The 72,089-nt window shown below is 38.5% G+C and overlaps 3 protein-coding genes across 5 annotated transcripts in view; all 3 read right to left on the bottom strand.

The window, feature by feature from the left end:
* Nucleotides 1-31,081: 31,081 nt before the first annotated feature.
* Nucleotides 31,082-61,342, bottom strand: LOC127456395 (switch-associated protein 70-like). The gene is made up of 12 exons (XM_051724863.1): nucleotides 61,177-61,342; nucleotides 58,104-58,244; nucleotides 51,878-52,051; nucleotides 49,817-50,044; nucleotides 45,811-45,957; nucleotides 45,493-45,601; nucleotides 44,431-44,612; nucleotides 39,795-39,902; nucleotides 38,222-38,388; nucleotides 34,040-34,238; nucleotides 33,075-33,171; nucleotides 31,082-32,028 (listed from the first exon to the last, which is right to left on the bottom strand). Exons 1-12 carry the CDS (start codon nucleotides 61,270-61,272, stop codon nucleotides 31,910-31,912), a joined length of 1,767 nt encoding a protein of 588 aa, XP_051580823.1. The 5' UTR covers nucleotides 61,273-61,342; the 3' UTR covers nucleotides 31,082-31,909.
* A 168-nt stretch (nucleotides 61,343-61,510) lies between these two features.
* Nucleotides 61,511-69,877, bottom strand: LOC127456394 (wee1-like protein kinase 1-A). Its single transcript, XM_051724862.1, has 10 exons — nucleotides 68,803-69,877; nucleotides 68,124-68,329; nucleotides 67,736-67,799; nucleotides 67,446-67,618; nucleotides 67,086-67,354; nucleotides 66,841-66,930; nucleotides 66,657-66,742; nucleotides 66,388-66,558; nucleotides 66,105-66,250; nucleotides 61,511-62,747 (listed from the first exon to the last, which is right to left on the bottom strand). The coding sequence occupies exons 1-10, from the start codon at nucleotides 69,271-69,273 to the stop codon at nucleotides 62,594-62,596; spliced, it is 1,830 nt and encodes a 609-aa protein (XP_051580822.1). The 5' UTR covers nucleotides 69,274-69,877; the 3' UTR covers nucleotides 61,511-62,593.
* Nucleotides 69,878-70,588: 711 nt separating this feature from the next.
* Nucleotides 70,589-72,089, bottom strand: part of LOC127456393 (zinc finger protein 143) — an 8,744-nt gene continuing 7,243 nt past the window's right edge. For all 3 annotated transcript variants that reach the window (XM_051724860.1, XM_051724859.1, XM_051724861.1), the window contains 2 exons: nucleotides 72,036-72,089; nucleotides 70,589-70,946 (listed from right to left, as the gene is read on the bottom strand). The exon at nucleotides 72,036-72,089 is cut by the window's right edge and continues 90 nt beyond it. In XM_051724860.1, the coding sequence (XP_051580820.1) occupies nucleotides 70,863-70,946; nucleotides 72,036-72,089 (138 nt within the window). In that variant the 3' untranslated portion in view covers nucleotides 70,589-70,862. The remainder of the gene's footprint in view (nucleotides 70,947-72,035) is intronic.

The raw sequence follows: 72,089 nt of genomic DNA, 5'->3' as shown, positions 1-72,089 counted from the left end.
AATCAGAGGATGGGGACATAGCCCATGTTTTTTGGTATTGTACTAAGATTCAAGAGTTTTGGTCAAGGGTTCAGAGTTACACTACCTGTCAAAAGTTTTGAAACACTTGACTGAAATATTTCTCATGACCTTAAAAATCTTTTGATCTGAAGGTGTATACTTAAATGTTTGAAATTAGTTTTGTAGACAAAAATATAATTGTGCCACCATATTAATTTTAATAAAAAAAGAAAAAAAGAAACATTTTTGAAATTGATGACTCAGACCAAATAATAAAGAAAAGCAGCCAATAAGTGCCCAACATAGATGGGAACTCCTTCAATACTGTTTAAAAAGCATCCCAGGGTGCTACCTCAAGATGTTAGTTGAGAAAATGTCAAGAGTACATGTCTGCAAATTCTAGGCAAAGGGTGACTTCTATGAAGATGCTAAAATATAACACAGTTTTGATTTATTTTGGATTTTGTTTAGTCAAAACATAAATCCCATACTTCCTTTTATGTTATTCCATAGTTTTGATGACTTTACTATTATTCTAAAATGTAAAAAAAATTATAATAAAAAATGAGTAAGTGTTTCAAAACTTTTGACTGGTAGTGTATGTCTGTGAGATCCTGAGCACTCAGATTTCACTCTGCACCAGACTTTGTATTTTGGGTGATGGGGCGGGTGTTAATGTAGGGAATAAACACATTAAAAACTGGGTCCTTACCAGTGTGATGATCGGCAGGAAAGTGATCCTTGGGGGATAGAATTCGGCTGGTGTGCCCTCATTTCATGAGTGGTGCACCGAATTGGGAAGAGTTACAGCCTTTGAAAAAATGACGCATAGACGGCTGGGCAGCTTAGGTGCCTTTGGCAAGATGAGGCACTTATTTGGCCTTCTTAGAGGGTTGTCAGGGAGGAACAGTGGAGAGGGACAGTTTAAATGGTGTGTATGTAGTGGACTGATATGTGGAACCCTTTTTCTTTTTCTTTTTTTTTAGGCAATTTTTTGTGTTTTTTTGTGTTTTTTTTTGGTTTGGTTTTTTTTATGTCAGTGAGTATTTTCTTGGACTGTCTGCTTGTATGTGTGTCTGTTATTATTCAGTGTCTGACCACTGGGATGTGTACTGGGTCAGACACTGGGTCACTGGGAGTTGTGTTGGGTCATTCAACAAAAGTTGAATGAACTTTGTCTGTTGTCTGTTGACCACTTGTCTTCTTCTGTATTCGTCCCTGTTTTTCTCTGTTAAGGCCCTGGGATACTTCATGCGAAATCGGAGAATGGACGTGGCCAAAACAAAGGTGTTTTTGAGTTTCTTTTGGTGGTTCATAACAGCTCACCAGCGTGAAGTTTTAGTAAAACTTCGTATTGGCTGCTAAAGACCTTCTTACAGCCATTAATCCAAGTCATCGGCTGGTGTGACCTGGAGCTCCACCTACTTTGAGGCTGACAGCCCATTCCGGTTATGTTGTTCAGTCTGTTAAGATCAGTCATCACACCGGTTTGCAGAGTTATTAGTGAACTGTTCCAAATTTACCTACATCTGTACAGTCTTTCACGTAGATACATTTTCCAAGAACATGTCATGTGATTTTTTTGCTTAATTAGTCTACAAAAGAAATCAAATCTACTCAAATACTCTTAAATGCCCATTAAATGTTGTATGCTACTCATGTGCTGTCTGCAGCTGAAAGCCATTCCGATTAATTGGCTGATATTTGGCCATTTTGTGATTATTGGCATCGGCCGATAACCATGTTCACTTGGCTGATTAACAAAAGTGATTACTTTCCCTTATGTCAGTTCCAAAATCTACCATACATTTGTCAACGGATGGTCAATACTTAAGGTTTTCAAGGTTACTTTTTAAGTTTATGCAAATGTGCGTAAATGTTGCATAAAGTGTTTGGTTTACTTTAGAAATGTTGTATACATCTGGTTTGCTGTTGTTAAACTATATTATGTTTAGTTTATTATGTAAGTGAGATATTCAGCTTATCATCATGCTTTTGTCTGTATTCTGTCCACTGACACTCCTATATATATATATATACAACCATCCTTGCAGTAGTATCAGTGTCATCAATCATAAACTACAATAACAGAGTGTAACTGGTGCATATTATGGCCGTGTATAGCGTGTTAGCGCATTAGTTTCATGAATGCAGAATGTAAACATGACAAATTACACATTATCTACTGCATTTATATTACTTTAGAACTTTCTGTTACAGATCTCATGCGAATTTTATTCATAAAATGAGGCAAGAAGTCATTGATGACATTTTAATGTCACATTAGTTTATGTTTTATATGTAGTCTTGTGTCACAGATTTTTAAGGAAGGACCCAAGATACAGGATGGCAATTAAAGGGTTTTATTGAATAAAAACCTAATACAAACAAAAACACTTGAGGGAGAAAAACAAAAGACAAAATAGAACAGAAAACAAACCGGCTGGGAAAAACTGGAACAAACAGAAACAACTTGACTGGAAACAAACACAACAATATGGCAGGGAAGATGAGACAAAGGATAGAAAACAGTATTTAGAGGAAAGTAAGATTGGAAACAGGTGCTACCAATAATCACGAACAGCACGAATTAGGGCTGTCATGGCACATGCCCATGGGGCGCTGGCAGGGGAACAGCCTCTGTGCCTGTGGGGCGCTGGCAGCGGCAGGGGAATGACCTCCGTGGCCATGGGGCGCTGGCAGCGGCAGGGGAACGGCCTCCGTGGCCGTGGGGCACTGGCAGCGGCAGGGGAAAGGAAACGGCAGTGTGCTTCCTCTGTTGACAGTGTCGAGAAGCCCGAGAGGTGCCCGAAGAAGCTGCAGTGCACTTGGCTGCATCCTGGTGGACAATAGCAGGCTCGGCGGGATGGGCTTGTCCAGACCTGCCACAAAAATGAGCTTGAGGACAGTCTCATCAACCGTCCACTCCGGCCAACTCCTCAGCAAAAATATCAATGGGGCGACCATGCTGAAGCAGGCCAGGAGGTCGGGCAACTGGGTGAGGCTCTGAGAGACCAATTCCTCAAGGGCTGGAGCTGGGTTCAACAAAATACCCATTATGCCTCCACTGGGTCCACAGTTGGCCATACCCTTCTGTCACGGATTTTTGAGGAAGAACCTAAGATGCAGGATGGCAATGAAAGGGTTTTAATGAATAAAAACAAATACAAACAAAAACGACAAGACAAAATATAACTGCTGGGAAAGACTGGAACAAACAGAGACAACTCAACTGGAAACAAACACAACGATATGGCAGGGAAGACGAGACAAAGGAGAGAATATATAGAAGAAAGGAAGATTGGATACAGGAGCTGCCAATAATCACGAGCAGCGAGAATCTGCTGCCATGGCAACACTAACTGCACTGCTGAGCAGCACCTGTGAGAAACATGAGGGAGAGAGAGAAACAACAGCACATGGGACAGCCTGAGAGATGGGTGGTGGAAACTGTCACAATCCTGCCAAAACAAGACCAAAGAGGCAGGAACATGACAGTCTTGTGCATCCTCATATTTAAATGCTCCTCCAAACACCTCCCCCAGCGGTGTGTCCGTTGTCTGAATGTTCACAAACAATACCTTTGCTCAGCTGTTTCGAACTTCTTTTTGGCTCATAGCATGTTGCAAAGAACTTTGCCATGTGTATGCTTTAGTCTCTTCATTCTCACCTACTGAGAGTCAAAATTTACTTGCAGCATAAATGCCACACAAAGTGACAGAATTGCCACAGATATTTAAAATGTGGGGACAAAAATGCTTGTAAATTCCTTTATCTGTAATCCAACATTTAATATATATAAATATATTAAATTAAAAATATTATTTACAAGTACTTTTGTATTTCATAAGGGTTTCATTTTTTAATTAACAGTCATACTGCAGTTGTAAGGACTGAAAATGTATTTCAATAATTTGATCCAACTTAAGTATTCAACATAAATGGACAAGACACAGCATGTTTTTTATGACTCAATAAAGGTAAAAAATAAAATAAAATAAATACTCCTGAAAATCAGTTCTGCAAATCAGCAAATATTGCCCATTAAAAAGAAAACTTAGTTTCTGACGTCTCATACGCCACCAATACCTCTCTGTCTTTTTCTCGCACCTCTGATGGATTGACTCCTGTCATCTTGTGAGGTCATGTGTTTAACCAGCCCTGTTTGTCGCTGCAGGGCTGGATCTTTTCGCCATTTACTATGGGTTACTAAAAGTGTGCTCTTAAGCCAAGTTTCATGGAAAACGCCAGCGCTTAGAGGCAAAGCTTGAACAAAGAACGGGAGAGAACAGGTTAAGTCGGATATCAGTAATAAGAGATGAACAGAGTGTTAGTGGCTCAGGGAAAGGAGAGAGGAAGCACCTGCATGTTGACCATGGCTTCTGTGAAGGGGGGTGGAAAAGAAGTGAACAGCTGACCAGGTCAAAGTGAAGTTCAGAAAAAGAGGAGTCCCTTCACCTGATTAAGAAGTAATATGCCTATCTCAGGAATTTTCCCTCTTGTCTATTTTTATTGGGACATATCAAAAACAATTTCTCACACAAGTGTTTGAACCTTATAGGACCTTATAAATATCTTTGTTTTTATGTGGTACTTTTTTTAAATATCCTTTCTAAAAATGCTTTGTTTGAATGCTGCTTTCTAATGAGACATACTTTCTTCCAAATATTGGTCGGCAAGTTTTTTTTTTTTTTTTTTTTTTTTCATGTTGGGAAGCTTTGGTATGATTTGAAAACTGAATTCACAATATCTAAGCGATACATCACAATATCTTTATTGGATCGTGACTGAATCTGTGCCAAACACGTAAGACATGAATCTGCTGGATTATTTTCACTCTCTTTTGTGTGGTTTGCCTCACTTCTTTCTAGTAACGCACATAGAAATTGCTCTGACAGCACTGTTAAAAGTTAAGAGTTAGTTAATTTAGATGACCTCCTTATTTGTTAATTAAATTGTAGGAAATTAAATGAATGCACAAATACATAAAATATCAATACAATGTAATTCGTCAAAGCCCTAAAAATATATTATTAATTAATTATATTAAGACGTTTATTTTAATTTTATTCATCAGTTTGCTTAAGTGGTAATGTTTGCATACATACCTCCCGCACCTCCTCTCTCTTGTTTAGAATTGTTGTTCTATTTGATGAGAACAAACTGTGGTCCATCCCCATGTAGAACCCAACCGTGCTGTAACATGCAAGTTTCTGAGAGACAATGTGTACAAGTGAAATACATTTAATGATCACTTACATATAAAATACTAACTATCCCCTCTTCACATGTCAAAATTCTTTTGTCAGAATAATTCATGCTCCTAATTCCAAGCATCCAAATTACCAGGAATAAAAGTAATTACACTGGCAGCCAAAGGTTTGGAATAATGTACAGATTTTGCTTTTATGGAAAGAAATTGGTACTTCACCAAAGTGGCATTCAACTGATCACAATGTGTAGTCAGGACATTAATAACATGAAAAATTACTATTACAATTTGAAAAAAATTAAAGACAAATATTTCTCATCAAAAAATCCTCCACGTGCAGCAATGACAGCTTTGCAGATCCTTGGCATTTCACCCCACGCTTCCTGTAGCACTTGCCATAGATGTGGCTGTCTTGTCGGGCACTTCTCACGCACCTTACAGTCTAGCTGATCCCATAAAAGCTCAATGGGGTTAAGATCCATAACACTCTTTTCCAATTATCTGTTGTCCAATGTCTGTGTTTCTTTGCCCACTCTAACCTTTTCTTTTTGTTTTTCTGTTTCAAAGTGGCTTTTTCTTTGCAATTCTTCCCATAAGGCCTGCAGGGGTGAGTCTTTTCTTTACTGTTGTACATGAAACTGGTGTTGAGCGGGTAGAATTCAATGAAGCTGTCAGTTGAGGACATGTGAGGCATCTATTTCTCAAACTATAGACTCTGATGTACTTATCATCTTGTTTTGTTGTACATCTGGCCTTTCACATCTTTTTGAAGACTGTAGTGTACACCTTTGTATGAAATCTTCAGTTTTTTGGCAATTTCAAGCATTGTATAGCCTTCATTCCTCAGAACAATTATTCCAAACTTTTGGCCACCAGTGTAAGTAAATGTTAGTCAGGAACATAGAGCTTTCGTTCAGTTTATACTGTTGTTTTCAGCATCACAAAATGAAATGTTTATCCACTTCACAGGGAAACAGGGACATGGCCATGTGTTTCCAATATATTTTTGTACAAGTGTATGTTTGGGTAACAATGGCTCTTACTCCACTTTCTGAATAAAGATGCTGTATTTAGATGGAACACTAACACAGGACTTTGAAAGACTAAACCAATTATCTCCTCATCCCTCATCACCACATTCTGTTGTAAGGATGTTTCACATTCCTCTCGTATTAATCATGCGATGAACTTCAAGCCGCTCTCAAATAATTACGCTTCTAGTAATTGCCCCCAGCTATCACCCTCTGCCCTCTTGTGTACCATTTCGAGACCGCCACCTCCCCGTCAGTTTCTAAAAATACACTTGCTTAAGGCAAAACACATGTGTACCGTAGTAGAAGAGCGCAAACAGTATAGTTGAAAGCCAGATGGATTTGGGGGATAGGTTTTAAAATATGCTTGTCATCAGTCATCACACATAGCATTCTGGTGCCTCTGACTGGTCCATATCATCAGCTTTAGGTCATTAATGGTTAAGGTGATGTGATAAACACCCTCAAAGCGAAACCCCTCTGTGTCTCACAAGCATGCCGTTTCTGACAAATGGAGTTTTAGTGTTCAGTGTTGAAAAGGTCTTGAAATATTCATAGACAAATCAACGCAGACACTCTGGCCTCTGTTCTGATCTATTCAGGGTTTTTTTTTTTGTTTTTTTTATTGATTTATGTAACTAGTACATTGGAATGCTCATATGTTTGCCTCACTCAGATCATACAATATCAACATAGATAACAAATGTGCAATAGTATTGCAGTATACTGTAGAGAATAGAATAGATTCTTTATTGACCTGTGATTAGGATGTTGGAAATTCTTGTAGGTATAGCTTTAGAAAATGAGACAGTGTGAATGTGCAAATGTGTAGATATCTATTACAGTATGCATACACTATACACATTAACAATGATACAATGTACAAAATACACAATACAATAAACATTGTTTAAACAGAATTACAAGGAGTCACAGAAATGTATGTATGTATGTATGCCACAAGTTTAGTTTTTCCGTAAAAGAAGCATTCCTTTATGTGTCATGAGGTCTGTTACTTTATGATGCACTTTTGAATCCATTATATACAGATGTTGCACTGAGTGCTCTTGCTGTATTTATTGATGAATGTGTTTTTTTAAAACTGTTAAGAATCTTTTATTTATCAATGTGGAGTCTGTTTTAAACAACATGGGGGGTGAACTATTTCACAAGTAGAACCACAATTTTCTTTTCATAAAAGAGACATGGAGCAGTTTTTCTAGAGTTTTAAGAAACATTACATCTGTCAAATGATTAAAATCGATTCCATTTTTTAGGTTTTTAAAACTTTACTTCAAATAACTTAATCTTGACTTCAATCTTGAATCTTGAACTGTCTTCACCTTTTAAATAGTTTTATAACCCATGGCATGGTTTCCCATGATTCGTCACCATGTCCACAATCTCATGAGCATCTTAATTAGTTACAGAAGAGTTTAATTAGAGCTTGGGTTTTGCAAATAGGGTTAGTAGTTCTTCTAGACCCAATTTTTGACATTTTTGGATGCATGCATAGATATTTTTGTTGTTGATTTGTAGAGCATGTACAGTAGGTTTTGTGAGAAAGTTTTGGAACAAGAGATACGTAGCACGCATCAGGAAGCGATCAATATTACATGCAGATGAAACCAAACATGAAATTCCAAACATGGAATGTTGTCAAAGTAATATATCTTTATCATGACACCTCATAGCACTGTATGTCATGTACCCACAATCTACAAATTACTGTGATATCTTTTTGCTGAAAGCCAACAGACAGAGAAGTGTCAACCTATCACAAATCAACAATTTCCAAACCAAAGTGGGTAGGAAATGCATCCTGCAGAGTTATTCACATTGGGATTAGGCATGTAATCATTTTTGAAAAAAAACATCACAATCACGTATGGAAGTTTAACAAATAGCCTCACATATTATGTATTTTGGCATTGTTAATTGCAGATTTAATTTGTTCATTATCTGTAATTGTTATCCAAACACATCTATCATTTCTAGTAATTTAGAAAAAAATATAATTAAAAGGAAAATAATAGTGGTTACACGATGAGTACCACGTGTAGTAGTTCCTAAATCTTTCTTGAAACTTAAAAATACAACAATCCGTCTTCCATTGCACATTTCAGATTTACACACTGTTTGTGCATTGCATCACATGCTCTTTGGTAACACTTTATAATATCTTTTATTAATTTTATTAACAAACATTATTACACTTCATAATGCATAACAAATCAATAGTTAATAAACATTCAAAGGTTTATAAAAAACATTATAAACTAATTTTGGCTTCATATTTAGAAAAGTACAGACAAATATATAGAATAGATAAAATATAGAGAAAAAGTTTTGTATAGAAAAGTCTTTAAACTAACTTTTTCATTTAAACGTTGATACATCTTTAACACCACTTTTATATAACAAGTCATTCCATATGATTGTGTGAAAGTATCTACACTCCCTGAGCACTTTATTAGGAACACCTGTACACCTAATTATTCATGCATTTATCTAATCAGCCAATCGTGTGGCAGCAGTGCAATGCATAAAATCAGGCAGATACAGGTCAGGAGCTTCAGTTAATGTTCACATCAACCATCAGAATGGAGAAAAAATTTGGACCATGGCATGATATCTGGTGACAGACGGGCTGGTTTGAGTATTTCTTTAATTGCTGATCTCATGGTATTTTCACGCAACAGTCTCTAGAGTTTACTCAGAATGGTGCCAAAAACAAAAAACATCCAATGAGCGGCAGTTTTGCAGACAGAAACATCTTGTTAATGAAAGAGGTCAGTGGAGAATGGCCAGACTGGTTTGAGCTGACAGAAAGGTTACAGTAACTCAGATAACCACTCTGTACAATTGAAGTGAGCAGAATAGCATCTCAGAATGCACAACATGTTGAACCTTGAGGCGGATGGGCTACAACAACAAAAGACCATGTTGGGCACTTTTTTTATGACCATAGTGTTCCTTATAAAGTGCTTAGTGAGTGTATATTTCTGCTGAAATTATCAATTTGTCCCACTGTTTCTCCTCTTTTGGCTTCAAAAATGTCCATATATGTGCACAACATTTCAACGATTTTGGGATCTATAAATAAGGTGACTTATGTTTTGGATTATTTTCAGTCTGCATGTAATTTCCCAATAGAAATTCTTCTGACACATTCAAATTGTTTGCTTTCACCACAAAGCATATTTTAGAGCATCAGGCTATTGAGGACACCGCATTTTCTCCAAACAGTCTCTGATATAACCATCACAGAATATATGAGGTCAGATAAAGCAATTGGCAATTAGCTTAATTAATCAGTCCTCATTCAATGAAACTTAGACCCCAGACATTCATTCACAATTGTGTTGAATTTAATGTTTTCCAAACAGGTTAAAATAATCTTAGACATATTTTGACCTCTTGTTTTGAAAGAAAACAGTTAAAGGTGAAAATCATCATTGGGAACAATCAACAGTGAAAAATATCCAAAATATCTCTTCTGTGCATGACTTCCTATACTGACTGAGTTCATTAGTGGTGTTTAGAGTTACACTTGTTTTGCTTGAAAGATTATACTAATCTGTAATAAAATATGGCGCCTGGAGTGTGCTGATCGATGGAAAAGATCATAATGTTTTCTTTCCAAACAGAGATGGCTGTTATGGCATACACAAAATGACCCGTTGTAAGTGCAGTTTATTACATTATCTATGGACATCAACGTTACACAACCAAAAAGTGTCCAAATAATTTTGTCATATTCTGTTTATCTTTTGTTTTCTAATGTAAAATCTAAAATATCTTTTTGTGATTTCTTTTTTTTTTTTTTTTGGCTTGAAATGTGTGCATGTGCTGCTACTTTTTTTTTTTTTTTTTTTTTTTTTTATAAATGCCATGACACTCCAGTAAATATACAAATACTATTTGGGGCCACTGTATTTTCAGGACCTCAGATTTAAAAAATATATATATATTTAAACAGTGCTGAAAGAAGCATCCCAGTTTGTATATCCTTTATAGCTTCGGAGGCCAATAAATGAAGTCATCATGTTCACACAGTTTTCCTGACCCAGTTGTGTTTTAATGCAATAAGAACTATCCGGAAATCCCAAAAATAACTCAAATTACCCATTTTGATTGGCACAGTTGGGATTTAACCTCCTGAGACCTGAGTGTGACTGATGTGTGCATTGTCCATTTCCCTTTTTGATTTGAAACTAGTAGCCCCTAATAAACAAGCAAAAAAAAAGTTTGCTTGTTTTTCTAGAGCAAATAGTTTTCCTAAAAATGAATGTCCACATATGTGAACAGTGGGAATAAGTTGTGAAATTTTAAATAATACTAAACTATAGAAAGTCAGATTTTTTATTAAATTGTTTATTATGTTTCCAAGAGTGTTGGTTATTCATGTTTTTGAGACATTACAGACATTACATCAGAAATGTACATAAATAATTCTGATTAAAAGTAATGGTCAGCATCATCCAATCACTGCCAACCATGTTAAAATAAAATTATACATTATAAAAATCTGAATCATTGTACTGATTACCATTGTCCCATGTCTGCCAAATATTTTGAGTGGCCCAAACATCATCTACATCCTGAAACTGAACTTTTGGTCTGATTTTAGGAGTGAATGCAGTTAGCTGCTTAGAGAGCAATAGGATGCTCCCTTGCTCCCTATTTAGTAAATGACTTAACCTCCAGTGTGCTGTCTGTCTGCACTGGTCTCAGAACAGTTTGAAATGCACCTTTTTTTCTTTCATCCTAACTCCATATAAAGCCTCTGAAAGCAAAATTTTTCAGCTTTTGGATGAACCTATTGATTCTTAATGTTAAAATGCACAGTGAATGTAGGAATGCATTTACTAATGTTAATGAATAGAATCATATTGTACAGTGATAATAAAATAAAATTTAACAAAATTTATATTAAAATTAAGCGAGATGACCCACAGATGTGTTAATGTTGAAAGTTATTCAAAATAGCTAACGTCCTGGTTACTTGCGTAACCTCCGTTCCCTGATGGAGGGAACGAGACGTTGTGTCGATGTATTGACACTAGAGGACCCTATACGAAACTCTTGGGAGCCCGAAACACCTCTGGTCTTTGAAAAAAGGCCAGTGAAAATTGGCGAGTGGTATTTGCATACCACTCCCCCGAACATACGGGTATAAAAGGAGCTGGTATGCAACCACTCATTCAGGTTTTGTGCTGAGGATCCAAGACAAGGTCCAGGCCATTTCAGCATGTAGTCAAGCGTTGTGGCAGGAGGGACACAACATCTCATTCCCTCCATCAGGGAACGGAGGTTACACAAGTAACCAGGACGTTCCCTATCTGTCACTCACTCGACGTTGTGTCGATGTAGTGACACTAGGGGACCCTATACGAAACTCCACAACTGGCTGAACTGTGTTACGTGAACTGGTGGTGTGTGACGGGCAGACCACTGTGTGCCTCGTAGCCAGCGCACCAGGCCGAAATGTAACCTCATCCAACGCTGTTATGAGTGTCAAACGGCCCTTCGGGGACAAGTCGACTGCCCAAAAGATAGAGACAGGCTAGCCCAGTCGTGACCTGTTATCCTCTCTTTTTTTTCTCTCCCCAAAAAAAGAGTGAAATTTGTTAACCAACTGGGGCCACCAGGTCTACGTCGGAGTGGTGTCACTCCCAAGGAGAAGACACCGTGGAGACCACACCCCACCCAGAGAGGGGGGTGTTTTGAGTGGAAATACGTCACATGGTCTTGCCGAGCTTTGTTGGAAGTATGTCATGTGGAGAAGTCCCATGGTAGGTCCTACCCTACGGGGGAGGAGTTTCTACAAACATGGTGACTGGGGCAGAGGGGCCTCTGCCCAAGGAAGATGCAGTTTACTCACAGGGCGAGCAGAATTGCCAACAACTCGAGGCAGTTGATATGCCAACGCAGCCACGGGCCCATCCAGGAGCCAGCGGCTGCGTTCCCATTGCATACAGTGCCCCAGCCCATTTTGGAGGCATCTGTCGTAACCATGACATGCCTGGAGACCTGCTCTAGGGGAACGCTTGCCCGTAGAAATGTGAGGTCGGTCCAAGGGCTGAAGAGGCAGTGACAGACCAGCGTGATAGCCACGCGATGTGTCCCGCTGCGCCATGCCCATCTCGGGACTCAAGTCTAGAGCCAGTGCTGAAGCGGTCTCATATGCATCAACCCGAGTGGAGTGGCCACCGCTGAGGATGCCATATGCCCCAGGAGCCTCTGAAACAGTTTCAGTGGAACTGCTGTCTTCTGTCTGAAGGCCTTCAAACAGGTCAGCACCGACTGTGTGCGCTCATTCGTGAGGCGCGCCGTCATCGAGACTGAGTCCAACTCCAAGCCAAGAAAAGAGATGCTCTGAAACGGGAGGAGCTTGCTCTTTCCCCAGTTGACCCAAAGCCCTAGTCGGCTGAGGTGCAAGAGCACCAGGTCCCTGTGTGCACACAACACATCCCGAGAGTGAGCTAGGATTAGCCAATCATCAAGATAGTTGAGGATGCGAATGCCCGCTTCCCTTAACGGGGCAAGGGCTGCCTCTGCGACCTTCGTGAAGACACGAGGGGACAAGGACAGGCTGAAAGGGAGGACCTTGTACTGATACGCACAACCCTTGAATGCAAACCGCAGGAAGGGTCTGTGTCGAGGTAGAATCGAGACGTGGAAGTACGCGTCCTTCAGGTCTACCGCCACGAACCAATCTTGATGCCGGACACTCGCTAGAATGTGTTTTTGCGTCAGCATCTTGAACGGGAGTCTGTGTAAAGCCCGGTTCAGTACTCGCAGGTCCAAGATTGGCCGCAACCCACTGCCTTTCTTCGGTACAATGAAGAAGGGGCTGTAAAACCCCTTCTTCATCTCGGCCAGAGGGACAGGCTCTATCGCACCCTTCCGTAGGAGGGTAGCGATTTCCACGCGCAAGGTAGCAGCGTTCTTCACCGAGGTGAAGTGGACGCTGCTGAACCTGGGCGGACGTCTGGCGAACTGAATCGCGTAGCCGAGTCGGACGGTCCGGACCAACCATCGCGACGGGTTGGAAAGCGCAAGCCATGCATCCAAGCTCCGGGTGAAGGAGACCAAGGGGACAATCTCGTCAGACGTACCGGCAGGTGGGGCATCGTGGCAGGGCGGAGCCTGAGGTGCCACGTCGTGTCGTGGCCGTGCTGAGTTCAGGGACATCAAAGCACTTACCTGGCTCCTTGTGACCACCCCAGAACAGCCTGGGACGGGGGAGGAAGAGGCCTGTCCTCGTGACCCGTGGAGACCGTCACATCGGGGGCAGAGTTGTGCCAAAGCTGGGCACGCAGGGGCAGGGAGACCGCCGCTGGAGCGCCAAACCTGCCAAAATGGAATGGTGGACAGTGGTCATGATGACGGCCGTGTGCACCAGGTATGTGACCCAGGGAACAAGGAAACCGCTCTTTTGCTGAACTTTTGGGTTCCGCAGCCACTTGGGCATGCGGCGAAATTAAATGAAAAGGTAACAAAAGATTTTCCTACCAGCCCTCAACCGGGGGATGGAGTGGTCTGCTTACCAGCTCCAGAGCAGTGGGTTTCCTCATCCCTGGGTCGCCCGTCTCAGGGGCGCTTCGTAGCCTTTCTCGGGTTCTTGGCGGCCGGCCGTGAGACAGGTGGCATCGGCTGCCTGCAGTGGGCTCCACGCTGAGGCCGGGCTGCAGGGGTGGGATGCGGCAGAGCCGGTGCAGTCACCACAGGAGGACACCCTTGGCGACAAGCCGTGCCGGGGCAGGATGTGCCAGATAGCTTCCATCTGCTGCTTCACTGCCGAGAACTGCTGTGCAAAGTCCTCGACGGTGTCGCCGAACAGGCCAACCTGGGAAATGGGGGCACCAAGGAACCGTGCCTTGTCGGCCTCTCCCATCTCGACCAGGTTGAGCCAAAGGTGGTGCTCCTGGACCACCAAGGTGGACATCGCCCACCCGAGAGACCGCGGAGAGCGAGGTCGGTCGCCGAGCACAGCTCCTGCATCAATCCCGGGGCGGAACTACCTTTGTGCAGTTTCTTTAGTGCCTTGGCTTGGTGGACTTGCAGGAGAGCCATGGTGTGCAGTTCGGAGGCGGCTTGTCCAGTGGCACCGTAGGCCTTGGCCATCAGGGATGACGTAAACCTACAGGCCTTGGACGGGAGCTTTGGGCGCCCGCGCCAGGTGGCAGTGCTCTGCGGGCATAGGTGCACCGCGAGCGCTTAATCCAGCGGGGGGATCGCCGAATAGCTCTTGGCCGCCCCACCATTGAGGGTAGTGAGGGCGGGGGAGCTGAAAGATCAGGACCGGGCAGTAAAAGTTGCCTCCCACGACCTTGTTGTGAGATGAGCTGGCAGACTCATCCGGAAGCCCGATCAGGGCAGACGAGCATGCTGGGGAATGGGAGGTCCGTGGGGGGATACCCGGCAGAGGTGGTCCCATTGGGGTCCCTAAATCGCCCCCAGTGCTAGCCACACTGGCCTCATACCCGTAGGTAGAAGGACCGAGGCGGGGAGCCGCTGGGGTGGCTTGCTTTCTTACGAAGGCAAGCCGCGACCGCAACGTTGCCATGGTCATGTTCTCGCAATGAGTACATGATCCATCCACGAATGCTGTCTCCGCGTGGGTAGCGCCCAGACACGAAAGACAGCGATCGTGACCGTCAGAAGGCGAGAGATAACCACCGCAACCAGGAATAACACACAAACGGAAGGGCATCTTTAAAAAGATGTTCCGTGTGTGCCGCTCTTTTACAGAAATATACTCTTTTAGAATATACTCTTTTATTTCTGCCGAAGCGTCCAGGGCCATTCTCTGCAGTGCACCAGTGCAGAGGGGGGAGAAGCCGCTGAAATGCGCCGTCAGATCCAGCAGAGGTGAATGAACAGCCGTGGGAATTCAGCTCAGTGAGCATCGACCGTTCTGCACCGAAGAGAAAATCTGAATGAGAGGTTGCATACCAGCTCCTTTTATACCCGTATGTTCGGGGGAGTGGTATGCAAATACCACTCGCCAATTTTCATTGGCCTTTTTTCAAAGACCAGAGTTGTTTCGGGCTCCCAAGTGTGACCCCTAGTGTCACTACATCGACACAACTTCGAGTGAGTGACAGATAGGGAACATGATTTTTCAACTTTTGTGGGAATAATGTCCCAACATTATTAATGTCTTGGTGCACCAGAAGTTTAACCCTTAAATGACAGTCTAGAATGTTGTAAACTGTATTCAGTCGGTTTAAATTAATTTAAATTATGCATTGCATATAGCGAAGCCAAAATACAATGTCCATGCATGTGGATGCGGGGTTGCATTAAGTTGATAAATGATAAATCATGAAATCATGATCATGCCTAGAGACTGCAATGGCAAGACTTATAGTGTAAAAGGAGTTATGTTTAGGTCAGTTTTCACTCAAAATCGATTGGATTACTTTAGAAGACATGGATTAAAACACTGGAGTCTTATTGATTACCTTTATGCTGCCTTCATGTCATTTTTGGAGCTTGAAAATTTGGTCACCATTCACTTGCATTGTATGGATAAACAGACATCATATCTCCTTCAAAATATCTTAATTTTTGTTCCACAGAAGAAAGAAAGTCATACAAGTTTGAGATGACGTAAGGGTGAGTAATGAGAGAATGATCATTTTTGGGTGAACTGTTCCTTTAACTAATGTAATATTCAAATGAAGATACAAACTGAAAAGGGCATATTGTGATATTTCACCCTAGAACAACCTTTTGCTGTGGTTTCAAAATGTTTTCTTTGTGCAGGGGTGTTAATCATAGGCATTGTGATGTTTGTGCTATAAACATGTCAGATAGAATTGCTCTTCTATGTTCTTTATGTGACCTTGTTGTTATTGAGAAAGATTTTTTGCATGACTCATTTGCAGTAGGCTATTGCTTCTGTGAAATTTTTGTTTTGATAGAATAAAACAGGGACATGTTCAGGGCCTTCCAAATGAATTTAAGTAAAAGACTGAATCACCTGTTAGCTGAGATGCAATGCTCTGTTCAACTGCTTTTGGTTTCCAAGAGAACCATGGTGATTTGAAAAGCAAAGCATAATAAAATAGTGCAAATGAAGGGCACTATAAAAGACCCTGATTATCAAATGATAACAGATTCAACAGATGTACTGTATATAGTATACTGTCTTAAATATATTTAAATATCTAATCAATTAATAATTAATGTTTAAAAAAAATATGTAGTCCACTTAATGTGAGTTGTCATGAATGACTCTACGTGGTAGAGACCACTTGCTAATTTGTCACACTGAACACCATCACTATTACACCATTAATAACAGACACCTCCAGTAGAGGTGGTCTATAGGGATCAGGATGCAGGCTTGCGGGACATGCGGACGATGAGTGTTCCATTGGGAGTGAGAGTGCAGGCCTGACAAATTTTGAGATCACATGACCACATCCACAACCACATGCTCCACTATAAATTAACAGCATATCTGGGTTTTGACAAACTTTGATTTTTGGGAATTTGGACTGTTTAAGGCCTTAAAATGGCATTTTAATTGTAGTTACCTTACAACCCTTCTGTATTTTGCACAGTTTGCATTGTGCAACTTATTGGACTATGGCATGCTTGGAAAGGACATCACAAACTATCATAACTCATTTATGAGTTAATTGGTAGAATGTAAGCTATTGTTTAAAGACAAAATAATTTCTGCAGTAAATCTGTCTGTCTCATTAAATATATACATGCACACACACACTTCAAGGTTGGAAGTTTCAAATAAACTCTCCAGACATAATTGTTGGTTCACTGCTTTTATCTTCTGACCTTTGAGTAATACTTGGTAGTATAATTATAAATATGCAAGTTCCAGCATTAACCATAACTGGTAGATGTGGTCTACACAATAACACTTTTCTTTATCTTTTCTGTTGTGAAACAACAGGTTAAAGCTGTTTACAATAAATGTAATTTCTCTGTCTAAACAAATACCATGCTTAATCACAGACAAAAGTGCTTCTAAAACTCCATATTGACTTTGTTTATAGATTTATTCCAGAGTAAATACGTGCATTTGTTGTGTGTCCTTCTTCACTGGCCCTCAAAGTTTTCTCTTAAAGGGGAGGGTAGCTGTCTGACATGTAATATTTTAAGCACATCCAGTTCTTAAATGCAGCAGTGTGTCTGGGTCAGCTGAATACAGATGCAGAGAGAGGTCAGAGGTGCCTGTTTTGAGTTACTCTATTAGTCCCTCTGTCTTTGTCCAATAACTGGAGGCAACTAGAGACCATTACATCAGACAATATTTGCTATAATTGATGTATCGTGTGGATTGAGAGTGTGTGTCTTTGTTTATACTACTATTATACTCAGAGAATATGAAATCTTCTGCACTGCAAAGCTTAAAAAGATTAATTGATTGCATAAATATTTTTCCCCTCCCCTTTTCTCCAAAATTTGGAATCCCCAATTCACAATGCACTCTAAGTCCTTGTGGTGGCATAGTGACTCGCCTCAATCCGGGTGGCAGAGGACAAATCTCAGTTGCCTCCACATCTGAGACCGTCAATCCGCTCATCTTATCACATGGCTTGTTGAGCGCATTACCACAGAAATGTAGTGCGTGTGGAGGCCCACACTATTCTCCGCGGTAACCCACGCGCCCAACCGAGAGTGAGAACCATATTATAGTGACCATGAGGAGGTTAACCCAACATGACTCTACCCACCCTAGCAACGGGGCCAATTGGTTGCTTAGGAAGCCTCACTGGAGTCACTCAGCACGCCCTGGATTTGAACTTGCGACTCCAGGGGTGGTAATCAGCATCTTTACTTGCTGAGCTTCCCAGGCCCCCAATTGGATTAATTTCACTGCCTCAAAGACTTCCTTGAAAATGACAATGCTAAGGTTAACGACGACTGTCAAGGACAAAAAAAAACAAAACAAAAAACACCATTAAAGTACTATAAATTTAGTCCATATGACTTGTGAGCTATATTCTAAGTCTGCTGAAGCCATGCAATGCAATCTTTGTGTGAGGAAGAGACTAAAATTTAAGTTGTTATTCACTAATATTTTCCCCTCCATCGAAGCTCTGAAAGCTCATTCATGATTGCATTCATATTCAAAAATGGTGCATTGCCATTGCTATTGGTTTTTGTAAGTGTCGTACCAGAGTGCAACACACCAATCTGAATATGCGGGATGGAAAATAAATTTCAGAGCTGCAACAGAGGGGAAGGTTTTCAATGTCATCTCAACTATGGATTACTTATGGTTCTTTTATGCTGTTTTCTGTCCTTTTTTGGAGCTTGACAAAAGCTGCTGTTGTTTCTATGGAAAAGAGCTGGATGAAGATTCTTCAAAAAAGTCCTTTACAGACTGACCGCACTTTGAATTCGGCAACAGTATGCTGAAATTGCTCTGTTTCTCAAAATTGAAATCACTATCTCCCAGTGGCCAGTTGAATGAAGTGTTGTTGAATGAATGGGCACATTTAAGCTCTATTTTCCGGGCGGGAGTGATGCAAAAGTGAGTTGGTTTTTTTAGTTGTAAATGAGGTAATACTGTCAACAGGAATGCATATTTTATTAAATCTACACCCAAACTCCAACCCTAAATTTACCGTCAGTGGAGTAAAACGTTATTTTTAAAGCGAAAATGCAACCTCCGAATCAGGTTCGCCATTGTGTATGTGAAAGCGATTACATTCTGGTTCCCACAGGACCAGAATCTGTGTCTCATACTGACACACTGTCAGTAGCAATGGAGGAAAATGTGATCATGTTCGAATTAATGCAAAAATGTCTGATGGGGGATGGTGCTTGTCAGTAATTTGGGTGAATGGGGTTGATTTCAGGGTACACAAACTTCTGGATGCAACATGTTGATTTCCTGTGTGATCTTGTTGTCCTTTAAGAATTATTCCTTTAAAGTCTCTCTCAAGGCAAGTCAGTCCACTTGGTCGCCATCTTTGGAAATGCTCCCCGCCAGCTATTTTCTGTGGATTTAAGCAGCATAAAAGTACAGTTCCTTTTTCCTAAATGGGGAAAGACCGAAATCTGGTCATGTCTACAAGGGATCCCTCTGTCGTCAATCTCGCAAGATTCTTACACAGCGTTAATTTGAAGTTGCACAGCAACGAGAAGCGCTCGTAAAAGATTCTTTCAAATTGTCTGTTTTGATGAACAGTCAGTTTGATGATCAATTCAAGCTCTAAAAGAAATATTTTACATAATAAATTTGATAACTTTAGCTCTACATCTGCTACTTTCGGTCATTAGATATTGTTGGTCTGTGGAGAATTAAATCTGACTGGGTGGTCAAGTGATAACATATTTGCCCCTTGTATAAGAAGCCCCGGGTACAAATCCACTCAGATGTAACTTCATATTTTAATAAACAAAGATTGTATCCGCACCTCAGTGGGCGTATATCTTGAGTGGGGACACATTTGTTTGCATTTTTCTTTGCGATTCGACTGGAAAGGAATGCGAACTGCGGAACACACACAAAATCTTCACAAGATTTTTTTTTACATTTTCCAGTTCTAAAAGAGATAAACGTCTTTAAACAGCAGCTAGTTTTTACAGCACAAACACTTTTTAATTCATGAATTACTATTAATGTCATTAAATCTTAGATTCAGTTATTGTGACTTGAAAGTAATATGTGCCTTAACATGAACATGTCATAACAAGGGCGTAGATTTGGCTTGAACATTGGGGGAGTTACAATGTGAAGAATTTACATGTTTCCACTGATCATGGTATAAATATTAGAGGGGTTGTACTTGCTTGTTTTTATTATTGGGGAGTTGGAGGATTAAAACCCAGGTCATCTGCATAGAAAAAGCACATTTACACTGTCATTGCAGAGACACTCAAGGAGCAGTTTGTCTTTAATTCTTTGTTTCCACCAGACTATTTCAGTGCAAATAGCCGCACTATGTGGCAGGAATTTACACCTAGTGCAAATAGTCACTCTATGATAATGATAATAATAATAATAATAATAACAATAATAATGTTATATTATTGATATTATTGAAGTTTCTAATGCTTTCCATCATTAATACGCTGAGATGCAAGCAAAAAAGCACAGGCAAAAGCATCTTAACAGTATACATGGGCAAGAAGTTGAAAGGGGGATCCCTTCTAGACACGACCCCGAAATCTCTAATAAAGGCTGGTCAAGATAACGATCTAAGAACATATTTTAAATCAGCAGTTAAAGGGGTAGTTCACCCAAAAATCTAAATTCTCTCATCATTTACTCAACCTCATGATGTGTATGACTTCCTGTCTTCTGCAGAACACAAACAAAGATTTTTAGAAGAATATCTCAGCTCTGTAGGTCCATACAATGCAAGTGAATGGGCACAAAAAGCTCCAAAAAACATAAAGGCTATGGTAAAAAAAAAAAGAAAAAAGACTTAAATATTGATCTGTTTCTCACCCACAGCTATCATACTGCTTCTGAAGACACTGATTTAACCACTGGAGTCTTGTGTATTACTTTTATGCTGCCTTTATATGCATTTTTGAGCTTCATAGTTCTGGTCACCATTCACTTGCATTTGTGAGGACCTACAAAGCTAGAGAGATATTCTTCTAAAAATCTTTGTTTGTGTTCAGCAGAAGAAGAAAGTCATGCACATCTGGGATGGTATGAGGGTGAGTAAATCATGCAAGAAATTTTCATTTTTGGGTGAACTATACCTTTAATTCAGACAACAATGTTATCATACAGCATATTGTGCTACTTTAGCATCAGATCACGCTAAAAATGCTATTTTTCAGACTGGTCCAGCAAATATGCATGTGTGTTTTCGAGTTGACTGAGAGGCGATGTTCCCATTCATTTAAATACCCCTGCTCCGTCTCTGGCTAAATAGTCTCTGATGCTATTTATTTGTTGAGATAACATGTGTTTGCTTGGACACTTAGAGATAGATTATATTAATTCTATCAGGCTCAACTTGTCTTCTTGGTAGAAAGGGAGAAAGATCTAGAAGACCTTTACTCACTCCATAATTAATTGTATATTGTTTTGCACAATGTGAACTTTGCTAAACAATCACAAGCAAAACACGTACTGAACAGATCCCAGCTGCCCTAGTATAACCCACTTACTACCTAAATCATAATTTTGTTGTTTTTGCTTCAATTACTTTATTTTAAGGGGTATAGTGAATGTATCCCTACTTGTTGTTTTTCCATTTCTCTGTGTCCCTCTACATGGGTGACAGAATGTTCAAGCTTGTTATATCGGACATTTTCCAGATATTGTGTCATGATTCTAAGCTCCAGTCTCCAGCCAAGAGAGATGGATTTGTCTGCTACCAGACATTAAGAGTGGCCCAAAAATAAGTTGCGCTAAGAAATTCTGTACTGATCAGAGTCTGACTTATGAGCTTGTCTATTATCTATGTGCTATAAGCAATCAGTGCAACCCATTGTGACTTGCTTAACCACCATGATCACAAGTTTTATTCGATACTTGAGTAGTGTTAAAGGTTTTTTTTTTTTTTTTTGCATCGTCAGAGGGTTGCAGAGGTGATTTGTTCTCTGATAAGTAACTCTTGCTGTGCCATGGTTGGAAATATAGCCCATTACAAAATATTTTCTTTTTTTTTTCCACGTAGTGATTACAAAAAAGGATCAATGTGGATTTAACTGTTGTATGTGGCTTAAAATGTGGTTACTGTTGAACCAAATTTAAATGACCCAGGCAAACTTTTAGTCCTTTTGTCTCTCTTTGTTTATGCTATTTTCAGAGGTTCAGTGTACGTCTGAGCAAAATGGTGCTGGTAAACAATATGTTGGTTGAGTTTCAGACTGCTGAACCAGGCCAGACATCTCAAAGACAGAGGAATTATAAAGAAAAGCAGATTTTGAGGAGTTGGCGGGAAAAGGGGATAGATCCATGGGGGTTGGTTCACATTTTTTGTTGAGGCACTGATGGTTTATATTTGTTCATTTCCTCATATTCCTCAGTGCTAGAAGAAGAGGAGGAGCAGGGATGAGGAAGGACTGTGCCTTAAAAAAAATCCCTGCTACTTATTGGTGCACACACTATTCCAAACAGATGCATAAGTCCACTCTGCCCTATTCACGCCATGCTCGCACAGGACATGTGTGAGAGAGAGAGAGAGAGAGAGAGAGAGAGAGAGAGTGAGAGAGAGAGAAATGAATCAGAGATATGGTGTAGACTATTTGTCTGTCATTATGAAACCCATCTTCTCTGTTGCTTCTATATAAAATGCTTTACAAAGGTCGAGGTGGCCACTGAGCATATTTATAACCACAGAGAACAATTAAAAAGGGAAGGCTTAATATCCCACTGTTTTCCTTTGAAAATGATCCATGTTTTTTTTTTGTTTTTTTTAAACGATTTAAGGGAAAATCTTTACCTTTACCCAGTTCCTCAGGAAGTGGTCAAGAAATGGGGCAAAATAATAAGCAAAGGAAATGACCACATAGTTTTAATTACAATATCTAATCATTACTTAGAATATAATATACAGTATGTATAGTTATAATAATATTTCTGTTAGAAAGCATGTAGTATATTTTATAATCTTAATTCTTTCATCTTTTGATGCACTGTAAAGTCCTTTTTTTTTTTTTTTTCTTCCATGATGCTTTTGCTCTGATTTGCAGCTTACCAGGATGATCACTAAGGTGAATCTCACAAAACCTGCCAAGAACATGTCCAGGTCATATTTCACTTTAAAGGCAAAAAAAAAAACAAAAAAAAAAAAAACAAAAAAACAAAGAAAGAAAGAATATTTTGCATGAAAAAAAAAAAAATTAAGCCAATTTTAAGACCACTAAGATATATTTGTTTTTTGTTTTGCATTTTGACATTATTTTCATGAAAGGTATAGTTCACACAGAAATGAAAATTCTGTCATCATTTACTCAATCTCATGTTGTTCCTAACCTGTTTGACTTTCTCCCATGGTACACAAAAGAGGATGTCAGGCAAGTTAGTTTCAGTCATTACTCTTTTTTTTTTTTTTTTTTTTTTTTTTGCATGTTTTTTCAATACAATAAAAGTGAATGGTGAATGAGGCTGTCATTCTGTCAAACATCTTTTGCACTTCACAGGAGAAAACATTTTTTTTTTATTGTAAATGATTTATCATGAATGCTTATTTTATACTGCCTTTATGCTGATTTAAAAAAAATTATATTATATTGGAGTAATTTTTTATATTTATTGCTGTATCACAGTAATCTAAAAATAATCACTAGTGAGAATAAAGGGGAAAAAATAAATAAATAAATAAACAACAGATGGATAACAGTAATGAACAATTGTGAGGAAATGTGCTTTATTGTCATGAAAATAATGTAAAAATGCCAAAAAATCACAATGGTACAAATAGGCTTCATTTTCTTTATACAATATATATATATATATATATATATATATATATATATATATACACAGTTGTGCTCAAATGTTTGCATACCTTTGGAGAATTGGTAATATATGTACCATTTTTAAAGAAAACATGAGTGAGCAGGAAAAACACATTTCTTTTATTTCTTATGGGATTCATATTCAACTGTAGGTTATAACAGAATGGCACAATCATAAAACAAAACATGGCAACAATGATAAAAATGAAATGACCCCTGTTCAAAAGTCTGCATACCCTTAGTTCTTCGTGCAGTCTTTTGTAATAATTGTCTATGAGGTCCCAAATTCTTGCAGGTGGTATAGCTGCCCATTCGTCTTGGAAAAATGCCTCCAGGTCATGCAAAGTCTTTGGTCGTCTTGCATGAACCGCACGTTTGAGATCTCCCCAGAGTGGCTCGATGATATTAAGGTCAGGAGACTGTGATGGCCACTCCAGAACCTTCACCTTTTTCTGCTGTAACCACTGAAGGGTCAATTTGGCCTTGTGCTTAGGGTCATTGTCATGCTGGAATGTCCAAGAGCGTCCCATGCGCAGCTTTCGTGCAGAAAAATGCAAATTGTTTGCCAGTATTTTCTGATAACATGCTGCATTCATCTTGCCATCAATTTTCACAAGAATCCCCGTGCCTTTAGAGCTCACACACCCCCAAAACATCAGTGAGCCACCACCATGCTTCACAGTGGGGATGGTATTCTTTTCACTATAGGCCTTGTTGACCCCTATCCAAACATGGCGCTTATGGTTGTGACCATAAAGCTCTATTTTGGTCTCGTCACTCCAAATTACAGTGTGCCAGAAGCTGTGAGGCGTGTCAAGGTGTTGTCAGGCATATTGTAACCGGGCTTTTTTGTGGCATTGGCACAATAAAGGCTTCTTTCTGGCAACTCGACCATGCAGCTCATTTTTGTTCAAGTATCGTCGTATTGTGCTCCTTGAAGCAACCACACCGTCTTTTTCCAGAGCAGCCTGTATTTCTCCTGAGGTTACCTGTGGGTTTTTCTTTGTATCCCGAACAATTCTTATGGCAGTTGTGGCTGAAATCTTTCTTGGTCTACCTGACCTTGGCTTGGTATCAAGAGATCCCCGAATTTTCCACTTCTTAATAAGTGATTGAACAGTACTGACTGGCATTTTCAAGGCTTTGGATATCTTTTTATATCCTTTTCCATCTTTATAAAGTTCCATTACCTTGTTACGCAGGTCTTTTGACAGTTCTTTTCTGCTCCCCATGGCTCAATATCTAGCCTGCACAGTGCATCCACGTGAGAGCTAACAAACTCATTGACTATTTATACACAGACACTAATTGCAATTTAAAAAGCCACAGGTGTGGGAAATTAACCTTTAATTGCCATTTAAACCGGTGTGTGTCACCTTGTGTGTCTGTTACAAGGCCAAACATTCAAGGGTATGTAAACTTTTGATCAGGGCCATTTGGGTGATTTCTGTTATCATTATGATTTAAAAAGGAGCCAAACAACTATGTGATAATAAATGGCTTCATATGATCACTATCCTTAAATAAAAGACCAAAATCAATGCCAAAATTTCACAATTTCTGCCAGGGTATGCAAACTTTTGAGCACAACTAATATATATATATATATATATATATATATATATATATATATATATATATATATTTTTTTTTTTTTTATGAAATAAGACCTGGACATGTTTTCGTGAGATTCGCCACAAACATCTAAACACCAGAAAGTTGTAATGTTAGTAGAATTGCCCTCCTCTATTTATCACCTTGACCCATCATCACAGTCAGAGCATTTGGAAACATTATAGGACAGAGCAAGAACCAATGTCAGGCCAGTTTTGGGTAGATGGGTGTTTTAGGGGAAGTCACAGCTTGTTTATACTGGACTGATGCCGGAAATGCCAGCAGCACACGCAGGTCAAGTCAGAGAGTTTCTTCAATGCTTTGCATGTGTGTGTGGTGGGGATCATCCTTTAGGCAGAGAAATGTGTACTATTAGTCTTTACACCTTTGATCAGTTTTGCATCACAGCAACGTCACCAAAAATGCACAAATCAGATGCTAGATTTATATATACATTCTGTTCATATGTCTGAGACCACATAAAATAATGGAAATGGAAATTGGAATGGAAATGGAATGGAAATTATGTGACATAAAATAGTCATAAGCAAATTTGTGACATTGGCCATGTTAACTCCTGTACAAAAGGTCAGATTTCCTTGCTTTATTCTTAGATCATGCTGGGATATGGATCATCAGGTTTTTCCACAAACTTGTGGAGTCGATGCCAGCTTCAGTGCATGCTATTATTGAAGGGATAGTTCACCCAAAAATGAAAATTCTCTCATCATTTACTCACCTTCATGCCAACCCAGATGTGTATGACTTTCTTCTGCTGATTACAAATGAAGATTTTTAGAAGAAAATCTCAGCTCTGTAGATCCATACAATGCAAGTGAATGGTAGCCAGAACTTTGAAGGTCCAAAAAGCACATAAAAGGCTGCATAAAAGTAATCCATATGACTCCAGTGGTTAAATCTATATCTTCAGAAGCTATATAAGTGTGCGTGAGAAACAGATCAATATTTAAGTCATTTTGTTTTACCATAAATCTCCACTTTCACTTTCACATCCTCCTTCTTTTGTTTTTGGCATTTTGCATTCTTTGTGCATATTGCCACCTACTGGGCAGGGAGGAGAATTTATGGTAAAAAAAAAAAAAAAGGACTTAAATATTGATCTGTTACTCACCCACACTTATATTGCTTCTGATGAAATAGATTTAACCAGTGGAGTCTTTTGGATTATTTTTATTTATTTTTGTTTTTTGTCGAAACCAAAGAACAATTTTCAGTCATGGCTGGACAATAAAGTGAACTAAACTAAACTTTTATGCTGCGTTTGTGAATTTTGGAGCTTAAAATGTTTGGTTCCCACTCACTTGCCTTGTATGGACCTACAGAGATGAAATATTCCTTTAAAAATCTTAATTTGTCTTCAGCAGAAGAAAGAAAGTCATACAAATCTGGGATGGCATGAGGGTGAGTAAATGATGAGAGAATTTTATTTTTTGGGTGAACTACCCCTTTAATTTTTCAATTCAACATTTCACTCAAATTGTTACACCTATCATGAAAATTAATATATTATATCAGAAAAATGCAACATAGAATTTTCACAAGTGAACTCAGTACATGTGAACTTTGGAACTGTATAAATTACAGTGTATGAGTTAAATTATATATTATTGGAACTTTCCTATTTATCGATACCTTTTATCATTTATTCAATACTTTGGGGGAACATTTTATGGATTAGGCAAATGCCTCCAGGCTATCAATGCTGAACAAGTAACTAATCAGTTCCATAGATAGTTGTGACTTTTACAGCACTGACACATTCCAAAGACAAAGAATTAAAGTGAACACATGGCTCCCCAGAGGTGCTTGCAGCTCCTCTCACAGTGCAGATGTAAAATGCCTCTCCATGGACACCCCAGAGCCCCTTTTTACAGTATCTACCGAGGGGCCACGGACAGGCATAACCCAACGATGTATTCCAGATCAGGAATGATGCATTTCTGTTTCACATCATTTCTCTGGAATGTTGCGCTGGTGCAGAAGGCCCCAAACCGGAGCTGATGGATTCAAGAAAGTTTGAAATAGGAATGATGCGATGCAGGCGCTGCTGGGGAGCGGGGCGCATCCGGTAGACTATGCCTCACGAGCACTGATGTTAATGACCCTCTATCGCGTTGCGTAAAGAGACGCCAGTAAGCGCAGCCAGCACAGGCGTGCATCTGGAGAGCACATTTACCTCTCGCCTGTTTCCTACTCTCCGTCACTCACGTAGAATGCAGATATTTGCACAATATTTCTTAAATGTTTTTGAAGGTCAAAGAAATTTCAACTACAGGCTTTTCCATGTTTGGAGTGGTAAGACGTGAGTGCGTGTCCGTGAAGTAACAACAAATGATGATGGATGCATAAATATGAGGCTGCGATATTGCAAATGATTCCAAGATTATTCTGTTATTGTTGTTGTAATTTATTTATTTATTGGACCTACATCAAATAGATTTGCAGGAATGCAGAGAATCGCCCATTTACATCACTAATGACGTCTTTCCCGGAGCCATGCAATCAGCCAGAGGGGACATAGTTGAATGAAATAAATAGCGCTTATATTATCAAATATCTGATTGCATGTGAGAACACACATAAAAACCCGGTTTTAAATAATGAGCCAAAATATTTCACCATTAATTGACAGCAAATTTTTATTTTATTTTTTTTATTTTTTTTTCTGTTTTTGGACGGGCCGATGGGTCACTGTGTCAATCCCAGCAGTAAATACTGATCATTTTTAAGTGATATTGTCAGTGTTACACCATTCGGTTAAACCACAGCTGTGTAGATCTTGCATAAGATGTTCATATGTTCCCTCTTTGTCCACCTTTTTGCACTCAGCATGCTTGTTCTAGGCGTTCCTGTACAGAAACTTAAAGGAGACAGTAATTCCTGCCTAATTGCCCATCTACACCAGAACAGGGAAGATAATATTCTTCTGCAACATAGTTATGCTCTCCAACTACATCTATCTATCTAGCTATCAATTTTTTTATAAAGGATTTTTCTTTGATTGTATTCAGGTGTAAAGAGAGGGAAAAAAACTACATTTTGAGCTCTAAATTTTGCACGGAAATGTGAAAGCACTGATCAGTTTAAATTAAATTATTATATTTAAACATTATAAATAATATTATATATATATATATATATATATATATATATATATATATATATATATATATATATATATATAATAATAATATTGATAATTAAATTCCATTACATTATTTTGGCACACAAGTATAAAAAATAAAATAAAAAATAAAAATACAAAAAGTGGCTTTAGAATCCAATATATTGTTCATTTCCATATTATTGAACATAAGCCTATCATTGGCCTACAGTTCACAGCAATCCATTCTGCAACTGAATTCGTCAATCAGTCTGAGATTTATTATATACGCGTCAATGTACACCTGCCTCAGAGGGATGCTTTTGGATCGTCTGGGTTGCGTCGCGTCTTAAACGTACCGTTTTTAGGTCGTTGTGTCAAGTTAAACGAAGTTTGACATTTAGAAAAATATGTCTCAAGATCCCTGCGTTCGGATTTGCGCTTCATTAAGCTGTGTTTAAACGCAAGAATGTGTTCTCGGTAAGTGTAGTTTGTTCTCTCTATAAGCTGCGCGTTACAGCTGGAGTTTCGCTCACTGCCCCCTGGAGAAAACAGGTGGTACTACAAGCTTGAAATGCTCAGATATAAGGAATATCCCTTATTATGGTCCGGGAACATGCCAAACTGCGTAATTTTTTTTAATGCGGAACTTTTTAATATAATTAATCGCACGGAAATATCGTGTTAAATCTACTGCCCTAATTATTTCATTAACAAAGTAAGCATTTGTTTCCAATGAACTTTTATCTATAAGTGACACACAGGACTTGAATGAAGCATATAATGTCAACCTGCATGATAAATGACATGAATAATTCTGTGACAATTTCTCAGGATGAGGTCATGGAAAACAAACATCTGACACATCCATACAATAATGGGAGCGATACAATTTTTGGTGTGTAGAAATATTAAAATATCAGCTTCTTGACTAAGAGCAGCATTGAGCTCTGTTCCAAGTAAATTATACAGCTGTAAAATAATCACAGTTCAAATCTCATTTTAATCTTTTCATGCTGTACATGAGGTGCATGTGAGCACATCCTGCTAAATAAAAAAAAAATAAAAAAATCAACTTCCTCCTGTTATCTGGATACATGGCTCCCCATTGAGAAATTAAACCAGCAATCCATCTATTCTTTGCCAAGTCAAAGCTAAATGTGTGTGTTGATTGTTTAGACTATGAGCAGTTTTTAATCACTGATACATGGAAATAGTTTATGGAAACTGTGAGTGTAATACAATTATATCCTTGGAGAAAGCGGAGGACTGAGAGGTGGCCAACCTTTTAATAGCCTTGTGTCACGCTTGATCAGGAACACATTTTTGCACACTAACACGCCAGTTCAAAGACCTTACTATTACCAAGTACAGTCTTCAGCACCTCCCATTGCCACTTTGACTTTCAAAAACACAAGCTAATAATGTGTTGTCCAGTTTGCACTTCTCATACAAGTTGCTTGAAAGGCATGTATTTAAATTAGATGAATTTGGTTAAATAGTTGATTCCATGAATTTGCTTTTCTGACATGCATAATGTCTAATTGTCCTATGTCATACTACCGGTTTGGACTCAGTACGTGATTGAATTTATGTTTAGAATGATTATATAAACCTTTTTAAGTTTAGGAATAAATGCTTGATAAAAAAAAAATTAAAAAAATGCAGACAAATATAAATAGTGCCAATATATGAATTTCCTTACAAAACAAATTACTCACACATACAGTACTGTGCAAAAGTCTTTTACAAATTACTCACACATAAAGTACTGTTCAATTAAGGTGTTTCACAAAAAAATGTGTCTAAAGATGGTTATTTATATCTTCAGCTTAGTGTCAGTAGGAAATATACATTTTAGACTCCCAAATATTCCTTTTGCAAATAGAATAGAAGAACAGGGAGCCCTGCAACAGATGGCATGGCCCCCACAGAACATTGAGTCAGTCTGAGATTACATGAAGAGACAGAACCAATTGAGACAAGCTAAATAGATAGAAGAAGCTTGGAACATCCTATCTGCCAACAACCAAGAAAAACTGTGGAGAATTGGTGCTGTTTTGAAGGCAAAGGTGGTCACACCAAATACTGATTTAGCTTTTTTTTTTATATGTCTACTGGACTTTGTATGACAGTAATTGATAAATGAAAACCATTTAAGGCATTATTTTTGAAGACATCCTAACTAAGCAACATTTTTCCCAAGTGCCTATTTGCACAGTACTGCATATATTAGGGTGATATTAAAATAAAGATGATCATAGTTAGACATTACAACATAAGTCAAGTTCTCAAATTTAAATAAAAATTATTATATATATATATGCCAGGCACTTGTAACTTTGGGTGTCTTGCACCATCTGAATTTACAAATTAATAATGGATTTAGAGATCAATTGAAACATTTCAGTTAATTCCCCTCTCTCTGTTCAACCCAATTAAAGCTTCCTTCAATATCCTATAATCTCTTCAAGCAGCAGTAATAGTTTCGAAACAGGCTCCAGATTCAGGAATCAATACTTGTGTTTTAGAGACCTCTAGTGGCGTCTAGATTAAAAAATAAATAAATAAATAATAATAATAAAAAAAATACCAATACCTTATATGTGCTAAACAAAATTACTCAATTATGTTTTCACTACAGGTAAACAATGAAAATAATAATTAAATTACAACTATGAAATAATGCCTTTTTATTGAATAATAAACAAGACAGTCTCAGGATTCTCTGGTCATTTGTATTAGGCATGCAATTTGGTACAGTACTGTTCATGACTGAATAATCCCAAAATCAAACAGATCAATTCTAGTAAAACACAATTTTTGGTTAAATTTGGTGTTAAATTAGTTAATACTGAAATTGTGTCTCACTGAATGAGATTGCCTTTACAGTATGGTAACAACTAAAAAAACATTTCTACTATGTCAATCAAATTAAAATAAGATAAAATACATTATCATATTGATGTAAATATCAGTACTGGCAATTCTTCATTAGTCCATTTTGCACACTGTAGTACTTTTAAAACTTAAAACTTTTTGAAACTGACACAACATGCTGAAGTGAATAACAGGAAATACAGTGGATTTGAAATATTTTTAAAAATAAGTTACTTGCTCATTAAGGTTCAGTTTATTAATTTAATTTTTTTACTTTTGACATCAGTAAAGTTTCAATCAAAACTCTTGATCTATCAGGGGGAAAAAACATATGCCATTACTTGTGGCATGCAACAAAATGAACACATTAAGAAACTGTAGAGTATTGTACAAAAATGTTTTTTATAAAATCACTTAATAGCAATGGCAAACTGACACTGGAATGTTACAGTATAGATTGGAATGGTAGGAAACTAAACTTTACTCTATGTAAAGTCATGCAGGCCATTCTACATTTTCCTTTTAGTGTGGCCAAAGACTAACCCCACAGAGGCAATGTATACACTATATCTACAGAAACATTATATTAACAGTACTGTGTCATTAAGAGAACACTTTAAGGCACTACTGGGTGGGAGCAGACCTGGTTTTCTTTTCCTGCCAGTCTTTCTCTCTCAGACTTAGTTCTGTCTCTGTGAATGATGCAGGTCCCCAATTTGTAATTTTCTGAGGGTACTTGGGGCCTGAGCAGCCAAAAAAAACAACAACAAAAAAACACAATGAGACAGAAACAGGTGCTTGGAAGATGCAATAAAAATAAAGGCCTGTTACCAACAAGTTTGATGTAACGATGCACACATTCTTTCGTTTAGCAGACAACTTTATCCAAAGCAACTTTAATGAGAACAATACAACCATAAGCAATTAATCCTAGTGAGAAAACAAAATATGCATATTTTTTTTTCTAATATTTACACTACCGTTCAAAAGTTTGGGGTCACTTGTCTGAAATGTTTCTCATGATTTTAAAAATCTTTTGATCTGAAGGCGTATGATTAAATGTTTGAAATTAGTTTTGTAGACAAAAATATAATTGTGCCAACATATTAATTTATTTAATTACAAAACTAAAATTCTATTTAAAAAAAAAAAAGTTTTTGAAATGGATGACTTGGACCAAATAATAAAGAAAATCAGCCAATAAGTGCCCAACATAGATGGGAACTCTTTCAATACTGTTTAAAAATCATCCCAGGGTGATACCTCAAGAAGTTGTTTGAGAAAATGTCAAGAGTACATTTCTGCAAAATCTAGGCAAAGTGTGACTAAAAATATAAAATATAAACACAGTTTTGATTTATTTTGGATTTTTTTAGTCACAATATAATTCCCATATTTCCATTTCTATTATTCCATAGTTTTGATGACTTTACTATTATTCTAAAATGTGAAAAAAATAAAAAATAAAGAATGACCAAGTGACCCTAAACTTTTGAACGGTAGTGTACATATTCATTATACAGTACAACATATAAAAAGATGATGATCCAGGACTTCATAATGAAAAACTGAAATGCTAATGTAGTGGTAAAATAGCCGATTAAAAGAATGATTAAATTTAAAAAAGCCCTGTAAAAAAAAAAATTAAAAAAAAATAAAATACACATACATACATACATACATACATACATATATACATACATATATACACACACACAAACACACAAATATAATAAAGAGAGAGAGAGAGAGAGAGAGAGAGAGAGAGAGAGAAGTGAAAGAAGGTCACCTGGTTGAATGAGCCTTATGAGTCCCTCATGCTGTGTCACCTTGTCCTTCCAGCTCTTTGTATTGTTGGCAGCATCTGCAAGTTTCTTCATCACCTCCTGTTTAGGCAAACACATGCAAAATTACCAGTTGAGGTAACAACATTGGCTGCATTGCATCATTCAGCCACTAGATGACAGATCAACACAGAAACATTTCATGAGCAAACACAAAGTTCCCTATAATAAACCTGTAAATAACAACAGTTGCTATAGAAAAAAGTGCATAGAATGCAATACAGAAGCAGTTTTTAAGTTATGATCCAGTATGCTCAGCAAATAATGAATTACTCACAAATGAAAGGCAATTAATTTAGCTAGTGCTAATGTTTACATGCATACCCAAACAAAATCCCCATGTTTAGATACTTCCCTACTATATAGTAAGCCAAAAGCAGTATGCACATTGAGTATGTTGTCTAAATCCTCCGTATTAAAAAAAACAATAAGTGGGAAATACCCAGATGACCGACTGCATCCGCTGAGATTCAAAAGTGCACATCTACTGGACACTTGACTATCCCAATTTGTCACGGGAGCCAAGAAGACATCAGATTCAAAAGAGTGAATTAAAAAAATGAATTAAAAAAAAGTTGGGCAGCTCTTTTTAACTATAAGTGCTAAAGATAGCAAGAAAGTTGTTCCTTGTAGGGCCAAATAATTTTCACGGTTGTTGTTCTTACATCATGTATTCGGGTCACAGGGCAATACCCAGGCTCCCGGATGAAGTGCGTCTGGCAATGTATTCATACTACTCACCTGCACACCTAAAGAACGTATTTCTTATAACGGTGGAGAAGTGGTCCAATGCAGTTCATACTCTTAACAGTATACAAATTCAGACGCAGCTGTGTTTTTTGACGTGATTTGACCCAGTACAGGGAGACTGTCAAACTACACACTCAATAGTAGGAATTCAGACTCTTACCTCATATTGCTCCAGCGCACCCTGCCTGTCAGACTCCAGCTGCTGCAGCTGTTGCATGGCAGCCTGCAAGGCGCTCTCCTTAGCAAGCCGTTCTCGTTCCAGTTCCTGTTTCTCTGCCTGCGTCTGAGAAATGGTCTGCTGTTGATACAGGTGTATCTGCTCCAGCTCTGCACGTTTAGATACCTCCTCTTCCAATAGCCTGCAGCACACAGAGATGCACATGCTGACATTTAAAAAGCCTTTTTCAAATTACCTACTTTTTTAGTTTTATTTATGTGCTTTATACATCTTTATAAAGACAGACAGTAAAAAAAAAAAAAGAGACAGGAAAGTGGTAGGAGAGAGTGGGAAATGGGATTGGGAGATGACACAGGCCGGTTCAAACCCGCATCCTCACGTGAGCACCACAGCTCCTATGTGCACTTTCACTAATGTTGCACCACAACATCAACTGTGCCAATATTGTGACATACTATATGTAGTTTGTTGATGAGATAGTAACTAAGTAAAGTAATTTGTAATGCAAGTACCTTTTAGAATATATAAAAAAATGGTCAGTAAATATGTGTGTAGTTTACTAGAAATGATTTATGTCCTGTGGTGACATACTACACTCCATCTAAAACTATTTTAAACAATATTATGCTTATTCTTTTATAATTATAATGCATGCAGTTTATGTCCTCATATTAAGTGAAAAACTACATGGAATATTCATACTTTTAAAATTTATTTGTCATCACACATAACAGGACTATTTAAAATTAACTAAAATGAACATGATTTGTAACCAGTCACAATGCCTAAAATATACATTTATACACTTATACATTCATATATAAAAGGTCATGGACATGTTATGCATCAATGACCCATGTACAGACAAGCATTTTATATTTTAAACAGATGTTGGCTTCAACTACAAGACCAAATAAATTAGGGAAATTCATCACTGGTCATCAGTAGTGCAGAATGTGTTAGTTTTGTGTGTATTTGGGTGAAGTGTTGAGCTAGTGATGGGTCAGCATAAACACAGGAAGTAAGTTGGGTTTTCTAGGGTGAGACATGGAACAGGAACTGCAGACTTGAAATATTTGTCTGACATCATTATGTGTTTGTGACATTACTCAAACTTTCCACCTCACAAGTAAAATGGACAGTCCTCTGTAGAATTTCCCTGGTTCCAGGTGTCATATGACCTTATTGTAAAAGGTTTAGTCATGCCTTAACTGTGTCCCTGTGGTTTAAAGAGGCAAAAAACTTGTTGCTTTGCCACCACTGAGCAGATCAGACCACTTGGTCTTGGTAAATGTTATTACCACATACACACCAATCATCCAGCATCTACCTGCCACAACTAGCATTGAGGAACTGAACAAACGAGGCAGATGATGCTCTGCATTTCAGAGGAGACAGAGAGAGACATGTTTTGTTCAGTAACAGGTTGAGGACATTGAGGAAAGCAGCAATTCACCTGACAGACTACAATAACGGTTGTGATGATGCAATTTGCAAAAAATAGTGTTGAGTAGTAGACGCCATACTGAATTTTACACAAATGAAAACGAGGCTGTGAGGGATAGCTTTACAGTATGTAGAATGGAATGCACTGTATAAAGGTCCTAGATCATATCTAAAGGCTAGGGTATATTTCTGTTCTCCGCAAGCTGTTCTGTCTCACTCACGGTCAAGCGCTCCACTTTTCAAAGTATACCCTTGTGGCAATTACATCTTCTTCTAGTGCTTCTTCTAGTGCTTCAAATGTGAGCATTGCCACCTTGTGGACCCACTAATTAGTGCAAATAATTCCTGACGTGTGTAAATTGTGCCTGTTCAAAGATGTATGATTAGAAAAATTGGGCTGCGTGCATTCAATGCTTTCTTCATTTCAATGACGAAATTTGTGTCACGCATCCTGTACGTGGATGGTCAGTGTTCGAGTCTGACGGAAGTATACTTTGGGCTTAATGCCCCAGCTGAAAAGACCAGCTTATGTTGTGTTTTGGGTGTTGGCCTCCCAAGCATGTAATGCTGCTGTGCTGGTGTCCCCACCAGGCTTTTAAACCAGCTTAACCAGCTTCATCAGAAAGACCATGCTGGTCAACCAGACTCACCAGCTATGTTTTGCTGGTAAAAAGCATGGCTATGCTGGTCCACCAGCTAGACCAGCACCAAATCAGCACTAACCAACACCAATTCTCATGCTGGTCTAAGCTGGTCTTTTCAGCAGGGGCTGCATTCCATTCAAATTGGAATGTCTGAAATTCCAACTTCCTACTAGAAAAGTGCAATAGAATGCCACTTGAAGTTGGACTTCCAACTTGGAAACTTGTGCGGAAATCTTCAACTCTGACTGTGTGAGATGCAGGTGCACGACATCACACAAACATGTCGGCACCCAGGGATATTTAGAAAGTAAGTGAGAAACATTCACTTTTATTAAATAATATCGATCAACGAGTCAAAGTTCCTATATTCAATTATATTAAAGCTTGTTTAACAAGCGTTTCTGTGACAGGTGTACAAAAAATTTTTTAAATTATACTCTCGTACACCTGTAGCATAAATGCTAGCGTTGCAACATTGCTTATCAATTGGGTTGCTATGAGACGTCTCTGGTGAAAATCGAACACCTGCTAAGCTAACGGGATCATTGCAGTTTTGCTTCCTTACACGTCATCTTCTGAGCATCTAGCAGTGGAATGCCTTTATGGTCGGAGATCAGAGCTATAAGTAGCAATATCCCTCATCTGACTTTTAATGGAATACAGCATAAGACATAGCAGCACACGTAAGTATTCTTTGGCCTTAATTTTCATAACTTGTTTTTGTGCACTGAATGTATTTTTTTAAGAGATATATTTAAAATGATTCATCAGCTAAAAGATCAACATCAATTTAAACAACAGTAAATTCCCATTAAATATTAATAGGCGATGGATTGTAAACAACCGAAGGGACTTGCTGAACAGAGTTAAAGCAAGTTCTTTTTCTATTTAGTTGAAACAAATCTCAAATTTAAAAATAAGAAAGAAAGCAAACTTCAACAATGTGATAGAGTTGACTGACTGAGGGCAATAATGGGGGACCTTGGGTAGGGCAAATGACCAGAACCTGTTCCACAGCAGATTTGTCTCAACCACTGGGCCACGACCCCAAAACCAAGCCCCCTTAGAACATTGTCATCTGTAAAATACTGCCTCCCTGCTAACTCTCCCCTTTCTGCCCCTCACTCCAACCTTCTTGCACCTCCAGTAGCTCTTTACCCATCCCTTCAGCCTGACCACAACCCCCCATCTAAACAATTTTATTTGTTGTGAAGGTCCTCCCCAGTAAGGACCCTATACTCAAGGTTTGCACATCACTCTTCCTCCCAGACTATCTATCTCAGTCAGGAGAAGGCTGGGAAAGCTATGCAAAAGGCAAGGCTTTGAGGACTTATGAAATCAGCCCCAGAGTGCTTAAGACACATAGCACCCATCCCTGCAGGGTTCTTCATCACCTTTTGACCCAAATTTGCCTCAATTCTGGATAGAAGGATTCCTGCATAGTTCCGGTGTCTATCACAATCAACATTCACGGAAGCAGCAGTCAAAAAATGTAACGCCATATTGTATTAGGTAAATCTGTCGCAAAATACCTATTTCAAGTTTTCAAAAGCAAAGACATCACTTTGAAGACGAAGGTGTGTCTAATCCAAGCCAACAATCGACTCTCATACTTTAGACATGTCATCAGGAGAGAAGGATCACTAGAATGTTTGATAAAGCGTCAACGAAAACGAGGGAAACCCACAATGCGAAGGATTGACACAATAGCCACAACAATGGAAACACAAGAACAATCAGGAAAATGACGCAGGACCGGGCAACATTTTGTTCTGTTACACATAGGGTCACAGAGTCACAGATGACATGATGGCAATTAACAGCAAGTATCTCCTGAACCCATCATTCAAAGAACAATGGAGGTGACTAGCGTTACTTCTAGATGTTACTCCCACAAGTACCACCGACAACACGCATGTTTTCTCCTTCATAAACCTAGTTGCGTTACAGGTAATGCAAGTGTGAGTAGTTGTTTTGCTCCACTTTATTCAAATATGTACCGGAATGTCTCACTGGAATGTGGCTTGTGTTTATTTTGTGTTACTTGTGCATTTGTTTCTATGTTTAAGTGTACCTGGCCTGTAGCTTTCTGATTGCTTCCTCGTCCTGCCTGGCCTGTCTTTCCTCCTCCAGTGCCTCCTCTAAGCGGTGGTACATATTCTCCAGCTCACGCACACGCTGCAGGTACTGCTCTAACTCACTGGACTTTTGAGCCACCTGTTCTTCCATTTGCTGCCGCACCTAGAACACACACACACACACACACACACACACATAAAATTGCTAAATTAAAAAAAGACAACATTTAAAGGAATAGTTCACCCAAAACTGAAAATACTAATTTACCCACTCTCATGTTTTTCCAAACCATTTCAGTTTTCTTTTTTCCAAGGAACACACGAGGAAATGTTTTGAAGAATGCTCTTACTGTTTATATGCGCATGCGTGAATGAGATTTGAGAGCTACGGTGAAGGGGGAGGTTTAAAAATAAACAATGACTTTATGTTCCCTTCTGGATGTTCCTCACACAAAACTATCATATGGCTTCAGAAGACTCATGCTTTTCTGTGCTTTCTGGAGCTTGACTGCCTCTTTTCACTATGTGGAAAAGCACAGCCTGACCATTAAATATCTCCTTGTTTTGACCCTCAGAAGAAAGAAAACTATACAGGTATGGGAGCCTGGGTAGCTCAGCAAGTAAAGACGCTGACTACCACACCTGGAATCGCAAGTTTGAAACCAGGGCATGCTGAGTGATGCCAGTCAGGCTTCCTAAGCAACCAATTGGCCCGGTTGCTAGGGTGGGTAGAGTCACGTTGGGTTAACCTCCTTGTGGTCGCTATAATGTGGTTCTTGATCTCGGTGGGGCACGCGGTGAGTTGTGCGTGGATGCCGCGAAGAATAGCGCGAGCCTCCACACGCGCTAGGTCTCCGCAGTAATGCGCTCAACAAGCCACATGATATGATGCACGAACTGACGGTCTCAGACGTGGAGGCAACTGAGATTTGTCCTCAGCCACCCGGATTGAGGCGAGTCACTACGCCACCACGAGGACTTAAGAGCGCACTGGGAATTGGGCATGCCAAATTGGGGAGAAAAAAAAAACTATACAGGTCTGGAGCAACATGAAAGTGAGTAAATGACAGAATGTTCATTTTTTGGTGAATCCCTTTACGAATGGTTACACACGTTCGAGGTAAGAACTGTGGTAGGACACTAGTATTCAAACCAAACTATTCAAGCACTTTTTAAAATTAAAAACAAAGTACACAGTCGACTCATGGCAGCCCTCTTCAAAGTTCTGCATGTATTTCTAAGAGTGTGTGTGTGTGTGTGTGAGGCAGTGAGACTGATGTGTGTGTGACTCTGGCTGTGTGCATATTTTTGTATCTGTACAAGCTTCCACGTTTCCAGTTTTAACAGTAGAAAGCAGAACTTGAAGCGTACTTCCTGTAATATAACAAAAATGGACCTGTAGGGTTGAAGTAATACAGCACCTTATTGGTCAGAACACCTCTTTTGGGGCAGGACATCAAAAACCACAGAAAACAAGTGGTAAATGCACAATTAGAAGTCATGTAACAGTATGCTAACCAAAAAGCCACAACCGGCAGCCCTACATGGGCTTGCAGTGCAAACAAGTACCATTTTCTCTTTCTCCATTTCCACCCTGTAGAGATCTTGCAGCTCGTTGTGGGTCTGCAGACGTCTGTGTTCCTCTTCTGCTGCATTGGCTGCTGCATCCTCCAGTTTCTGTACAACACAAGGACTAATCACATGATATGTTCATTTAAATGCATGTTGTTTAACTCTATAGATAAAATAAGAGAACTTGAGTTGTTTTTACTGCTTTAAACAAGCTACGGAAATCTATCGTGTGCCTTCAGACGATTTGATGATCCTTTTGGTTCCTTTTTTAAAGTGAGGCACTATCAATTGCCGTTGTATTGAATAGATAAACGGAGATATCCATTAAAATATATTTTGTGTTTGGAATGACATGACAGTGAGTAAAGAATTTTAACTTCTTTAACTTTCTTATTTGCAAAGAAAAATGGTAGTGACTAAATGGCATGTCATATTGAACCAGATTTTAAGAATGATTAAAGTAGTAGTGATAGAATAGTATATCAGCCAGGCCAATGTAAAATTTTCAGCAAAGCACAACAACTGTGTGCACCTACTTGGATAAACAGAAGTGTGTATTCAGCCTAGTGTCAGTTCCAAAGCCGACCAATGTCCTTGTCAATGGATTATGTAAATTTTCAGTTTTCAATTATTCAATATTGATTTAGTGTTTCTTTAATTTCAGAAATTTTATGTACATCTAATTTTCTATAATTAAATTGTCTTATATATCAGGTCAACCTCCTCTCTAGATATCAGTATCAGCCATTGGAAAACCCAGTATCGGTTAACCAAAAGAAGATAAACCAGATTTCATCATTGGATAATAATACCCCTAAACAGACTGCAAGTTGTCAATGTTAGGCAGTACCATCTAAATTAGGGCCAGTGAAAGTCTATCAAACCCATGTGCAAAAGAGACTTCAAGCACGCCAACAAACGTCAGCACAGTTGGGCCTCTTAGCAAACCCAACACAACTAAACCACAGAGCCACTAAAACTGAAACATCCACCACTATCGTAACACTTTTACAATGTGGCAAAGAAAAAACATCACACCTTCATTATGTAGTTTTCCCAGTACGACAGGATTAAATTGCCCAAACAGCCCGAAGCTGTAAAAGAAACAGTACTGCATTTTGATTTTTATAGCTGTTACAGCGCAAGTTCAATACAAATGAACCATATACTTTGTTAACACAGCTGACCACATTCTCGCCCCTCAATCACTTCTATTTTGCTGTTGTCAGATGATCACCACAGTAAATAGCGTGGCCAGCATTGCAGGTCAGTGTGAGATCCCAGGTGGTCGAGCTGAGTGACAGGGCAGGTATTGTTTCAGTATAAACTCCTCGGGTTTGGAACAACCCTCTCTAGCTCTCTCCTCAGGCATACATTGTCCTACTCTGTATTGGAGGACAGCGGGAAAGGCACTGTCCCATCAATAGTGAACTGTTCTCCATACAGACAACAGCTCACGTACAGTTGGATCGCACAATGGAAATTTCGTCACTGTATAAAATGTTTTCTCCCAGTTAACACTGTATCATACTGGTATTCTATCAGTTTAATGGAATATTGTGTTGTTGTGTGCGTGTGAGATGTACTGTGTATCAGTTGCCGGGGTTTAGACCTGGCAAAAAGCATATTTTTAAATGCATTTGGACTTGTGGTTTATTGCATTTATTATGTTGTTGAACCTTTTGTAACCCTCATAAACACCATAAAAAAATACAAATTAATTTTCACATAAGAATTTCTGACTGATTTTAGAATTACACTCCTGCCACTTGTTTAATTTGGTTTGTTTTATTGTATATTTCTACAATTTGCTTTTACTGGGGCCAAACTGACAACAAACAGAAGCAATATTATTATACTAGTTAATATTTACCTTTCTAAAGAAGTGCATGCCTACTTTCTGGTAAAGCAGAGGCAAAGCTTTGATAATATCAGGCTACTTTGTTTAGGCCAGAAAAACATGATTGCTAAATGTCTATAAATGTATATAAATTAATGGGAAGTCCACTGACTTCATAATACACAACATTGGTGTGCATTTACTCAAGTAAAAGCTTGTCTTGTTTGGTTAGACATTGTGCAAAAGTTGTAACAGGGTCATGCTTATCTTACCGATTTAAATCCACTTACTGTTCACAAAACTCATTGGGGATAAGTGTGGCTAAACCCTGATTTAACAATATTAAAACATTCAACCAGAAAAGATAAGCAGGATAACCAGAAATTAGAAGAAAGAAGGTTAAGGGGTTAAATGTGAAACCACCATTCCTATAAACACCTAACCCCACTAAACCTCACACACACTTACCTCTCTGCCCATCCCACATCCCTCTATTGGGTGTGAAACCATACACACAAGCTAATCTGGTTTTCACTATCAGTACTGGCCATTTATGATGAAGCAACTTGTGTTGAAAGGTTTCTGTAGAGGTCATGAATAGGGAGGGTGGTACTTGAAATCAAAGCGAAGTCAAATAAAAATTCAATAATAGCAGAGAAAGAGATGACAAAGAACCACCATGGGTTCCTGGGGCAACATTGTTTCATGAATGGTAAGTGTGGCAACAGGCACAGTTCTTTTTCACATGTTAAGCTGCAGAGCTGGGATATGGTTGTAAGGTTATCACTTCTGTAATTTTAAACACAAAATAATGACTAAATACTAGTTTTTCAAGAACCTCTGCTATAGCAGTAACCCCATATTGTGTTTAAAATGCAACTAATGTTGTGAAACATCAGTATGACCTTATGACATCAACTCTTATACTGATTTTTCACAACATTGGTTGTATTTTGACACTACTAGTCAAAAGTTTGGACACTTTGTTGAAAATTTATTTCTCATCATCTAAAAGCCCTTTTGGTCTAAAGGTTCATGATTAAATGCTTGAAATTAGTTTAGACAAAATATAAAATACATTTTATATATATAAAAATAATAATAACTTTTGGTAATTACATAATGTCCACATTTCCATTTGTGTTGTTTCATAATTTTTATAACTTTACTATTAGGGTACAATGGGGCTAAATGCCCCCCGGGGTAAAAGGCACATTTTATTTTCTCCCAAAACACTAAACAGCAACAAAATCCACCACAGTACTTTCCTTAACACCTGTTTGTCACCATACACTGCAAAATATTCCTGATCCATGAGATCATTGTGTGCAAGGTCTAAAAATTGATTGAGGCAATTTGATCTATTATTTATCCATTTTTAAAATGTTGCAAATTTATGTAGCTAATGAGAATTTATCACATTAATTTTTATATACTTATACTGATAAAATACTTATAATTTTCTTTTTTTTTTTTTTTTTTTTTTATTATTATTATTAAATCAAAAGTTTTTTAACTGTCCAATAACTGAAAGGAGAGCATTTAGGGTAAAAAGTCCCCCTATTGCAGGGACTAAAGGCCCTCAAAGCACATTGTTTTTCTTAAGTTGGGCAAATAGATTTGTTATGAAAAATTTACAAAGTGGTCTCACATTGACTGATCCAATCACAATGGAGATTAATTGGTTTATAAAATACTTGAGATGTTAAAAAATGCCAAATGTGAATGAAATTAACAGAAAATGGTTAACCCTTTTCTTTTTTCTTTTTTAATTTTATCCCCTTTTCTCCCAATATGGAATGCCCAATTCCTACTGCTTAGTAGGTCCTCGTGGTGGCGCGGTTACTCACCTCAATCCGGGTGGCGGAAGACAAGTCTCAGTTGCCTCCACTTCTGAGACAGTCAATCTGCGCATCTTATCACGTTGCTCACTGTGCATGACACCGCAGAGGCTCACAGCATGTGGAGGCTCATGCTACTCTCCGCGATCCACGCACAACTTACCACACACACCATTGAGAGCAAGAACACCTAATCGCGACCAAAAGGAGGTTGCCCCATGTGACTCTATGCTCCCTAGCAACCGGGCCAATTTGGTTGCGTAGCAGACCTGGCTGGAGTCACTCAGCACACCCTGGATTCGAACTCGTGACTCCAGGGGTGGAGTGTCAATACTCGCTGAGCTACCCAGGGCACCCCCCCCCCACCCCTCCCCACCCCGGCTAACTCTTTCCTAAAGTCGTTTTTTAAAAAAGCATTCTCTTAATCTGTTACTCAAAAAACTTTGTTACTCACCGTCTCAAATGTATTTGCCTAAGTTTAAATATTTTGCCCTATATTGTAGCAATATTTACACAATATCACTACAACCTCTCTTGGGACCTTTTTCCCCAAGTGTGGGGTAAAAGGCTCCCTCGCCACCATAAATTTGAATCAAAACACCCTTCCATTATTATTATTATTATTTATTTTGACACAAATTATGTTGCGCCATCAATATTTAATAAAAAAAATAATAATTTTAAATATTGATACACTTTGTGACCAGAAAAAAAAAAGCACATTTTCCTTAAGGTGTGCCTTTAGCCCTGTTGTACCCTGTTCTTAAATTAAAATGTATTAATAAATGATGAGTAGATTTGTCCAAACTTTGACTGGCAATGAATATAAATGAGGCAGAGAGAGATGTGAAGGAACGTGAGGTTTTAAGAAAGTAAAAGGGCAGATGTTTATCGGAGTTGATAGAAAAGCAGTGAGAGTGGTCAGGTAATATTGTGGTTGAACATTACAGACCTTCCTCAAGGCCTCCAGCTCTCTCTGTTTGTTCTCATTGGCTGTCTGCAGTTCTCTCATCCTAAGCTCAAGTTCTTCCTGCTCGGCCTGTTGTTTCTGTCGCAACTCTCGTCGTTTCTGTTGTGCCTCGTGGTGTGGAGCCGGACGCCCGACCTTCAACAGTGTGATACATGTCTGAATAGCTGAGAGGGCATGAAGGACAGAAATTATACATTTCCTGCCAATGGTGAACAGCAGTATAGGAGAACGGGACCATATATAGGGGAGATTGGGACTAGCTGTCACAAAGGAGTTACACAGTATCTCAATATCTATAAAGTTTTGTCAGAACTCCAATTACACATGTGTAATGTAATGTTCCTCTAGCAGTGGTTTTGTATGCTGGTATCAAACACCAAGTTTAAAACCCTCTTAAATTATAAAAAAGGTAAAACTAAAATAAAAAAATAAATAATTATTTTTACATTAAGATCTTGGGTAAACAAGTGAACACAATAAAACCACACTGAGATACATTAAGGCAAGGGTTAACTTACTAATAACTGAAAGGTTGAACTGTGTTCTTAGGACAAGGGTGTTTTGCAAAAGGTCGGGCAGGTTATCAAATTTGTTATCTTTTTATGTAATTTATACAACTGATTCATTACGATATCTATTGGCCAAAACAATGGTTTGATATTTTTGTATTTTACCCTTCACTTTTTGCTGACACTGTTTTTTTTTTATTTTTTTTATTTTTTTTATTTGGGTGAAAAGCCCATGATGATTTAATAGCAGGCTACCGTTATGACAGCTTAATCTATATAATAACAAAAGGCCATGGACAAAAGGACAACATGTATTCAGTGAACTGTATCTTTTTTCCTGGGCTGTAACGATGGACATGACTTAAGGTATGTGCCAGTAAATAAACTGACTTAATAAAGCTATAAAAAAACCTATTTTAAGAAACATTCACTGGAGTAAAAGCTGTTACAACTAGTCCCTGGTCTCCCCTTTTTGTTTTGTTTTTTGCTGTAAAAGCCACATCAGAGTGAATCATCTGAATGAGTCATATCCCACCTTGAATCCACTCTTGTTTTTTCTTCTTATCTGAGGCACTAATTTCATAACTTTTGTCAGAACACTTGACGTAGAAAAGGCACTTTTTTCCTTCCTTATCCGGTAATGACTGCAGAGGAATGCATGACGTCAGCAACATAAGAGGAAAAGCATACACGATGAAGCATGAAAATGTGAACGATTGATGTCACTATTAGAATCGCAAACACATTTAGTGTCACTGGCAGTAAATATATCACCTACAATGAGCAGTATTTGCAATGTTGTAATAATGTTAAAAATAACTCTTGAGAGGAAAATCATTCATCGAGCTCTTGCCTCAACACAACAGTTTTCATCTAATAGTATGTCCCCTTTCTTCTCTGTAAGATCTTCACTGACGTAGTATGAAATTGAGCTTGGCTTCAATAGGAACCATCGTTCTGTCCAGTTCTTCCTTTTGTGCCCCTTTTTCATCATGTAACCCTAAAATGGGTCAAAGAAACAGATCACAATCAAATTAATTTTTACATTTGTTAAGGGGTAAATATAAAATTGTCTTGGTGGTGTAACTGCCCACAGATTGTTACAAAAACAGTCTCATTAAATAAAAAAAATAAAAATAAAAACAAAACAAAAAAAACAATCATTGTACATTTCTAGAGGAAAAGCAAAAAAACAATTATTCAAAGATTCATGATATTAATAAAAAACATATTTAAAAAAAAGAATTACAGAAGGTGTATGGAAAATATTTTATCTTTTTCACTTTTACAAATGGTTATACACTTTTGTTGATAACAAAGAGAACTTGGCACTCTTTTTTTTTTTTTTTTAAAGGTTTCTAATTTTCATTATTTCGGACATCCTTATTTGTCATTTACCCAGACATACTGAAGACAGCACCACTGATGGAGCCAACAAATGGAAACAACTGTGAATCCTTTTCCTCATATTATCCATGAGTCAAATTATCTAGTGTCAAAAATGTCTGGATCCTCCATGCTGACTCAACCTTCTGAGGTGGAAATCACATTAAGAATAATTTACCTGTTTGTAGTTATTAACAGGTGCATTTCACACCATGTAAGCATTTCATCCTGTTTGAGTACCAGTTTCCAACAATTTAATTAATCTGTATCTGGTTCCTGTCAGTGCACAGTTGGCCTTGGCACCAATCTCACTCTCTCTCTCTCTCTCTCATTCATAGTCAAAGCAGAAAACAACACTGATGCCAGTGTGCTTTATTCATACATCCCTCAGATCCCAAAAACACAGATACATCAAATATCAAATATCACTGCTGATATCATTGCTGACGCAACTAGATACAGTCAGAAGTTATTCTACAATGACTATTACATTTTATGGTTGCCACACATATTGAATTAGCTCTGTAAAGACATTAACATTCCAGGTGCGACCTACTTTTGTGATGAGGAAATAAAATTAATAGTTTAACAGGTTTTGCAACAACTGACAAAGTAAAACACTAATGATAGCAAACTGCATTTTTACCATTCTTTCAAAGAGGACTGTTTTAAAAATGTACAAAATAGTGGGGTTTATTCGGGGCTGCAGCTCTTCCGATAACATTAGGTGTTTCATCAATATTATGTGGTCAGTGGTGAATGAACAGACTCTAGTCGCTGCCATCTCACTTGATGCCGAAAAGGCGTTTGATATGGTAGAACTGGATTATCTTTTAAAGATTTTGGAAATGTATGGGTTTCGGAATACTTTTATTGGATCGATTAAGTTACTTTATAGACACCCGTTAGCGGCGGTACAAACAAATGGATTAATTTCAGATTATTTCACACTGGATAAGGGCACCCGGAAGGGTTGCCCTCTTTCCCCGGAACCATTAGCAGCTGCGATAAGAAAGGAGGATGATTTTCCAGGGGTTGTGGCGGGAGGTGTGGCACATAAGCTTTTGCTTTACGTAGATTATATTTTATTATTCGTCTCCGACCCTTCTAGATCTATGCCTTGCCTCCACAGAATTATTAATTTATTTTCTAAGTTCTCAGGATACAGAGTCAACTTGTCTAAATCCGAAGCTTTGGCTCTGACAGCGTACTGCATCGTAATGGCTTTTCAGCCGGGTGTCTTCCCGTGGCCCAAACAGGGCATTAAGTATTTGGGCATTTTATTCCCAGCAAATTTGTCTGATTTAGTCAAGAGTTAATTTGGACCCCTTAATAAAAATGTTTGAGCGATGTTGGCAGGTGGGCTTCATTACATTTATCTAAGATTGGAAAGGTTCATGTTATTAAAATTTATTTTATTCCAAAATTTAACTACCTGCTACAATCTCTCCCTGTAGATGTCCCCCTCTCTTATTTCAAGCAATTTGATAGCATAGCGAAGTCCTTCATTTGGAATGGTAAACATCCCAAATTACATTTCAATAAGTTACATAGGACGACTGACAAAGGCGGGCTAAGCCTACCCAAGATTTTGTTTTATTATTATGCATTCGGTCTCAGACATTTGGCTCATTGGTCGCTTCCACCTGAAAGAGCCCCTCCCTGGTTTTGTATTGAACAGGAAGTTCTTGCCCCTATTTCGCCATTGCAAAGCCTTTCTATCAAACTAACCGGAGAAGTTAAGTTACACCCCGTTATCTCGCATTTGCACTCGGTATGGACAAAAGTGTCCAGAGTGTTTAATTCTAACATTTATTTAAATGTTGCATCATATGGCAGAACCCAAAATTATGTATTAATAAGTCCCCTTTCTGCTGGTCAGAGTGGATTGTGAGGGAGGTTAATACACTCGGTGACCTATATGAGAGTGGAGTGTTGAGATCTTTTGAAAATTTGGTTCAACATTTTGGGATTCCCAGATCTCAGTTCTATAGGTATTTACAGCTGCACCACCTGCTCTGTACTATTTTTGGGAGTCGCATACACCACCCTATAGCAGAAGATACTCTGGGAATGGTGATTACTGCTTACTGAAAAGGTCATAAAGCAACAGTGTATTACTCCCTGCTAATTCAGAGTCTGGGGGATGGAGCTTTAACTTCTATCAAGAGATTATGGGAGAAAGATTTCAACTTGGTACTGGAGGAGGGAGTGTGGGATAGGATTCTAAAAACATCAAGTCTGCATCTAGAGATGCAAGGGTGCGCCTTATGCAATTCAAGATTTTACATAGATTTTATTGGACCCCCTCTAGATTTTATAGGCTTGGTCTTAAAAGACACACCCACCTGCTGGCAATGCCAACCAGAGGATGGAGACACAGCCCATGTTTTTTGGTGGTTTGTTGAGATCCAGGAATTCTGGTTGAAGGTTCAGAGTTTTGTGCGTGACATGTTGGGCACTCGGGTTTCGTTTTGCCCCAGACTCTGTATTTTGGGCGATGGGGCGGTCATCGATGTGGGGAATAGACACATCGAGAGTTTGGTTCTGACCAGTGTGATGATAGCCAGGCAGATTATTTTGAGGGGTTTGAGGTCAGCTGGAGTGCCCCCATTTCGGGAGTGTTGCACAGATATGGGGAGGGCTGCAGCCTTTGAGGAGGTGTCATTTGGAAGATGGGGTAACTTGGATTTGTTTGTTGGGAAATGGGGCAACTATTTGGAGTTTTTGGAGGGCTCTCGGGGTGGGGCGGTGGAGAGAGTAGTATAATTTTAAACGTGTATCATTATTTTATATATATATTTGTTTTGTTTTGTGTGTGTGTGTGTGTGTGTGTGTGTGTGTGTGTGTGTGTGTGTGTGTGTGTGTGTGTGTGTGTGTGTGTGTGTGTGTGTGTGTGTGTGTGTGTGTGTGTATACTCATGTGTGACCACAGGGATGTTTGTTGGGGGTTGGGGATTGGGAGGGGTGGTTGTGGGGTTTAAATGTTGATTCTATGTTTATGTTTTTGCCTTTATTTATTGTAAGAATCAATAAAAAAAAAAATTACAAAAAAGTACAAAATATAGTATAATCTACAATTAGTCTGTCATTATTGCAAAATAAACTCTGACAGGGTGATCAGGATCTTGTATCATCCTTAAGAGGTTTATTTTGCGATTATTAACTGACAGACTGTATATTATCCCATATATTACAAGGCTACTTAGCAAATAAACAAATACATCAAATGTCCATGAATTTAAATGATTTTATAATGTGATAAGAAAGAGACTTTGGTGTGATGCGAGAGACATGAAATTAGCACATCTACTGTATGTAGGAAACTGACTGCCTAGGACAACCATCAGTTATACAGTTTAGTGGACATTATACAAAAATATCTGAATACCGAATGTTGCAGTTGACCAATCAGAATCAAGTATTCCAGAGAGCCATTTAATAAATATTATTCTGAAGCAATGCTTCTCTCACCTGTTTGAGTACATCCAGAATAAGTTCCTGAAACACTTCATTGATGCCCATGGAAAGGGTCTGGCGATCCATGCCCTTACTAAAATGGCCCATGCCCACCAGTTCAATCAGCTCCCACACACTCAAGCATTGCTGTTTGCTACTCAGCTGAATCTTGTATTCTTCAAACTTTTCTTCAATCCAGATGCTGCCCATGGCTTCTGTTAGCTTCCGAAGGAAGTACTCTATCTAAGGGAGAGATCATGAACACATAATGCTATAGTTAAAGGAATAGTTCACCCAAAATTTAAAATTCTCACATCATTTACTCACCCTCATGACAGATGTGTATGACTTTAAAAATCTTCATTTGTGTTCAGCAGAAGAAAGAAAATCATACACATCTGGGATGGCATGAAGGAGAGTAAATGATGAGAAAATTTTCATTTTTGTGTAAACTATTCCTTTAAATAGGAACAAAGAAACCCCAGATTTTATTGCAAAGGCACGTTTGTGGTTTGATTGCAATTATTGTTCTGTAACCACATAGCCAGTCAGTTTAAGCAGCCATGGATTTAACAAAACTGATTGGCTTGTAGTGATGCTTTTATACAAAAATATATGACATTTTTTATTTTTTCAGTGATGTTGGTATTGCATTTGACTCTGCAGGCTTAGATTCGATGATATTAGCAAGTTGGACAACTTGGCCACTAGCCAAGTTCTGTTTGGTACTGTAACAGATAAAGGACAGGCAAGGAGGCAGCGGGAACCAGCTGAACAGTAAACATAATGTTTAAATGATAAAACACAACATAAAACATAAACAGACACACACAAACGCATGCATGCACGCAACGCGGCCACATGCATCTCTCTCGCTCTTTGTGGTTTGTTGAGATCCAGGAATTCTGGTTGAAGGTTCAGAGTTTTGTGCGTGACATGTTGGGCACTAGGGTTTCGTTTTGCCCCAGACTATGTATTTTGGGCGATGGGGCGGTCATCGATGCCAGTATAAATGTTCAAATTCCACACTTCACTAAATGTTACAATATTATTGTTTAGAATAGTATAGAAAAAAATTAACAGACTTTAAACTCCTTTGATTAACAATACAGTTCCTATTTCTAATCTCTCATGACTAAATCTAAACTCTAAAAAGATAATTTTTGTTCTCTGGTACTTCTGTTTTATACCCCAAGTTCTCCCATTCTTGTTATGTTTGTGAGCAACATTTAAAAAAGGAAGTTATTTGCATGTCTGGTGCTGTTATAATTCATTAGAATTTAGTTTTGAGCTGTTCAAAAGAGAAGGAACTATGTCAGTATCATTATACTTTTTGTAGTGACATCAATACACTGTTCCAGTGGTAACTCACATTTTGTGAATGTACCTGTGACGAGGAGGAGGGCGGGGCCGGCCCGTGAGGACACACGGCCGGCCCTGAATTGGGCTAATCAGCCGGGAGGGGGATAAAGACTGCCAAGACGCAGGAAAGCTGTGATTGAAAATCAGGGTTATTCCACCAAATATTGATTTCTGAACTCTTCCGAAGTTAAAACATTAGTATTGTGTTGTTTAAAAATTAATATGAACTTGTTTCCTTTGCATTATTCGAGGTCTAAAAACACCATCTTTTTTGTTATTTTGACCAGTTGACATTTTCTGCAAATAAATGCTCTAAATTACAATATTTTTATTTGTAATTTGGGAGAAATGTCAGTAATTTATAGAATAAAACAAAAATGTTAATTTTACTCAAACACATACTTATAAATAGTAAATCCAGAGAAACTGAATTTTGCAGTGGTCTCAATTTTTTTCCAGAGCTGTAGGTAATAGATAATATTCGATAACTGACATGCTTAAGCATGTCTGTGATGAATCTAGAGAGATCAAGCACACATAAATATCTCACATTTACAATTATTGTATAGAAAACAGGGGTCATATATACTGGAATCTTTTTATTCTGCACCCTTACCATGTGAATCATATGCATCACTTTAACATTTTACTAACAAACTGTCATGTTGCCTGATTAATTAATTAATTAAACTGTAGTTCTGTTGTCCTTCTCACCTCCTCTGTGACCATGACCAAGGGATATCTTTCCTCAGACAGGAAGTTGAAAATGCACCAGATCTTAAAAGCATCATCATTTGAGATAAGTAGGTAATTTCTGTTGAGGTTTTTTCTGGCACACAGAGTCCAGCACATCCTGTTAAAGTCCATTCGGTCAAAGTTGTCCTGGACCTGCAGGAGAAATGTCCTCATTAGATCTTATGGAACTGAGGAATGTAAATATAATGGGGGAGATGCCAAACAACAATAAAATAAAATATTAGACAATTTCAGCTTTGATTAGACTACTCAAAATGAACAGAATGTCCTGAATGTCGTTTACAAGTGCAGAGAAGGGTGAAAACTATTCAAAGCACACACAGTACAGCAAATAAGACATGTTTTCCCCTCAGTACTTCACTAGAGTTCCCATGGATACCTTTGGAGCATTCTGAACACAGTTTGGCATCCACTGCCCATCTGACTAGTGCTGAACATTCTGTTGGGGAACTGCAGAAAATTCTGGCATAGCTGCAAGGCAAAACTAATATAAAAATCCTTAACTAAATCAAACAAACCTGGTTAAACACGCAATAAGTTATGAAGCACATAATTTTTGTTGGACAGAATGAGCCTACAGTAAACCCAGGAAGCCACTATAAAAGATTTGGAAAACCCCACGAAAACACTCCATGTAACTCCATTTTTACATTTCAGCTTTTGGCTATTAAATCAAAGCAATTCACAGTGCTTTCAATGCACATTTTAATCAGGATGTGTTCCCTGGGAAACAAACACATGACCTTGACTTCTTATGAGTCATCTGGCACTTCTTACAGTAATTATTTAATCTGAAACCTAATACATTAATAAAACCTCTAAACATTACAAAGACTGTCTAAAAAGATCTATTCTGATTACAATACCATACGATTATCATTGCTACAGAATCAAGATCCACAGATTTGTGCAGAATTAAAATGTCTATCATTTAGAAAGTGCTAAACATCCCCCATCACATGCATTTTCATTTTTTTTCAAATGAAATAAATTCGGTCCCAATTTATAGGGTGTATCTTTAACTACTAAGTACTAAAATTTAAATACATACAATACATGTATTTATTGTGTAACTAAATGTTGTTCTACAAAAATCTCACAAGATTCACATTTGCTACTAATGAGGTTGAGGTTGGGTAGGTTTATGGGTAGGGTTTAGATTAGGGTTTAGGGTAAGGCTTGGATTAGGGTTAGGTTTAGGGTAAAGCTTGGATTAGGGTTAGGGGTAAAGTTAACACACTTACCTAAACCTAACCCTAATCCAACCTAAACCTAACCTCACTACAGATGTAATTAAATGCAGGTACTGAGGTTTAAGGTAAGTATAATGCAACAACATGTATGTACATAAGAAGTACATTGTATCAAATGCTTAAGTACATATTAGTTTAAGACACCTAATATGAAGTGGGTCAGATACCAATAAAAATGTAGTGGTCTCAGCTCTTTAATACATTTAACCATGTTTACATCCATTCAGTCTGCAGATTCATACTGGGCCTGCTAATGACATTCTAAATGACCCTTTGCTAAGCCCAGCCTAAAAACATTTCTGACCAATCCTATTTCAGCAACTGTTGCCGTCTTACATTTCGCTGACAAGCGCTTGCTTTAATCCAATGAGAGCCTACGGGAGTACTGTGTGTTGGAGTATTTTTAAGCAGAATTTTATAGAAATGATCCCAAAACTGTAAAAACCATTGTTGCTGGGTCACTTGTTATAGTGATACGAGGTACCTAAAGAGGATACATGCATGTTTTTCCTTTTTTCAAATCTTTAAATAAATCTTGAGATAAGAGCATGTTATGGATTAAACTGTCAACTCTCATTCACAAATAAACATGTATAGCATCAGCATGGACACCAACATTTGCTCCAAGATTACATTAATTCATTTATGTCTTAATAAAGGGGATAGTAAAAAAAATTAGTTCACAGCATCATAGTGAATGTGTTGCGAGATGTTGTGCAGTTCTGTTCACTAACAATAATGTTATTAGGTGTTATTACCATCAAATGACGCTTTTCTCTTTTCAAGTGACTGTGATAATCGTTTGCCTCAATTCTGATTCAGTCTCCACAGTTTTCAATCAAATTACTGTGTAATTTAATTTCTTTTACAAAAAACATCAGATAAATATGCTACTCTTCATTCCAGCCCACGTAAGCATACTATCAATTCCACTGATGAGAATATTTGGTCAAAAACTGTGCCGATCACGGCAATCTCCCATTCATTCCTATAGGAAAATCTGCAAAGCTTGTCAGAGCAAGCAACGGTAACCAAGGGGGGTGAAGCTTAGCAAAGGATAAAGTTAAGGGCACATCCATACTAAAATGTTTTCATTTGAAAATGCATTGATTTCACACAGTTTACACCACTCAACCACACTATAATGGCATTTCCTCCACCGAAAACGGATACTTTAGAAAACGCTCTCCATAACCGCATAATTTGGAAAACAATGACATTAGGAAGCTGAAAACAAAAGTATCAAACTTACTTTAAACAGATTAATGTGGATGTGGCCTGAGACTACTGTAGACTGAGTTAGATGTGTTTGTTTTCCTATCATTTCTGAGTTGAAATCCTAATCTCACTTGTTACAGACTCGCACATTAACACCAAACCACAAGAAACTGAGTTGCTACCATGACCAGTCACGGCCCTACACTATTAATAGCCCTCTGTCTGGTGGAGTGATGTTTAAAACAAAGAGACCAGACAACCCCCATGAAACACTGTAACACCGTTATCCACAGCGCTCTTAAATTGTAGATGTGCAAGTATGTTTGTTTTGAAATGACAGCTCCTATTTGCATGTGTGCCAGATTTAATCCCTCGCTCACACACGCACCTCACATCGCGCCCCAGCTTTCTCCGGGACACTCACAATAGAAGCCTTGTGGAGACCTGAGTAGCCAGTGGAACCTCTGTTCTTCTCCAGATGAAGCTGTTCATTTGTATTCAATGGAACTGGTTCCGTCACATTCATAAATAGACTTTATCATGAATAACGAATAAAGAATAACTTCTTTATGGTTTCTCTGACTGTGAAGGTTTGAGGACTTAAGTTGCTAGTGCATACTGCAATCAGTTCTATTACTATGGAGGCCCTACATGTAAAATCTAATGTCTTTAATACTGAACAGCATATTGTGAACTAGAGGTTCACATAATGAAAAAAAGTCACTTCTTTCAATATAACAAAGTAGTAAGGACCAGTTGACTGTAGATTATCATGTTTATTACAGGGCCACCACTGAGCAAATAAATATATGGACACTGAATATTGATTTATCCATAAATATTGATATTTTTCATTTAAATTATTTTATTACGTGACAAAGAAACTGGAGTGATACAAGAGACATGACTAGCACAGCCATATATGAAAAACAGTTGTGTGGGACAACAGTAAATTTGGCAGTTTAGCGGCCATTTTACAAAATTATTTTACTGCAGAATGCTACAACTGACCAATCAGAATCAAGTATTCCAGAGAGATAATATAACTTATAAATTGCATCGAAATAAAAATAATTCAATTATGTATGTTTTCTGCATATCATTTAAATAAGTTCTTTATAAATGGCCTCTATCAACAGAAGCAAAACACAGCAACAATGTGCTTTGAAAACACTGGAGAATAACCACGCTACCTATGAAGTAGAATTTGGTCATCCCACACAAGCCAGTTTTAACAGTGTCACTCTATTTTGGTCTTGTGTTTGTGAAGCGGCCCTGTACTATTTTGTTCCTTATTTGACATTATAAAAATTTTTTTTATAGACAATGCATTAATGGAATCATGAGAGCAGAAAGGGTGAGAAAGAGATCTAGTGTATAGTTCACCCCCCCCCCCCGAAAAATCATGATTTTACATATTAAAATGAGGAGAGATTTAAGCTGATCCGGAAGATGGTGTTTATTATATTAATAATTCTGAAAGAGTTATAAATCTAAAGAGACAAAAAGTAGCTGTATGAGTCTAACCTATTTGCAAGAACAACTGCTTTCACATCAAGGACATTTTAGACTTATGTAAGAGCAATGCAAGTATGTGTAATCAAGTCTGTTGTTTGTAGACTGTCTCAGCAGAAGCCAATGAATATGGCTGATTGTGCTTGAGGCTGTGAAGAAAATAAGTAAAGCACTGTAACATCTTTCATCCCACTGACCATAACTTAAGTTACTTGGCTGTGAGTCAAAATGGAAGGCAGGGAAAGGGGAAAGGCGGGTCTCTTTACAGTAGGGTGGAGTGAGTATTTGGTCAGTCACACAACCATAAAATTAGAAGCAAAATTGTGACCAAGGAAAGTTGACCATTTGTGGCTAGTGTGTTAAACAATGGGACAACTAATATAAAATATGCTTAGGGTATAATCTTGAGTCATAACAATTAAAATCACTGTTGCTGAGGCTGTTGACAAAGTAAGTATTGCCAAAAGCACATTTCTACAACAAATCGATTTTTCCTAAACACGCCACCAAGAGTTGCACTGCTTTGTGGTTCATTGTGAAACACATCTCTTCCCTCCTCTATTTCCTTTTGCACAAGAAAATGAGAAATCACAAAGCATTTCGTCCAAGTTACTCTCAACATCATTCCTCCCCAACAAAAAAGGAACCTTACTGTATGAATTGTCATGCTCAGAGACCATTAATTTATCTAACCTTAAAGCTGCACTATACAACTTTGTGCTCTCTAGCGACATCTGTGGTTGAAACTTAAAACTGCAAGCAACTTGCGGAAGAATACATTACGTCAGTCGTGTTTCGGCACGGCTCTTCTGGCGGATGAATCTCCCAATTTGAGCTTTCCTGGACATCGCCTGTGTGTGATCATGACTAGAGCTGGAGTCACAACATGCTATTTTAAAAATTATATTATTTTATACGATTAAACATTTGAAACGGAAATATTATTTGTTTTGATGAAGATAAACACTCTTATTTACATATTTTGAATTAATGAATTTTACACTTTTCGCTTTTCTGACACTATACTCAAAGCACTTTAAAAAGAGAACAGGGGACTCTTTTCAGCCACCATCAGTATATTTTAATATGATTATTCAAGTGTTTTATCTACTATTAATGTTTGTATTGTACTGCAATTTTCAATTTAAGAGGCTAAACTCATGATATGGCTGGTAAAAGGTCAATAAAAGACTTTTAGTTCTTTACTATATTGTCCAGCCTCAGTTACTACAATAGCATGTCAATGCAATGCACACAATAACACCGTAAACTAAAAATGAGGATTCAATAATGACGGGGATAAAATATACTTTTTATAAAGTAAAAATAATATGCAATATAACAATTACAAGAAGTCAATTTCAAGAGTCATACATATCAAATATGTCACAGTAACTTCACCGTACAACATAGATACATCGCGATCGGTTAACACACAAGTAATGTTTGATTCGTAAATGCATGACAAGCAATAAGCTTCAACAACCCTATCAGAAAACATATCCAAGCATTATAGCAGGTAAACAACTTCGCCAAACAGATAACAGATAAACATCCATCTAGACAGCAACGATGCTGTCCTGAACTGTGTGAGTGTTACTGAACTGAGAACAGCATAGTTGGTTTCTCCAGCCAGAACATGAAGTAATGACGCAAGGATGAACGACATAAGCCAGCGATCTGCACCGCATCGAACCCGAGAGCTCAAAATACAAATCATTTTTATAGGCTCTCTGTAGTGAATCAGGTAAGGACATTGTTTTGAACACTGGTTGTTTATGTACTCAATAAATAATGGCAATTTGTTCATTTTTAACCAAAAAAAATCTAACGTAGTGCAGCTTTAGTTTTAAGTAGAGCTTAATACACCATTTGTTTTTGTAAAATTAGTGTTTGGGCTTGCTGCCATAAGAATGACAATTAGTGTGCTTTCACATTAGAAAATAAACACCCATAAAAACTGTAACAGCATTTACGATAATACTCTCTCTTGCTCAGCACATAAAACCATGTGATCTTTCATGAAAACAGCCCTAAAAATTATTGGACTGCATTGGTATAAAGTCAAGAGAAAGTCACAAAATGAATATCCAAAAAATCTGGGGAAATGCCAACACATTTTGCCTCTAAGATTTTATTCCACTCAATGATGACTATGACTACAGTCTTCACATCTCTGCGCCAACAAAAATGCTCACCTTATCCAGAATGAACCTGTTCAGGTAGGGCATGTATCCCTGATTGGAAACAGGACCTTCATCATCATCTCTAAAGTGTTCCTCCAGAGCTACAGGATCATGAGGGATCTTCATCACTGTGCAGAGGTTATGGGAAAGCACCTAAAAGACAACACTGAGTTTACACCAAAATAATGCATATATAGTTTCATATAAACCCACTGAGCACTTTATTAGGAACTCTATGGTCCTAATAAAAGTTCCCAACGTGGTCTTCAATGTGTTGTGCATTCTGAGATACTATTCTGCTCACTACAATTATACAGAGTAGTTATCAGAATCAGAATGAGCTTTTTTTGGTGATCGGAGAAACAAGAGCACACAGAACATTACAGTGAGACACAGAACATAAAACAAGGTAAGAGTATAAATAGACATACAAATAATAGGCTAAATATTATCAGGTATGCTCTGCCGAATATTCAGCCGTTCATCCCTGGTGAAACTGATCAGGAAAGAGTGACAAAAAGACATGACAAACAAACAAAAACGTTAGAGAGCTCTACACCAACCGAAGCAGCCATCTGCGGCGACATCTTTTTAGCATCTTTTCTGAGTTACTGTAGCCTTTCTGTCAGCTCGAACCAGTCTGGCCACTCTCTGTTGACCTCTCTTATCAACAAGGCATTTCCGTCCACAGAACTGCCGCTCACTGGATGTTTTTTTGTTTTTGGCACCGTTCTCAGTAAACTAGATGCTGTTGTGTGTGAAAATCCCAGGAGATCAGCAGTTACAGAAATACTTAAACCTCTGGCACCAACAATCATGCCACGGTCAAAATCACTGAGATCAAATCCCCGCCCCCCCATTCTGATGGTAGATGTGAACATTAACTGAAGCTCCTGACCCATATCTGAATGATTTTATGCACTGCACTGCAGCCACACTATTGGTTGATTAGATAAATGCATAAGTAGGTGTACATGTGTTCCTAATAAAGTGCTTAGTGAGTGTATATAATTCACTGTTGCATTCATTTTGTGTATATCTGTTGTTTTGGGGGGCACACCTGCACTCAGATGTCACATCATCTCCACTTTCTCTTATGTATTCTTTTCCATCTTCAAACATCTAAACTCAGCAAAAAAAAAGAAACATCCTCTCACTTTCAACTGCTTTTATTTTCAGCAAACTTAACGTGTAAATATTTGTATGAACATAAAAAGATTCAACAACTAAGTCATAAACTGAACAAGTTTCACAGACATGTGACTAACAGAAATGGAATAATGTGTCCCTGAACAAGGGGGTGGGGGGGATGTACTTGCAAGTTCTCTGACATTTCTGGGGGGAATGGCCCTAGCCCTCACCCTCCGATCCAGCAGGTCCCAGACTTGAGATCCGGGCTCTTCGCTGGCCATGGCAGAACACTGACATTCCTGTCTTGCAGGAAATCACGCACAGAACGCAGTATGGCTGGTGGCATTGTCATGCTGGAGGGTCATTTCAGGATGAGCCTGCAGGAATGGTACCACATGAGGGAGGAGGATGTCTTCCCTGTAATGCACAGCATTGAGATTGCCTGCAATGACAACAAGCTCAGTCCGATGATGCTGTGACACACCGCCCCAGACCATGACGGACCCTCCACCTCCAAATCAATCCCTCTCCAGAGTACAGGCCTCGGTGTAATGCTCATTCCTTCGACGATAAACGCGAGTCCAACCATCACCCCGGTGAGACAAAACCGCGACTCGTCAGCAAAGAGCACTTTTTGCCAGTCCTGTCTGGTCCAGCGAAGGTGGGTTTGTGCCCATAGGCGATGTTGTTGCCAGTGATGTCTGGTAAGGACCTGCCTTACAACAGGCCTACAAGCCCTCAGTCCAGCCTCTCTCAGCCTATTGCAGACAGTCTGAACACTGATGGAGGGATTGTGCGTCCCTGGTGTAACTCAGGCAGTTGTTGTTGCAATCCTGTACCTGTCCCACATGTGTGATATTCGGATGTACCGATCCTGTGCAGGTGTTGTTACACGTGGTCTGCCACTGCGAGGACGATCAGCTGTGCTTCCTGTCTCCCTGTAGTGCTGTCTTAAGCATCTCACAGTACTTACATTGCAATTTATTGCCCTGGCCACATCTGCAGTCCTCATGCCTCCATGCAGCATGCCTAAGGCATGTTCACGCAGATGAGCAGGGACCCTGGGCATCTTTCTTTTGGTGTTTTTCAGAGTCAGTAGAAAGATCTCTTTAGGGTCCTAAGTTTTTATAACTGTGACCTTAATTGCCTACCATCTGTAAGCTGTTAGTGTCTTAATGACCGTTCCACAGGTGCATGTTCATTAATTGTTTATGGTTCATTGAACAAGCATGGAAAACATTAAAACCCTTTACAATAAAGATCTGTAAAGTTAGTTGGATTTTTACAAAATTCTCTTTAAATACAGTGTCCTGAAAAAGGTATGTTTCTTTTTTTGCTGAGTTTATAATGTCAAACTGTTTGACTCAAACAAAATATTAAATTGATGATTACATAAACAATGGGATGATAATAAAACAAAGCTCTCCAAAGCAGTCCCACCTTCGTTTTATTAGCTCCTTTATTTTTAAGCAACCCAAACAATAGGCTACATAAATCATTGAAAATAACAGTTTCCTCTTCAAAAGAGCCGAATGTTTATGAAGAAATGTATAGTCAACGTTTTGAGAAACGTTCATAGAATAACCTAGCACTAAAAATCACTTCATCCCAAAATTAGGGACTTCAAATAAATTTGTAAATGTTTCGTCTGACGTTTTAGCCAATAACTCAACCGTAACACAACATTTTTGTTTATGATAGACAAACACATGCCGCTTTTCGACAAATAAGGTCTCAAAGTCTACACTATAAAGCTCTTCAGTTCCAATTAGTTTCTTAAAGTATAAAGACAAAAGGCAAGTACTGACTTTTACAAGTATAAATTCACGTAAGGCTTTTTAAACGTTGTTACGTTTACAGTCTGTGCTGCATTTGAGAATCACTCGTCCTCAACTCTTACATTTCGGTGCCCAATCTTAAAATAACAAAAGTTAACACAACGGCAAAAACAAACCTTCAACTGTGACTTAGACACTTTCCCACTTTTATCCACATCCAGGGCTGTGAATGCGTGCCATATTGCCTTAAGGAGTTCGTCCCTTAGTCCCATTTTCAGATGTTGCGTACCCAGACTGTCGTCGCACTTGATGTGAAATGTTTTCTCTTGATGGTTTTACAATAGAGCGGTCACATGACTTCAGAACTCAAACTACAGAACTCGCTGCTCGAGCACCACTCAGCGATGAGCGCGCGGTGCTGGCGCGCTTCTGAAGAACTTAACAGGAATTTATGACATCACCTTAAGAATCTGCAACTACCGTTTGCAACATTTATACACGAGCAGCGTGGAAGTTTTGGTGAAATTTTATTAAAAGAACGTTAACAGAAAAAAAGTTTCGTGGCTCAACAGAAACAATGAATCTAAACAGTATCCTATCAATGCAGTTGAAGAAACACAACTCAAAGTGATACATTATTAACTAAGGACATCCGATGAACAGGGCATGGATTGTTTTAATGCTACAAACAGGGTCAGAGATTATGGCATGTGTACATTTAAATCATCTTATGCTTAGTTTTTATTATACATTGGTCACATGGTGAAAATTGAGCAAGATTTGACAAGATTGGATAAAGCAAGAAACTGATGGATGTAATCTGCAAAAGATGACACTGGAGCACAAACACAATTATGACAATGAGGACATGAAATATTACTTGGTGGATAAAGAATGATTTAGGGCATTTTAAAAAAATAAAAATACTTTTAGCTCAAATCTTCCAACCCTAACTGGATACAGACGAACATGAATAGCAGCAGGCTTTCTGTGGCAAACTAGCCATTGCCTCCAAAGTGCTCATTTTAAATGGCAATCTAACTCAGGCCCCAACTTCCACAGCCCAACAGGCATTTTTTTTCCACAGGCAGTAAGGTGCACAAATCTTTGATCTGGTATATTCACATAGCAGGGCCCTGTAGGGGCACACATCTCCCATTTGGTAAAGAGCACCACTGCACATTCAAGAAGCAAGTGCAGAGAGACCATGTTGACCCTTACCTATGGAACTTAAAGCAAAGATTAGGAAGACAGAACTATACTAATAACGTGACCATCTTGAGGAAATTCTGCCTCATGAGAAGACTACATTTTGAGAAGGCAAACTTAATTGGTAAGGCAGATCTGCATTATGTACACAAAGGCAAGTCTATTGCCAATACAATTTAATGCAGAGGAAGCCAAGCTTCAGTAAAAACATTTTAGTTAAGCCCATGGTACTTGTACCAAGCAGTATAAGCACTACAAGTTACAGGACCTTCTCAGCCTTCCAGGTACAGACAAAGATGCCTGCACACACATCTTTTATACAGCACCGCTGTAGTTCCCACTCAGTCTTTTGACATCACAAATGTCTTTTATCTGGAGTTCAGTTCAGTAAATAGTGAGGCTAACAGATCGGTTCATCTTCCCGATGAGTCGAGATGCTCTGGAACCGGATTGGATTGTGGAACGTGTAAGAACTCTGTCTTTAGACAGAGCCCTCTCCTCTGCTGCGGCCTTTGCCATCTGAGCTTTCTTGAGCTCCCTGGGGGGAAAAAAAACCAACACAATTAATTCATAAGTCATAAGAAAGGGTCCTTCAGGGTGACAGGCTTTGAAATCAGAAAGAGTTTCTCCGTAAGATGGGCTGCAATTACATTTAGATCATAAAAATGGAAAAATTAAAGATGTCTGAGAAAAAAAATAAATAAATAAAAAAAAAAAAAAAAAAAACACAAAATGGCTGGAATATGCTTTAAATTGGTCTAACCAGCCTTGGCTCAAATCAAGCAGTTTGCCTAGTGCCATTACCAGAGTTTGCGCTAGAAACAAAATCTATCCGTCACTCTGATGGACTGTAAAATTTCAGTCATGGTCTATTTTTATCTCTCATACTTGTTTTCATTTTATAAGTACTACATTCAGGGGCATAGCATCCCTTATAACGGCATATACATGACAGTGGATATATGATAGACTTTTGACTCCCCAAGCACAAGTCTGTTGAAACAAAGAAGTTCTTGGGTAAAATATCTACCTGTCAATCAAGATTTTGAAACTTGAGGTTACGTGCAGCTTTTAAAGGAAACAAACATCAGATAGGAATATTTGAAAATGCGCACACAAAGGCTACTTGTATGCATATCACATCACAATAAAGTGTCACAGATGAGAAGCACTCACATCTCGGAGTGCGTTTACATGAACAGTTCTGTCATCGATTATGCTTAATAAGCCGACAACACGTGTGGTCAATAAACCACGTTCCCTTATCTGCTTAAAGGCCATAAACAGCTTTTGAATAAACCAATCAACACGAGTAGATTTGTGCCCATTATGCCGATTTTGTGTGCCATGTAAATACCTTTACCAGCGTTCTTGCTGGCTTATCCAATGTGCGCATGCCTATTGAGCAAATGACTCTTCACGGTTTAACGTCAAAAGTAGGACATGATTATTTCAAATGCATGTAAACGCAGATTTCTTGCCTTGTCAAATGTTTTAAATAAGCTGATTTTCAAAAGTAATCAGCGTATTGGTGTGCATGTAAACGGGCTCTCTGAAGCTCTAATGCAAATACTCCTCTAAAATAACAGACAGTTCTGCTCTAAACAATGTTTGTGCTTAGAATAAATGCAAGTACTTGGCCAAAATGATGCGCCAGTTTTTTCACGCTTTCATTTTGTTTGACTTTTTTGCACTTTATTATAATAAAGTAACACACTGATCATGCAGTAACACACTGACATAACGTCTAAAGTATGCAGTCATTAATTAAGAGACCCTCTAAATATCAGAACACAGCTGGTCAAGAGACACATTAGGGGTTAGTGTTAATGGCATCTGTTAATACTAGGTGTGTAACGGCTCAATTTTCTCACGGTCCGGATCATGGTTTTGGTACGGTATTTGCCATGTTCAGAAAAAAAAAAAATTACACACTACTGTGCAAAAGTTTTAGGCACATAAGATGTTTCACAAAAGCATTTGTCTTAAGATGGTTATTTATATCTTCAGCTTTAGTGTGTCAACAGGAAATATAAATGTTATACTCCCTAACATTACTTTTGCAATAGAAAAGATTAGAATATAAAAACAGGAAGCCCTGCAACAGATGTCATGGCCCCCACAAAGCCCCCCACTGAACATCAAGCCAATCTGAGATTACGTAAAGAGACAGAAGCAATTGAGACAGCCTAAATAGATAGAAGAACTGTGGCGAATTCTCCAAGATGCTTGGAACATCCTATCTGCCAACAACCAAGAAAAACTGTGTCCAGGTGTACCTAGGAGAATTGGGGCTGTTTTAAAGGCAAAGATGGTCTCACTGAATATTGATTTAGCTTTGTTTACTGGACTTTGTATGACATTAAGTGATAAATGAAAACTATGTCATCATCTTTGAAGACATCCTCACTATGCAACAATTTTCACAAGTGCCTAAAACTTTTGTACAGTACTGTATATATTACTTCCAAATCCAAATTAAGAATACTGTATTTGGTAAACACTTCAACAGGTTTGCCCTTAATAAAAATTATGGTTTTAATACAGTAACCATATTTAAATCATGGTATATGTAGTAAAATCATAGTAACCACAAAATCAACATGGTTACTGTCATGGTTATAATATATAGTAAAACCACAGTTACTATAAGGAAACTACAGTATTACTGTTGTAAAACCATGGTTAATTGTATCAAAACCATGAAGAAAACCCTGGTGACAGCAGTCATGGTTACTACAATATTACTATAGTAAAAACATGGTTCATTTTCTTTACTGACCTGAACTATAAAAAAAACTTCTCTAATTACTAAATCAATATTTTAACTTAATAACTGCACTATTACCCTACATGCATCAACAGTGCATTTCAAACTAAAAATATATTCAACATTCAGAAGCTGTACATCACTATAGAAGGAACCTTGCTATTAATATGGATACGAGAAGGGTCCAGGATGTCGCGGCTCGAGTGTTTTAATAATACGCTGAAATCCCACATCTTCATCAACAGAGTATGGCAACATAACTTCATGGCAATGAGCACCACAAGCGTTTTAGTTACGGTTTCATGTATGTCCGAATTAACACCGTGTGCCTTCTTAAAAACGGAAGGGAGTGTGTGAAGTTTCAGCTCACCTGCGGCTCTGTGTGCGCCTGGCGCTATCTTTCTCCGGGTGATATCGGCGTACATGATTAATCATATATCGATGTATTACCAGTATACTGCACTTACGTCAAGCAATGTCTGCAAACAGTGCCTGTTTTGTAAACTTTTTTTGACCATCGCTGTTGTAATTGACTGCAAAAAAAAAAAAAAAAATTCCCAGACAGGAGACTTGAAAACGCAGGGGGCTTCTCTATCAGCGGCTTGTTTTCTCCACTTGACGCTTGCCATTTTCAACCACACACGACGTGTGCAGAACTGTGATGTCATCAATTTGACCCACGTGAAACAGGCGGAGCGTATCCATTTACAGATCCATTCAGGTGCATTAGCGGTGGTGTGCGTCTATTCACCAAACCTTGTGCTCCAGATGCGTCATTAAACTTGGTGAACCGCAGTGCCAATGCTTACCGAACTGTGGGTGGCGAACCATATGGTTCGGTATTTTACAGAGAACCGTTACAATGCTAGTTAATACAAATCTTAATACCAGGCAATAAACAGGACACACACAGCAGGAGGGTGTGTGAGAACAGACAGTTAAGTCAAAACTGATGCACTAGGTTAAAATGCTCTTTTTTTTCTTTTTTTTATCTATCAAAATGACTGACAGCATTTGAAATTGTCAATGTTTCAAAATAAATAAAAATATCGTAAATGGCGGAGAATTTCCCCTGGCCACTACATCAGCCCACTTATAAATACCATTGAGCAGTAAGGCACATACTTTTGTAGAAGTGCATTCTTGAACTTCTCAGCATTGAGCTCTACACGAAGCTGGTCAGCACTCATTCTGGAAGCAGTGAGCAGAACAGGGTGTCTGACGAGGTCAGAGGTTGAGGGTCGGCGCGTTGGGTCAGGATGGATCATAAGCTGTCAAAAGACAACATTTTAATTACAAGGGTACAGCATTAGAAACGAGTGATATGTTTATAGAATTACATTTATAAGCTTAACCCTATTTTCTACATGAGATTTTGCAGTTCACTAACAATGTTACTTTAACTTACCTTTAACAAGCTTAAAAATTCCTGAGAAAGCACTTGTGGGATATGAGGCAGAATGCCCTGTCGGATTTTGTGCCACTTTTCCCCATTGGTGGGAAGGGGCTCTGCTCCAGAGGCACTGACAACAGTCAGAGCCAGAGCAAATATGTCTGCTTTTTTCAGGTTACTGTAGTCCTGTGGGCAAAAATCAACAAATATTAGTACATTAAAAATAATATTGTAATCCCCCAAGAATTAATTGAATCAGGTTGAGAATGCACAAGAGTGTTTACCTCCTGAAGGACTTCATTAGCCAGGTATCTGCTGTCACCTTCTTCAACTTGGGGATTAGTAACCCTTGTAACATGACCTAGATCACCTGATACAGAAAAGATTTTCAAAATCTTATCCACTTCATAAAGCTGTGCCTGTATTAAATGAGTGTTATCCTCTGGGCAAATAATTTCAATTTCTTACCTATTTTGTACACCACTCTTGTAGGTCCGTCGTCTTCATCTTCAAGTTCCTCTAAAATGGCAGCAGGTTTGCGTGAAATGAATATATTGCCTGGAAGACATCCACAATATTCTGTTAAGATATTATTTTTCAATAGATGCATTATTCCTTAATTATTCTTTTGGAATCCTTATACTAAAGTCGTAGTCATACACAACTCAAACACATCCACAAGATATTTTTAAAGGCTATAAGCAAATACATACTTGGCTTGATATCCATGTGAACAAGTGCTGTCGAGTGAATGTACTTGAGTCCACGAGAGACTTGCAGCAGCAGATCCTTCAGCTCAATTTCTGACAGGAAATGCATGCGTCTATTGTTCTCTCCAATGACATCAGACAGGGTTCCACCATTACAGTACTCGTTCTGGATCAGCATGTGGTCATCTTCTGCCCAAGCAGAATAATACCTCACAACGTGAGGGTGCTGTCCAAGAACTGCATGTGCATAGACCTCACGAAGTGCATTCTGCCTATTAGGAGAGAACTCACAATTTAGAATCTCCACTTAGTAATAAAGGTCACCAAGTACATAATTTATAAAAAGTTGCAAAGTTCACTTACTCATCCACAGAGCCTGCCAGGGGCTTTTTGGAACGTTTGATGGCATAGACACAACCATCCAATCTCTTGACGCATTTGAAAACGGAGCCAAACTCTCCAGAGCCGATCTTCTCCAACTCGTGGAATTCAGACACATATCTGGACATCATGTTATTCTCCATCATTGTGATCCTCTGTATGGAATTAAAGTTTAAATTAGGCATGAAAAGAAACACTGAACTTAACTAGATGTGAGAAAAGCACAAAATAATGTTGAAATCAAAAATTAACTATAACTTGTTAAATGTTACCTTTGGAGGAATCAGCTCATCCTCCATCTCAGCATCGCTTGCATCCATGTCCTCTCCACAGGAGCTGAAGCACGAAAAGGTATTATTAAAAAAGGGTGCACATGCAAATATCCAACAGTAGTAGGCAGCCGAGAAGCCGGACTAAGCACATGGCGTGGGGAACGAGCACGAGGGTTTGGATTCTCGCCAAGTTTTTGTCTTGGTGTTGAATTAGTAAACGGATTTAACGAAGTCTCGCAACATGTGCCACAACCTGTCCAAGGTAGCCATAATGCTTTACTACATTAAAGCTCTTCTTTTACAACAGCCACTGATCAGCGTGTTAAAAGAAAAGGAAAGGCTAAAAAAGGACCGTTTTGAACAATGTATCCATAGTGGACAAACATACTCATTCCAATGTGATCGTTTCCGGTTGTTTCTTTGTAGCGTTGATGACTGCATCAGGACAGAGTCCGGGGTGAAGGGGTTGATGTTGACATTAGGTGTCTGGTTTCGTCGTCCGTCCAGACAGGGTTTGCCTGTGGAATTCACATTCTTGAACAGGGCGACTCTCCGGCTTGTCGATGGCGTCGTCCTGGCCCTCGACAATAAACTCTGTTGATCAGAGATATACATAATCCATTAGCACAAATAATACAAATACAATAAAGCACGCTGTGGACTTATATTATAACGGCTAAGGCACATTTTCACAAGCTAGGATTACAATTAAACGCAATTAAGTAATGGCAAAACATTTTTTTTTTAAAGGAGGTCATTTGTGCTGGTATCAATGGACTGATTCATTGGGAGCTGTTATGCAACTGTACAGTTAGTCCAGTATCTGGGTCACTAGGTGAAGTCATCCACCTGGGAAAATGCTTGACTGACTTTTTCCACATTTGAATTTAGATTTTCAAATACCAACAATCCAGAGTGGCAGAAACGAACCACTGAAAAGGGTGACAATATTATACAGAATTTAAACTACATCAAATGCTCTATGTAAATATGTTTGTGTAAAGTGTAAAAAACAAAACATTTCCTAGTGTCAGAAGTTCACTTTGGTTAATCGTATGAATACAAACCTTTGGGGTGTGAGGGGTATCAAACAGACGGAGTTTCCTGAAGGTTTTATGGGGTGGTGTATCAGGACAGTCCGGGACAGGAGAGCTGGATCCCTCCATGTCATCATGAACGTAACTTCTCTCGGGTGAACTGTCGTAAGCCGGAGGACTTTTCCTTGACGACGGGGAGCTTTTCATGTAAAAAGGGGGTTTCACGCGTGATGGCGAGCCGAAACCCTCCTCGTCCCAGGACTCGTCGTCGTCTCGGGTTCGGCTGAGGGGGCTGCTGCCCAGGTCCTCCGGTCTCTTATCTACGTTGCCTCGCCGCACGGAGACGGGAGAGTCCAGCTCGGTGAAGCCCGATTCGGCCCCGGTGCTGTTATTCGCCTCCTCTAAACAATCCTCTTCATTATCACTGGCGGAAAACTGCAACTTTTGTCTAAAGGGTTTTAAAATTGGAGACTTGCCGTGCCTCCGTACACTGAAACTCATCTTGCAAGGCGAAAGTTGAGTTTTTGTAAAAGTCAAAGAAAACTTAAAACACACAAAGTTGTGTAAAATGATAAGAAACCAGCCCAAATGGCTGGCAAATCAGGCAGAGATTATGTAATTTAGATAAACATATCTAATATTGATCATGCAATGCAACAACCGGAGCGCTAATGACGACAAGTCCAACAAAAAAAAATCAGTGATGTGATTCTCAACTTGTTCCAGGTGGACGTTATCGAAGAAAATCTCTTCTGTAGTTTCTCACCTGCCGACTGATATCTCCTTGACAAGTCTGCACAAGTTCAGTTTAAACGCTTTTAGAGACCGATAACGAGGTTAAAAGCGTGAAAACCAGCTTTCACGGCGACGTTTTCGGGTATAGGTAAAGAAAATGGCTGCTCCAAAAACTTCCAACTGATGTCTTACGAACACAAATTATAAAACCTCAATAGCGATTACGCGATATATTTATATAACACCGAAGTAAGAGGTAAAACTCTCAAAATGAGTCAAAGCATCCAAAATAGTGTCGTTTAAGACAATAATGTTTACAACATTAGTTTGAATGACGAGCTACTCCTCCCACCAACAAGCGTGGTCAGTCTTCCCGCGACCGTTGGTCATGTGACGTGTTATGTACCAATGAGCGTCGACTTTCAAAGTTTGAAAGATGGGCGGTCCGGTGGGTGATACGTCAAAAGCTCCTCCCCCAACCTGCCCACTGGCTGTGACCTTAATGTGGCGCGAATTCATTTATTTGATCTTTGAATGCATTAGAAACAGGCTTTTTTGTTGTTGTTGAGAATATTGGCTAGGCACATTGTCACCTATCTTTGTTGATGAAGAACAAGTTATAATAATTATATAGCATTACATTGATGGGATTAAATATTTTATTAAGTGTTTTCATGACATGCGGGGTTGGTGGTGTAAATTAGCCACATGGTCTTGTTTTGACGTTAGAGCTTCTCCAATGGAACGATGCTTTTACGGTGAATGGATTGACGGGGAATAGCCCCACAAGCTGCCTTTCACTAATGACATTCTCATCAAAACCGTATTAATGGGAAGTCTTCCTTACTCTATTCAGAGGCTGTAATATGACAACACTGGAAACAAAACCTTCAGTAAAAAACATTATTAAAATGAGAACCTATTTGGCAAGTGTTCATATAAATATAGATAGCTGTATATAAATCTAACGTCATCAATTTTCCTTTAAAAGTATATGGTTGTTTTGCGCTCTCAACTCATATCTGTGAATTGCACATTGTAATGGATGACAAGTCAAAGAGGTAGTACAATGGCTGATTCTTTTTTTTTTCTTTTTTTTTTTTATTGTTGTTGATCTTTCCTTGTTGACAGATTGCAAAAAATAGCAGAATCAAATATATACAAAAACTCTAGTTTTAAAACAATTATGTACATATATATCCAAAAAAATATCTTGACTTCTTGATATACAGCGATCATGTTGAAGCATTAGAAAAAAACATGATGTTTGACAGGTTTTCAATACACGCATATATACACACTCACTCGCACACAATCTTGAGATATTAAGTTTATTGTGATAAGCAGAACATTAGTTAATCGTCCAATCCGGGGGTGTCTCCTTGCTGTATTCTTGATGCTATTCTGATGGCTTCTTCTAGGGAGGGCTGATCACTAAGCTAAGAGGGAGAAAAGTTTATTAAAACTTTTTAATAAATTTAATAAAACTTATGCATCTTCAAGAAAATTACAATACATTATTTCAATATTTGCATTCGACATTTTCAATCTTCCCCAGCTTACAATGCTCAGGTCAAAGCCCACCAAACACAGAGTTGCCTTCCCTTTTTCTAAACAATGACACAGTTTACCATTGTTGGCAATGATGGTGCATTAATCAGAACTGAATGGCAAACTAGCAAAAAGATCAATGAAAGGTTGACTGGACTAGACTAGGTTGCTCAATTAGTTCCTCATTAGTAAAACAAAGAGAAGTGATATAATCACCAGTCATAACTATTGGGTCATTATCCATTATAGACACTAATATCTGAAATCTATAGCTGAAGTTGTTTGAGTGAATAAATAACTATTTTTGTTAAAGACATAAAGAGCATAAATCTAGTTACAACTGAACAAAAAAAAGTTATACGTCGTAAAATTATTTAATGTTGCATTCCTTTCGCAAAAAAACTGTATATTTATCACATTTATGCACTGAAAGTAATCAAAGCCTGAGCCTAAAATGACCCTAACTTTGACGTAGAGTTTGCGAAGAATAAAAACGCACATCAGAAGCTCAGTTACAGGTACTGCACTAAAAAATATTTCTGAATTCTGCTCTAAACATCATGTTTTCGAATAATTAAGAGAAACTGTGCACTAGTTTTTAGCGCTTTCTTCTTGTCTTTTACTTTTTTGCATGTTATTTTCATTCAGACTTTATGCAGACGTAATGATTGATGTATGTCCTCATGAAATCTGAGACTCTCTCCACGAAATCCGAACTCAAGTGGTCAAAAGAGTGTAACAGTGATGTGTCTTGTACATTTGTTATCGGATCACCAAAAAAAACATATCTTAATACCAGTGTACACATGGCCTCAGTCGGGGATGAATGTTCATGTAGTTGATACGCTACAGTCCTGAAGTGTTCACACCAGCATGACAGAAAATAAGACTGTGAGTCATACGGTGCCAACTGCAGGTCGTGTAGTGTTCACTAGGCTTTAAAGAGAGTGTGGGAAGCGTGTGTGTGTATTTCATACCTGTACAGCAATGTGTGTGCCATTAGAGGTAGCTAACAGTGTGACTGGATGTGG

This window comes from Myxocyprinus asiaticus, chromosome 18 (genome assembly GCF_019703515.2).
Source record: "Myxocyprinus asiaticus isolate MX2 ecotype Aquarium Trade chromosome 18, UBuf_Myxa_2, whole genome shotgun sequence".
NCBI classification, from domain to species: Eukaryota; Metazoa; Chordata; class Actinopteri; order Cypriniformes; family Catostomidae; genus Myxocyprinus; species Myxocyprinus asiaticus.
This window is presented reverse-complemented; position numbering and strand designations above follow the sequence as displayed.

What these genes read in the sequence shown, in the direction of transcription:
- LOC127456395 (XM_051724863.1), bottom strand. Translation starts at nt 61,272, where the DNA reads ATGGGACTAAGGGACGAACTCCTTAAGGCAATATGGCACGCATTCACA. An exon ending in TTCTGGATGTACTCAAACAG is followed by an intron (nt 45,958 to 49,816) that starts GTGAGAGAAGCA and finishes GACCCATTTTAG; the next exon opens with GGTTACATGATGAAAAAGGG. An exon ending in AAAACAAGAGTGGATTCAAG is followed by an intron (nt 44,613 to 45,492) that starts GTGGGATATGAC and finishes ATGCCCTCTCAG; the next exon opens with CTATTCAGACATGTATCACA.
- LOC127456394 (XM_051724862.1), bottom strand. Translation starts at nt 69,273, where the DNA reads ATGAGTTTCAGTGTACGGAGGCACGGCAAGTCTCCAATTTTAAAACCC. An exon ending in CTGGCAGGCTCTGTGGATGA is followed by an intron (nt 67,355 to 67,445) that starts GTAAGTGAACTT and finishes CTCTCCTAATAG; the next exon opens with GCAGAATGCACTTCGTGAGG. An exon ending in AAGAGTGGTGTACAAAATAG is followed by an intron (nt 66,743 to 66,840) that starts GTAAGAAATTGA and finishes TTTCTGTATCAG; the next exon opens with GTGATCTAGGTCATGTTACA.